General features: G+C 36.1%; 2 protein-coding genes and 1 long non-coding RNA gene across 4 annotated transcripts in view; 1 reads left to right on the top strand and 2 right to left on the bottom strand.

The window, feature by feature from the left end:
- LOC129893455 (peroxisomal fatty acid beta-oxidation multifunctional protein AIM1-like) overlaps nucleotides 1-8,428 on the bottom strand; it is a 13,490-nt gene extending 5,062 nt beyond the window's left edge. For both annotated transcript variants that reach the window (XR_008767453.1, XM_055968992.1), the window contains exons 1-13: nucleotides 8,062-8,428; nucleotides 7,913-7,984; nucleotides 7,057-7,119; nucleotides 6,911-6,967; nucleotides 6,711-6,778; nucleotides 6,550-6,631; nucleotides 6,396-6,451; nucleotides 5,636-5,938; nucleotides 5,462-5,548; nucleotides 4,570-4,744; nucleotides 4,285-4,406; nucleotides 1,599-1,762; nucleotides 908-1,162 (exon numbers count right to left, since the gene is read on the bottom strand). Coding sequence is in view for 1 of the 2 variants with exons in the window: in XM_055968992.1 (XP_055824967.1) it covers nucleotides 908-1,162; nucleotides 1,599-1,762; nucleotides 4,285-4,406; nucleotides 4,570-4,744; nucleotides 5,462-5,548; nucleotides 5,636-5,938; nucleotides 6,396-6,451; nucleotides 6,550-6,631; nucleotides 6,711-6,778; nucleotides 6,911-6,967; nucleotides 7,057-7,119; nucleotides 7,913-7,984; nucleotides 8,062-8,155 (1,598 nt within the window). In the remaining variant the exon portion in view is untranslated. The remainder of the gene's footprint in view (nucleotides 1-907; nucleotides 1,163-1,598; nucleotides 1,763-4,284; nucleotides 4,407-4,569; nucleotides 4,745-5,461; nucleotides 5,549-5,635; nucleotides 5,939-6,395; nucleotides 6,452-6,549; nucleotides 6,632-6,710; nucleotides 6,779-6,910; nucleotides 6,968-7,056; nucleotides 7,120-7,912; nucleotides 7,985-8,061) is intronic.
- A 794-nt stretch (nucleotides 8,429-9,222) lies between these two features.
- Nucleotides 9,223-14,571, top strand: LOC129893456 (uncharacterized). Its single transcript, XR_008767454.1, has 2 exons — nucleotides 9,223-9,794; nucleotides 14,355-14,571. It is a non-coding gene; the product is annotated as an uncharacterized LOC129893456 (long non-coding RNA).
- A 12,107-nt stretch (nucleotides 14,572-26,678) lies between these two features.
- LOC129893457 (probable chlorophyll(ide) b reductase NYC1, chloroplastic) lies at nucleotides 26,679-32,285 on the bottom strand. Its single transcript, XM_055968993.1, has 10 exons — nucleotides 31,747-32,285; nucleotides 31,277-31,355; nucleotides 31,017-31,152; nucleotides 30,262-30,336; nucleotides 29,983-30,178; nucleotides 29,754-29,822; nucleotides 29,072-29,211; nucleotides 28,822-28,944; nucleotides 27,622-27,814; nucleotides 26,679-27,260 (listed from the first exon to the last, which is right to left on the bottom strand). The coding sequence occupies exons 1-10, from the start codon at nucleotides 32,065-32,067 to the stop codon at nucleotides 27,087-27,089; spliced, it is 1,506 nt and encodes a 501-aa protein (XP_055824968.1). The 5' UTR covers nucleotides 32,068-32,285; the 3' UTR covers nucleotides 26,679-27,086.
- Between the last annotated feature and the right edge of the window lie 39,804 nt (nucleotides 32,286-72,089).

Consider the following 72,089-nt stretch of genomic DNA (forward strand, 5'->3'; position numbering starts at 1 on the left):
TAAACTAAAGGGACAGGAAACTTGCACCTATTCAATTTGTCAACCTACAATATATAACAGAAGGAAACTGCCGCGCTCTCTAATTTTTCTTGTGTTCTGTGGTAGCATGGGCAGAACCGTTTTCTGACATACCCTTAAAGCTGTTTTCAAGAAACTGTGCCGCCTGGACCAGCTTGTGTTTACCTCGACTAATTCCACTAGGTAAAGGCTACCTCACCGGCATAGATGCTTGAACAGATGGAAAGAAATCACCTAGTGTTTTTTTCTCCACTGGGATTTGAACCTGAGACCCATGATTCTCAACCCACTTCTATGACCACCAGGCCCCACTCTTGGGCGCTTTTAAATCAATCAGTAAAAGCCTCTTAACAAGTCAAGAAACATGGCACTCCCTTTTGATATATAGAAAACTGGATCTGAACAATATTGTCACTTATATTTTCTGTCAGTGGATGCATTTAGAAATTTGTATATTTGAAATATAATATTCCTTTATTCCATGTTGTATGCCGGTGTTTGCCTAAGTACAGAGTTAAAGAAAGAAAGAAGACTTTTTGACACATAAGCTAAATGAATATTACCTACCAAAAATACCTTAAAATCCTGTGATATTCGTCATGCCACATCATTCTTGTAAGAGCATGACATTAAAGGTAAGATGGGAATGGGCATATTAAAGCATTTCCAAATATAGAAAGATGTCAATGAATTAAACAAACCAAAAGGATGGAGTGTTTTATAAAATGGAACACAACGACTAGTCATCTTAAAGCTGTTATAAGCTAAAGAAATGAAAAAGATATTGCATCTGCAGAGATCAGCTGCCCAGTTTGGTTTTGATATATTTTCTCTTGTATGAAATGAAGATTGCAGCTACATATGATAATTTAGTAAGGAAGAGAATTACTGGAAGGGACCCATAGGGAGACCAAAGCTGGCAATTTGCGTGTCAATCCTGTAGACATCCACTCCTAGATTAACCAGAATATGTGCACCCTGAGAGTAGGGAAAGAAGGTTCTATTGACAGCAAAACCAGTACAATTTCCCACCACAACAGGTACTTTTTTTATTGCTTTGCCAACAGCTATAAGGTCAAGAATTGCTTGTGCAGATGTCTTCTCTGTTCGTACTATCTCCAGCAAAGGCATAATGTGAGCAGGACTGACAACAGAAAAAACCAAGTTAGCAGTTGGAACAGAAAAAGATGCTGTTGTAGTAAATTAGTAACGGCCTGCATTTATATCTCAAGGATTTGTTACATAACTTAAAGATTACCCTATTCTAGCAGGATCATTACGTTGCTATCATTTATCTGTATTCAGATCCAGTAATATGCTTCCTAGATGTCAGTGTAATTTAGCTTTTACTTCTAAAATTCCATCTTCCACATCCACTAAGCACAAAAAATAAAGAGGAATTGAAGTATAAGATAGATGAAAAACAATCTTGTCCCTCCAAACTAGTTTCACAAGCAAGTATACAATATCACATTTTGTTATTTTATTTTTGAAATTGCACGTTCGTCCTTCTCTTTTAGTAGTCATATTTCCCATATTAGTCACAACCATACAAAACTTTGCCATGCATGACTTCGTACCTGAAAAAGTGGGCCCCGATAATCCGATCCTTGGATATGGTATTTTCTCCAATAATGTTGAGGTCAATAGTAGATGTGTTAGTTGCCAAAATACAATGTGGAGGGCATACCTTCTCAATCTCGCTAAATATTTTCTGTTTTAGTAGAACATTTTCAATAACAGCCTGCAAACAAGATGAGAGTGAGACACCAGATTTACAACAAATTAAGAATCAAAATTCTGATCATCAGCATTGTTCCAGTCGTAGGTGTTAGATAGTTGTACTGTGTCCCCCACATTGGTAAATATGTATTATGTATCGTGTAAAGTTTGTATATAAATCGGACTCTGTCTAATATAATTATTTTTACACATCTGAATAATATTTTTCCTGAGTCTTCATTTATTACATGGTATCAGAGCATGGGTGAGAAAATACCCTTGTGCAATGTACATGCAGCATCCGCGAAGAACTCAGTTGCCGTGCAATTTTCCGGAAGAATAAATATGTGTTTGCGCAAAGTGCATTTTCTATAAGTATTGTGAAAAAATAACAACACAAGATTCCTCAGAGCAAACCCCAGCAAACTGCTCCGACAGATCCACCGTCACGCATTCTCACACGCCACCTGAAGCTGCAGCTCGGTGACTGGTCAGACCCATGCATTGGTGTGCGAAATCCTCTTTGACCTAAGCAGATTGGTTACTTGGAGGTCTCCTAGCTGTCAGAACCAAAATATCCCTTTTTGGTCGATTTCTGATCACCCAAACCCTAATCTGTCAACTCCGGTCAGCTTTTCCGGCGAGTTTTCAGATTTTTCTAGTCACGGTCGAGTTTTCCAGCAGTCTTTCAGAAAAGATATTGATCATTGGAACTTGGCTGAGCGTTTAAAGCTCTCTTCACTATTTTCAGATTATCTTCAGGTGACTTTCTGGCCAACCTCTGTCAGCCAGCAACTTTCCAGTAACTTTCTTCTCAGCTATATTTTGTGATTATCTTCTTAGAAATCTCTTCAATCCAACCATGTCTTTCGGAATTGATGTGTTTAGTTCAAAAAAATATGAAAGTAGGGGAGTAAGTCCAATGATTACTTCAAAACCCTTAATGGGAAGTTCAAACTATTCAGCTTGAGCTATCTCAATTAAGTTGTGGTCACAGGTCAAGGTGTTCAAGATTACTTAATCAAAAAGGCTAGTGAGAGAAAAACAAATGCTCGAGTACGGTGGAGAATATTGACGCTCAACTATGTAGTCTCTTGAGGAAATCTATTGATGGCCTTGTTTCATCCATTCCAAACATGTTGTTCAATATGAGAAAAGGCTTGCACTTTATATACCAATGACATGTCTCGTTTTTATGATGTGATATCTCGGATGCACTTAAAGAAACGGGAATCAAATACGTCTACTTAATTGGAACAGGTATAGACAGTCACGACCTTACTTGAGAAGTTAATGCCAGTTATTGACGTATTGCTAGTGTTGACAAAAACAGGAGCAAGGACAAAAGATGTTTCTAGTTCTTACACTTATTGGACTTCCTAATGACCTTGATTTGGTGAGCAACTAGATTTTGGCTAGTCCTACTGTTTCAACATGAACTATTCTTCTGATTTCGCCTTTCTCCATCACCCCATCACACAATGATCTTATCACCAACCATTGACTCCTCTCTATTCTCGCATCTCAAACAATGAAAAATTGAACATCTCAGATGATGGAGAATCGACGAGGAGGAGGTCTTTTTGCAAGATCTCAACTCAAGTGCAATTAGTAGAATAAGCATGGACACACTCCTTAAGTATGCTATTCTTTGCATGGTTGACCACCTAAAAGTACTTATGTTTTATTTATTGAAGAAAAATATAATGAATTCTTTTGAGTATTGAGCTAGTAAGCAGACATCTCCACAATTAGCCTCTATTGTTCAGACTAATACCTCTTTTGCTGATAACTTTGTTGCTTGTATTTCACACTCCAATACTCTTGAGGTTATGAACTCATCGCTTCTAATCATATTTCTGGTGATAAATACTTTTGCTAAATATCAGCTATTCAAACTCATCCCCGTTGTTACTTTAGTCAATGGGTTCTAAAACAAAAAAAAGAAGAGAAAATGGACAAGCCAATCTCATATCCTCAGCCATTCTAAATTATATTTTTTTACGTTTTTGGATGTCCTTAAAGACTTGCATTTGTTAGCCTTGACTCTACCCTTTTTCTAAATGACCTTTTAGTATGTGTGTGTGTATAGTCCAAGACTATTAACAATAAGTATGAATGAGAAATATGAACAAAGAAATTGAAAAAAAAATGATAAAGTGAAATATTAATTGTTTATGTTGCCTCTTCAAAAGAGGCTTAGTGGCAAGGAAAAGTATGTCTTATAACCTTGATGACAACATGAAGCACACATTAAGTGAGGCGAAGCGCTCAACATGTTTTGAGCTCCGTTTCAGGGCTTATGCGCGCCTCTGAAAACCCTGCATTAGGTAGTTACACCGAGTGTCCCGCATTGGTAGATAAGTATTATGTATTGTGTAAAATCTGTATATAAAGAGGGCTCAGTACTTTTACATATTTGAATAATATTTTTCCCGAGTTTTTTCTCACACTAGAGTGTTAAAGAAGCCGAGTGAAGAGAAATGAGAAAAAGAGGAACAGATTATGAACACATAAAAGCAAAACATAAGTTCAGCAGCTCACCTCTATGACCATATCCGCATCCTTAAAATCTGAATAATCCAATGCACCTTTAACCATTGAAAGGGCTTTATCTGCTTTATCCTGTGGCAATTTCTTTCTAGCTACCAGTCCGCTGACATTTGCTGTAATATAAGATACATCCCCATAAGTTTCTACACATAAAGACCACTAAGGGACTGTCAAGAATAAACAAGAAAGACCATTACGATCTCGCCATCCTCACAGTCATTGACTAAATGACTAGAGGTATGTAATTTAATTGTCGTGAAAGAGTGTAACGACAACCTTCAATAGCTTTCATCCCCTTCTGAAGAAACTCAGAACTAATTTCCTTAAGTATAACAATTGTGTTGCTAAGGGCAAGGGCTGTAGCTATGCCTGAACCCATTAAACCTCCACCTATTACAGCAACTTTCTTGACTGTCCTAGGTTTGAGGCCAATATCAGTGACATTAGGTACCTGGTCAATTATGAAACCAAAGCTCATCATGAAATAAGAAAGAAGAGATTGACACACAAGGAATGTAGACATCTAAGTACATATTTCAAAAAGTCAAAAGTTGGGAGGGGATCAAAAGCTAAAAGAATACAAACTTAATGAAAATGGTATAAAATATAAACTAGCAACTGTACAAGTTCATTTCCATGAAAGAGATCCACAGAATCTATGTCATCACGTGAAATTTTAGTGATAACAAACTTTACACTTAAGGCACATCAAGAAAATCCATTCCAACATCAAATCTCAAGAAGAATAAACTAAACTAGATCAGCAAAAGTAAAGGATTAATGAACTATAGCTTAATCACATGTGTAATCATTCTCTATAGAGACTTTTATGAAGGCAGATAGTTTTGTATGTCACGGCTAGTGCTTTAATCTCTTGATTATGCAATTACTGATACAAAATTTTAAAAAAAATTGATAATCTGCAATCAAGAAGACAGTTTAATAATAAACAGTAATTTAAAGAAAATGAGTCAAAGCTAAAGCAGTTAACTAGAGGATTGGCAAGACTGAGAAGGCGCATAAGTTGTAGTCATCCCAGTAATTTTCCTATTCATTCTTGCCTGCTCAAATAAAGATGCTTACAAAGAACTCCAAGCTTCAAGCTAGCATCACAAATTACATAGTGTAGATTCATACCCTTCACGGTTCAGGATTTGCTGTACCATACCTTCGATGTTGCCCGTTGGGAAAAAAAAATATGAACAAGACCCTTTGATGTATCTGACAATACAAGGTCCTTGAATACTTTAGCTTCCTGCAAAACATCCAACAAGAGTTGTTATGCCATCTTGAGAGAAAGGTGTTTACGATACAAAGATATTGTTGACTGAGAAAAAATTACCTTGAGAACCCCATTATATCCTCCATGGATGATGCCTTCTTCAATTACGTCAATGCACGCCAAGTGCTGAGGCATATTCTTAGCTGTCTGTTTCACTTGTTCCCTAGCCACCTTCAGTATTTCACGTGCTTCTGAAAGGGGACCAATTTTGTCCGTCTTGTGAAGGGAACGCATCCAAGGCTTGCGCCTTTCTGCAATATCAAGTGCCCACTGTCTAGATACTTTTAACAACTCTGATGAAGGGACAATGGCATCAATGAGACCAAGCTTTTTCCCTTCCTCCGACATTATTGGTTTAGATGTCTGCAAAAAATTGTTTGTAATATATAAGGCCATTACGATGATTCATTTGATTGATTTACAAAATTTAAGCAAGAAAAGAAACAATCTAATACATTGAGCACATATTGGAAACTAAAAAGAGGTCATTGCCAGGATGAGCATATAAACTTTAGAACACAGAGATCAGCAAGCGATCAGAAGTTGAACAATGCTCACATCTAAGGAGGACATTACATCATAATTTTGCTCTGTTTTTTTTAGGAGTTGCCATACCAACTCACAATATAGTGACAAGAATAACTGTAAACAGTTCTATTAACATGGTCCTAGCAGGAGATGCATTGATTCCCCAACAGTTAATTTGGAAATGAATTGATAGATCAAATAAACCAGCCTGGGAATCTAACAGAGTTTAGAACCAGGAAAAAAAGAATCACCAGTTCCAACTTGCTTACTGAAAAGAAGATAAATGACTTACCATCATAAGTTCAACAGCTTTAGACAAACCTATAAGCCTCGGAAGACGCTGTGTACCTTAAGAAGAAATATTATCTCTATGCTTAGTTAGTGGGTAAAGGAAGAGAATTAAAAACCTACACTCAAGTGCGACAAGCATTATGTGGCAGAGTTACCTCCAAATCCAGGCATGACTCCAAGACTGAGCTCTGGCAACCCCAGTTGTGCTCTTGGTGCAGCAATTCGTGCATGGCATCCCTTCAAAAAGCATACACTACTTAATTGGCTTGCCAAGAAATAGATACAAAGATGGTACAAGTTTATAGAGATCACAAACCAATGCCAATTCTAAGCCACCTCCGAGTGCAAGTCCTTCTATGGCAGCAACTGCAGGCTTTTTACCATCTAAAATTACAAAAATAACAGGATTGACAGATTTGTAAAGAACAATGAATTATAGAATGATACAGAGAAGCAGCAGGAGAAAAAAGAGCTGTATAATGGATCTGAAATTGTGATTTAAATAGTGTCAACTACCTTCCATCGTGTTCACCACAAGATCAACAGAAACATCAGGCATTTGAGAAATATCTCCTGCAACAATCCAATTACATTTTTCAACAAGGAGGTTTTCACTGAGACGGAACTTGGAATGTACAAAGATGAAACCAAAGTAATCCTACCAGTCCCATGAACCTTCTGAAAAACATTGATATCAAAACCACCAGAAAATCTCCCTCTATTTCCTGCATAAAGATATAACGAACATTAACATGAGGTGCAAGGGAAGATACATAATAATTACGCAAAACACATATATGCCTCAATGAAAACTAGAACTCTAATATGATTCATCAAATTATAACTATATTTTTAACTAATTACCAACCTCCTTCATCCAGGCTGGCCTTAGACCAGCTATGCAAAACTCAGCACATGCAGAGTTAAGGAAAATGCCAAAAGTATAAAGTACCAAATAATACTTTTAAAAAATCCATAAAGCATCACATCAAGCAACATATCACTAACACTTCATGAACACATCCTGTAGAAAGTTAAATTTATTTTATAGATGAAAGAAATCATCTCTGCTCGCAAGAACTTTGGTAAAATCTGCTAAAAAAAAGGTCCATGAAAATATGGACCGTATTCCCACTACTCTAAAATTTCGGCAATAACTACCCATGTTGTCAACTCCCCATAACTTCTCTGGAAACTACTGCAAATTTCAGCAACATCCAGAACCGTTCTTGATGGAGAACAATTTGTAAGTATGACATTTTTTGTTCAACGGGGCCCTACGCACGTTACTTCTTTTCCTGAACTTCCTATCATCTAAGAGTAAGTCTTTAGTGCTTAGAAGATCCTTGGGGTAGAAAAACCAACACCGAAACTACTTGGAAACAATGGGCGGAGGTATGTATATGCTTTAGACATGCTTAAATTGGCATAAATTGTGTTACAGGTTAGTCATAAAACTGAGAAGATGTGACTAAAATTACGAACAGCTAATTACTGAGCAGAATTGAGAGAACTCACCAGTCAAAACAATAGCTTTAACATCGTTTCTCATCGTCGCTTCAGTCCACTTCTCCTTCAATCCAGCGATAACTGAAACAACCACAATTTCGAATCAAAATCCAATCCAAACACATAATTGAAATTGGTAGAGAAAGGAATAAGCTTACTTGGAATAGCTAGAGCGTTCACCGGAGGATTAAAGATGGTGATGAGGGCGACGCCGTCGGTTCCCACCTCCATCGTCACCTTAACTCGTGCCATTTTTTCTACTTCCGTGAATCGAAAAAATGGAGTATTTTGGCGATCTCAAAGAATGAAGAGGGGAAAGAGAAAAAGAAAGAGGAAGTGCAATTTGAACAAGGAAGTTTGGTAGTGGTGAATTATATATATTGATTGATATTTAATACTGTGGTGAGTGGGTGTTTTTCGTGGGCAAGCGAGAGTGTGTACGCGGTGAAGGAAAAGCGGAGAAGTTGCATGGGAAAGTAATTAAAGAGCAATTTCGCAATGAGAACAGGAACTTTACAAGACTAGATTTTGCACGAGTCGTCGCTTGGAATTCATTTTCCACCAATTTTCTCATTTTTGATTGTTAGATATTTAAAGAATTTAAAATTTAAAAAAAAATAGGGGAAAAGAAAATTATAATATGGAGAATTGAACCCTCCTAACAAAGAAGAAATTCAAATATCCAACTAACTAAGCTATTAAGATTTTTCTATAAAATTTGAAAATCAACATTGAAAAATAAAATTTTGTATTTTTTTCCTAGAAAAAATCAACATTTCCAACCTCAAGAGGTCATGTATTCAGAAACAAAATTAACCAGACAATCGACCTTCTAAGGTCGCTGTTCTAAAATATTAAATTTTAAAAATTATTGAAAATTGATTTTCTAAGATCGGTGTTGACACCAAATTTTGACCTGATATTTTCAAAATTTATATTTTTAAGTATTTTATTCGTTAAATGATTCAAAAATACACTTTTTACAATTTCAATTCAATTTTATCGATAATTATCCTTATTTTCAAAAAAACATGGAAATTTTATCAGTTTATTTTATTTAATTTTAATTATAACTATTTTTTATCACATTTATATTTTAACATGTCATTTATTATATTTGTTCATATTCATTTTAGTATGTTTAGAATATCTAAAAATAAATTAAAACACAAATAAATATTAAATTATTCAAATATTTAATTAGTTCATAATTTTAAACTCATAATTTTGAGTTCATAGTTTTTTAAATTGAATGGTCTTAAATTTTTTTTATAATCGCTTTACTTGGCTTCATAATGGAGTGGTGGATAATTTTTAGATTTATAGTGTAAAAATTCTCTAAATGAAAAAACCCTAAATATTTTCCTCGTCTCCTTTTGGAGAACAACCCGCCACCCCACACCCATTTCACCTTTCTTCTCCAACACCACCATCACTAGTGTACCACCGTAGTTGACAAGACAAACCCCATTTAACTGCCATCTCCTCCACCAAGAGAACCACCACCCACACGACCACTACACCACAATACAAGCTCCGACGAACGACCTCCTCCCTCGCACAATTAGAGAACCCACAAACCACCACCAAACTTCCACCCGTTTCTCTCCACCAAGCTGCCGCACATGAACTCGAAGCTCAGGCAACGAACAACACCCAACACCACCAGATCCCTCAAAACCTCTTTCCTTTCTTCGCTCCGACGAAAATAGAACCCCACCAGAGGTCACCACCAGCTCTGAAGTCAAAGCAACTACAACTCACTGCTCTGGAACCACTGGAAGCTCACAGATCAGCAACCAACGAGCTCCATAGTTTCAAATCTGATCCCCACCGCTCGACGCCATTTTCGAGCTCGCACAACCAACGTCGGACAACTCCAAACACCATTGTAAGCTCATTTTTCCCTTTATTTTGTTTTTGATGTTACTGCATTTCGGGGTCCCACTGGAGAAACGAGCTCCGGAGAATTTCGTTCCTAAACTTTCATTATTTTGCTCTGTTTTGCTGTTGGTTTGTTGATAGGTTTGTTTTGGAGTTAATTTTTAACGATTACTATGGTTGTCTTTATTGCTTTGCAGTTGACTTATGATTATTTTGTGGCATTTAATTGTTCAATTGTAATTATTTTGGCAGAAACTTATTTCTAGTAAGCTTTACATTGTTGTGGTCATGGCTTATTTCATTTATTTTAGGCCAAATTCATCGGTGCCCCTAAAGTTGGCATCAACTTTCATTTAGACATCTAAATCAGGAGATGTTTATTTTAGACACCTCAAGTAAGGTCCTGATGTGTCTTTTTGACACTTTTAAAATAATCTAAAGTTGGAGTCAAGAGCGTGTATTACACTTTCATCCACATGGATTAGTTGACCAATTATATTATGTCAACACTGTTTTCTTTATACATCATATAACTTTAAGATTTAAAGGGTCAAAAGTTGATTTTCAACTCCATTTTCTCTTCTTAATTTAAAAAACTCATTTTCTCTTCTTCATTTCACCGATCAAAATCTTAGGTAAGAATATGAAAGTTCAATTTTTCTTGATTTTCATTCAATTCTTAGTTAGTAGTAACTGTTATGTTAGTTTATGTTGTCAATTTCCAAGTTTAAATGTTGAAATCAAGTGTTGGAGATTGAATTTTTGTTCTCTCGGTCACCACTCTTAGTCATCACCGGTGTAGTCATTGTGATTTTCTCCGACTATTTGGTGATTACAAGGGTTGTCATGGCGATTTTTTCAAGTTTAGCATTTTGGGGAGTACCTAGTAGGCCGAATCGTATGTGATTTGAGCTATAACAGCTGCTGGGTATTTTTGGATTTCGTAATTAGTTGTAGATTGAATCAATTCATATTTGGGTGTTTCAACACAGATCTTACCGAAAATCATGCCCATTTTCAAAAAACTTAATTATTGCAAATGAAATTTGAGAATGTTGAGAGTAAATGTTGACTGTGAATGTTGGCTGTGAATTATTACTTTTAAAAAATCAATTACTAATTAACAATGGAAGAAAAATAAAAACTAGATCTAGGTAATGACAATGAGATTACAAAATCAAGGTCCAAAGCTATGGAGGAAAACGTTTAGAAAATGGAGAAGAAGAAAAAAAGAAAAAAAAATTAAAAAAAAAAAATTTTAAAAAGCTTTTCACGTGCACAAAATGGGTGCAGCACATTCAATATACCAAGTCAGCAAAAAGTGTCAAAATAACACATCAGGATCTTACTTTAGGTGTCTAAAATGAACATCTCCTGGTTTAGGTGTCTAAGTGAAAGTTGGTGTCAACTTTAGAGGGCCATCGATGGGTTTGACCTTTATTTATACTATTTGTTTTGTGTAATGACCCTTCGAGTCATTTCCATCCTTTTCGATCTTTTCCGCGTATAGAGCTTTCATGTAGCGATTTCAAGCCATTCATGCCATGTTGCCACTACTGACAGTTTGATCGCCTGATCATTCGTTTGAGTTTTATGTCTGATTTCCTATTTTGGAGCCCTTGGTGTTTAAACAATTGACTTCGGTCAAAACTCTAGGAAGATGACCTCAAAATAGAATTTTGATGGTTCCATCAGTTCTAGAATAGTCATTTTAAGCTAGTAGAATGCTCAGCTTGAGTTCCAAGCCTTTTGGTGTGAGTTTGAGCCATTAGACATTTTAGCTTTCAAGTTTTAGCCTAAGGTTGACTTTGGTCAATATTTTTGATAAACACGCTCGGATTAAAATTTCTTCAGTGCAGTTAGCTTCGAAATATTGAGTTTGGTCGATAACGACCCTTCGTGTAGTTCCCGAGGCTTTTGGTCTTATTTCGAGCCTCCTTGTAGAATTGGCAAAAATGATGCATGGGTGTGGGATTCATTTTTTATCGAGATGACCTTGGATGTAAATATCGACTGCACCATTGAGTTCAAACATCAAATTTGGTGGGGTAGCATAGTCCGTTTGTGTGCACGGGATTCCGAACGAATTTCGAGCATCCCATCCGAGGCTTGGCCTTTTCTAAAATTTAGCTAATATAGCCGAGTCTGGTGTCGTCGCTAAAGCGACATGACCTTCGCTAAAGCGACCTGTCGCTTTATCGACATGGGTCTCGCTTTAGAGAGGCCTGCCTTTTTAGTGAGGCTCGCTTAAGCGACCTTCGGGTTCGCTTTTGCGACACCTGAGAGTTATTTTAAGACTCTAGTTTCAAATTTTTCCCCCAACTTCAAAGTGCGATTTTGAGAGCTATACAACTCCATTTTGGATGATTCGAAGTGTGGTTGGTTCGAAATTAGCGTGGCTACGTGTTTGCGTGTTCGGGGAAGTGTGAGGAGCGTCGTATGGAGCTAATTTCGTGCCCAACGCGGTTGCCCTAACTTAGTTTTAAGCTTTAATGGTGATTTAATTTTTTTGGTTGATTCCTTCCGTTTTGAGCATCAATTTGTTCCCCATTTTGGGATACAAGCCTGATAATGCGTTTAAACCTTTCTATGGAATTGATTTCGAGATTCCCATCGTGGGTTCCACCATCTCATTTTTACCCAATTTTGGGTTTGTCTCCCCAAAAAAATGCAATTTTGGTGTCAAAGCGCCCGTATTGATGAGGTAATCAATATTTTGATAGTGTGGAAGAAGTTGGAGTTGATTTTGGAGTGGAAAGCTACCAGAAAGTGGACTTGGACCGCGCGTGTTCGGCTTCGAGGTAGACTACGGTCTCCTTTCTCTTGATTGAGCTTTATAGGGTATTGTATTGTATAATTTGCTTATGGTTTGGATTGTATGTGATGGGTTAGACTCAATTCCTACATTTTTGTTTCTTTATCCCGGTATGAGCCTTAGGTTAGGTTGCCTTTATGAGACTTCTAGTGTAGTTGGTAAGATTATGGATAATGTCTTAGTTTGGCCTTGATTAGCCTATTTTAGGTGGATTGTGCGATGTTTTTGGTGGTTGGCAGAATTATACCTTAGAATTAAGTTTGGGTTGATCCTTACTTGATGTAGCCGTTAGAGGGGATTTTTGAGACTTAGTGTCCTTCACTATTGTAGCACTTATTTTGGAGCTTTGGTGTAGTGGTTCTCACCCAGTTTGGCGTGTGAATTACTGTTAGGTCAATTTCTGAATGTAGAGTTAGAATCTTATATGTTTTCTTTTTGCCATTCGAGGTTGTACTTTGGGTGGATCTCTTTTCATTGACTAGCTGAGCACCTGTTTCCTCATATCCTCCTCCTTGTTACCCAGTTATGGTTGATCTCCCTTTTGGGCCTCGTTATCGAGTTAGAGGAGTAGATTTAAGCCTTAGGTCTTGGTCAGAGGTCGGTTGCATGTGTTAATCCTGGTTTTATGTTCTAGAGGGTAAGGTGTTTGTGGTATCATTATTGTATGTGATTGTGCATGATGTTTGGGTGCTGGTGATGACATGTATTGCATTGAATCCTTATTTTTTCACGGATGTAGTTGATCCTGGTGCATGCATTGGTTTTTGATATTAATTTGTGGAAGCTAGGTTGTAACCCACACTATTTTATACGGATTTTCTAAATGGGGGTCGTACTACCTTTATTGCTACTATTTATAGTAGACTGGAGGCATCGAGGATGCGCTCATTATTTTATACTGGTTAGATTCGAGAGAGTTTTCGACCCTTTTTATATTGATTTGACTATTTATCTTCGGTCACCATGACGGAGTAGATTTTTTATGATTGGATATACAAATTGATATCTATATTGATATGAGTCCTAGATCGGGACCAGGCAGGTATATAGGGGCATTTTTGAGCCCCCCATGGCGATCCTAGAGAGGCGCATGAGTCTTACTTTCTGGTCGGGACTAGAAGTAGGTGTATATATCTTGGTATGAGGCACTTGGCACTGATGGTACTACTGGTTTTATTGCTAACTCTCATTCATATATGCATTGCCTATTATTAGCATAGTTGTTTGTACCTGTCGATAGTATGGGATGTCGTACGGGTTTGCCTATTTGTGAGTGAACCTCCTGGGCACATAGGGGCTTGGGAGGTATTGTCTAATTATTTGCGAACTTATACCAGTATAAAGGGTGGTCTCTTGGTTGAATGTAGTTACTGTCCTTGTTCTTATTTATCTAACCTTTTTGTGCAGGGATTTAGTTGATACGGTCCTTTAGGCCTTTATGTGATATCTGTGTTTACTTCTGTTAGTAGGTTGTCACTTAGTTGTCCTCCTTCCTAGAGTGTTGTCATGTTTAGGTTCTGGGCTGGCGTCACCAGGTACGTCATTTGGTTTCTCTTTTGTTTTCTATCTTCTCCCTTTTTTATATATGATGTTTTTTATTGCAAGCTTCCGTATTATTCTTGTTAGATACTTGTGATATATATATTCTTTGCTTACATGTTCTTTATACTTGTTTTATCTTTGGAGCTCAGTCAGTCGATGTCTACTGAGTGTCACTTATTGGTACTTATACTATACTTTTGCACCTTGCAGATCATAGTACAGGTTTTTCTTGTTGATTTAGATATCGTGCAGAGCAACTCTTGAATTTTGGAGACTTGGGTGAACTCTTAGCGTTCGGAGTTACCTATTTCCCTCTATTTCAACTTGTACTAGTCTTTATTTTGCATTCGGGGATAGTTATGCTATTATTGTATCTGTATAAACACTGTACTTCCTTATTTAGTCTACTAACTCGACTACCGATTGATACTAGGTCTTGGGTAAGGCTACTTATCGGATGAATTATTATGCTTAATGGTTTGGCTTAACGATTATCGTCTTTTAAAAGTACTAATTCGCTAGCCAACCTATAAGATATCGGTTGGTTCGATATTGAATTAGCAATTATCGGGCGGTGTATCGGTTAAGTATAGCATGACTTGCTACATTTGACGCTTCACTTTCACCTATCACCTTATCGTGTTGTTCAGCCATGCTAGAAGTTTAAGACTTTGAGTCCCTGTATTTCAATCAACAACCCAAAAATAAGCTACGATATGGATAATTAATTTTATACCAATAGTTTAATAATGCTAAAATTAGTAAAACACATACCAAAATTAACAGAAATAATTAAAGTAGATTTAAAGTTGATTTAGACATAAAGTGAGGATTTAGCATATTAACATAAAGAATCAGTGAACCAAAGATTTGAAACCTCAAAAAATTCATGTTTTAGCCAAAATTCACAATAAGAGTAAACATGCATCAAAAGAACATATTGGAAAATCAATAGACAAAAATGAGAAAATAAAAAATGAGAAAACAAACCTAGACAGATCTTTTCAGATCTATCTTTAACGTGCTGAAATCTCAAGCTTTAGTCTTCATCGGCGTTCACTAGCTGTCACCTTCTGGTCGTTGTGATGGTTGGCTCCATCGGAGTCGTATTTGCTACTATCAATGTTGTCTGGCTCACTAGAGTTTTGTTTAACGAAATGTTGCGAGTAGAGGAGGACGAAATGAGAAGAGGTGGAGGCAACGTCGTGGTCTTGCTTGTCTTCGCGGCAAAATTTCGTCAGAGACAATAGATGAGAGCGAAAGGATAGAGGCGGAGGGGAGGAAAGAGGAGAGAGAGACAGTTTCTACCCTTTAGGTTTAGGTAAAATTAGGGTATAGTTTCTGTCTTATTTACTAAATGGGCGGGAATGGGCTCTCTTATTAGGCTTTGGCCTGTTGAGGCTTATCTTTAAGTTTACAAATTATAATTACCATACATATTTTATATGTTTATGGATAAAAATATAATAAAATATAATAAATTTTTAACGGGTTAACGGTTTACCCAATAAGAAAATTGAGTAATCCGTCCCCCACATCGATAAGCCGTTAATTATAAAATTTAAATCAATTTCCCACCCGCTAATCCAATAACTCAATACCAATAATCCAATAAGCCAATTTTACGGTTGGGTTATCGATAGCGGTTGATTTTGAACAGCCCTAGTCTTGAGAGTTATCTTGTTGTATTGTTCTCATCATCATCATCATCATCATTACTACTACTACTACTACTACTATTATTATTATTATTATTATTATTATTATTATTATTATTATTATTACTATTACTACTATTATTCTTATTATTACTATTACTATTACTACTATTATTATTATTACTATCACTATTATTACTATTATTATTATTACTATTACTATTATTACTATTATTATTAATATTATTATTATTATTATTACTATTATTAATTATTATTATTATTATTATTCACTTCTTTATTCCTATTTTTTCGATTTAGCAATTTGGTATTCAAAATTTATAAATGTAAGTCTGAATTTTTGCATACTTGCTTTTGTGTTATTGAGACTCTAGAAATATCGATTTCTCTTTGAAATAAACAGACTCTCGAACTCGTACAACTCCACGGCAAATTAAAACTTTGTCTTCTTCTGCTCCTCATCCCTGTGATGCCAGAAGAAAGATCTACTAAACCTAAAAGGCCACCAAATACCTTCCCGTAATAGTTATAAGAAGACTGCACTCGTATAAAGTGAAATCAAAGTCGGAGTTGGTGGAAAGCTAACAGTGATTCGACGCTCCCAGGCTCGCTGCTCCTAAAAAGGTCCAGAGAACACTTGGCGCCTGCCATATATTTTGAAGATTGGCAGCAGTGCCCGTAGTTCACCACTCACAATAAGCTATGGGTTTGCATCGCAAACTTCAGCAGTGGTGACCAACACTATCCTACGTTATACACCTACAGGGAGTAGAAGATATATTTTGTATTACTTTGCCCGGAAGGTGTTTGACGAAATTTCTCAATGAAATATTGCTCCATTAAATGCTATCATTTTTAGGTTTTTGGCCCAAAGATTCGTTCAACCCAAGATCTGCTACCCACACAACCCAAAGATCATTGTGAACAGCATCTTGGCAAGCCAACGTGGACAGTAACTCCGATGTGAACAGTGTTTTTCTATGGCAACCAGATTTATTTCAACTAGAGTTGGTACCTCTGATTTCCATATCTATTTTTTGCTCATACAATTATAGTTATATTTTGCTGACATTAAACCTTTGAATAATTTATTAGTTCATACGCATTTTCATGGCTTTGGATAGTGATAGTAGACTAGGGTCATGTTCTCGCTCTGGGATGGGGATGAGGTAAGGAAGGGTAAGTGGGTTAAAGAAGTGTCTAGACTGAGAGTAGATTCTTGAAACATTGGGACCATTATGGAAAAATCCATAGAGCTAGTTAAGTTTCTAAAGAAGAAGAAGATTAATATAGCTTGTGTACAAAAGACCAAATGGGTAGGTTCTAAAGCTAAGGAGGTAGACGGGTATAAGCTTTGATTCTCTGGTAGATCGAAGTATAGGAATGGGGTAGGCATTTTAGTAGACAGTAATTTAAGGGACCAGATGGTGGAGGTTAGGAGAGTCACTGATAGGATAATATCGATTAAGGTGATCGTTAAATGGATCACGTTGAACATTATTAGTGTTTATGCCCCGCAAGTGGACTTAGGCGAGGAGGATAAGAGGCTCTTTTTGAGAGGATTTGGACGAGTTAGTGGAAGGCATACTGCCTACTAAAAAGCTTTTTGTGGGAGGGGATTTCATTGGGCACATAGAGTCTATTTTGGGAAGGTATGATGATGTGCATGGAGACTTAGGCTTCGGGGATAGAAATAGAGGAGTTTCACTTTTGGATTTCGCAAGAGCTTTTGGGTTGGTGATAGCCAATTTGAGTTTTCTAAAGAAGGAGGACCATTTGGTAACCTTTCGGAGTGCGGTGGCTAAGACTCAGATAGATTTTTTACTCTTTAGGAAAGATGATAAAGGTCTGTGCAAAGACCATAAGGTCATTCTGATCGACAACCTTACGACCCGACATAAGCTCTTGGTGATGGATTTAGGGATCAAGATGACGAAGGAGAAGAGGATCGGGGATGACCGACCTAGGAACAATGGGGGAGTTTGACCAGGGCTAGCGCCTTGGAGATGGGAGAGAAATTAAAGGATATGGGGGCCTGGGATAGTAGTGGGGATGCGAACACTATTTGGGATAGGACGGCTAGTAATATTAGGATTGTAGCAAGAAAAGTGTTGGAAGTCTCGACAGGTAGTCGTAGCCGGTATCGAAAGGACTGGTGGTGGAATGGAAAAGTGCAAGGGAAGGTGGAAGCAAAGAAGATAAAGTATGCGAAGCTGATAGAAAGGAAGGATGAGGTGGAGAAGTGGACAAATAGGGAACTTTATGAGATAGAGAGGAAGGAGGTGAAGTCGGCGGTTTCGACGGCAAAAACAGCAGCTTTTGAATGCCTTTATGCTAAACTAGAAAAGAAAGGCGGGGATAGGAAATTGTTTAAGCTAGCTAGGGTGCGAGAGCGAAGGGCACGCGATGTGGATCAAGTGAAGTGCATTAAGGACGAGCATGGAAAAGTATTGATAGAGGAGACCCTCATTAGACAGAGATGACAGTCGTACTTCCATAAACTTTTAAATAAAGAAAGGGACAGAGAGATTGTGTTGGCAGATTTGAAACATACAAGGAGGCTTCATGATTTTGGGTATTGTAGGAGTATTTTGGTCGAAGAGGTTAAGGGTGATGTGTGTAAGATGCGCTGGGGAAGACCGACCGGACTTGACGAGATTCCTAGGGAATTTTGGAAGAGCGCGAGCTCAATAGGTTTGGAGTGGCTGACTAGGTTATTTAATTTCATCTTTAAGACAGCAATGATGCCCGAAGAATAGAGGTCGAGCATAATGATCCCTCTATACAAAAACAAGGGGGATATCTAGAGCTTCAACAACTATAGAGGTATCAAGCTTCTAAGTCATACTATGAAAGTGTGGAAAAAAATGGTGGAGATAAGGGTTAGGAAAGGCATGTCTATTTTAGATAACCAATTTGGATTTATGCCGGGATGCTCAACTACAGAAGCCATCCATCTTATGAAGAAACTAGTGGAGCAGTAAAGGGAGAGGAAGAGGGACTTGCAAATGGTATTCATCGATCTAGAAAAGGCTTACGATAAAGTTCCACGAGAGATACTATGGAGATGTTTGGAGGCTAAAGGTGTACCTGTGACATACATTAGGGTGATCAAGGACATGTATGAGGGTGCTAAAACCAGGGTAAGGACAGTATGAGAGGACCCAGAGCACTTCCCAGTTGTGATGGGGTTGCATCAAGGATCAACCCTTAGTCCGTTTTTATTTGCCTTGGTGATGGATGGATTAATGCGATAAATTCAAGGTGAGGTTCCATGGTGTATGCTTTCTGCGGACGACATAGTCTTGATTGATGCGACTTGTAGCGGAGTTAACGCTAAGCTAGAGGATTGGAGACATACCTTGGAATCTAAAGGGTTTAAGCTGAGTAGGACCAAGACAGAGTACTTAGAGTGCAAGTTCAGTGAGACACCTCAAAAGGTTGGCGCGGAAGTTAGGCTTGGTGACCAGGCCATCCAAAAGAAAAGTAGTTTCAAGTACCTTGGGTCTATCATGCAAGGCAGCGGGGAGATTGATGATGATGTCACACATCGTATTGGAGCAGGGTGGATGAAATAGAGACTCACTTCCGATGTGCTATGTGACAAGAAAGTTCCACCACAACTTAAGGGCAAGTTCAACAAAGTGGTGGTTAGACAGACTATGTTATAAAGGGCGGAGTGTAGGCCAGTTAAGGTCTCTCACATTCAAAAGATGAAAATAGCCGAGATGAGAATGTTGAGATGGATGTGTGGGCATACCAGGTGCGACAAGATTAGAAATGAGGCTATTCAGGATAAGGTAGGAGTGGCCTCGGTGGAAGACAAGATGCGGTAAATGCGACTGAGATAGTTTGGGCATGTGAAGAGGAGAGACACAGATGCCCCAGTGCGGAGGTGTGAGAGGTTGGCCATGGATGGTTTCAGAAGAGGTAAGAATAGGCTGAAGAAATATTGGGGACAGGTGATTAGACAGGACATGGCGCAGTTACAGCTTACTGAGGACATGACCTTAGATAGGAGGGTGTGGAGGACCCATATTAGGGTAGAAGGCTAGTACATAGTCTCGTTATTCTTCCGTATTAGTAGGCCATTAGCACACTATAATTTCTTCTGCTCTGACTTCTGTTATTATCTTTCTATTACTTTCTATACTTTGATTACTCTATTTTATCTGTGTCGCTTTCGTTATTTGCTTTCCCATAATGCTTTGAACTTCTTAGCCTTATCTGACCTTTTTTATGCTTCTTTTGAGCCGATGGTCTCTCGGAAACAGTCGTACTACCTTGGTAGGAGTAAGGTCTGCGTATACTTTACCCTCTCTAGACCCACATTGTGAGATTTCACTGGATTGTTGTTGTTGTATTATTATTCACTTCTTTATTATTATTATTATTATTCACTTCTTTATTATTATTGTTATTGTTATTGTTATTGTTATTGTTTGCTTTCCCATAATATTTTGAACTTCTTAGCCTTATCTAACCTCTTTTTATGCTTCCTTTGAGCCGAGGGTCTCTCGGAAACAGTTGTCCTATCTTGATAGGAGTAAGGTCTGCGTACACTTTACCCTCCCCAGACCCACATTGTGGGATTTCACTGGGTTGTTGTTGTTGTTGTATTATTATTCACTTCTTTATTATTATTATTATTATTATTATTATTATTATTATTATTATTATTATTATTATTATTATTATTCACTTCTTTATTATTGTTATTGTTATTGTTATTGTTACTCTTACTGTTAATGTTATTGTTACTATTCTCTCAATTCTTGGCAGAGGGAAGCCCCATGATCGACCGAACCGAGGTTGGGGTAGATAGAGGAAGCTAAAAAAGGCTATCCTGAGCAATTGCAATAATCGGGTTGTTCTTTTTCGTTCTCTTAATATGGGCTGACCTTCTCCTTTATTATAATTTGGAACTACTGCTACAGTTACTGTTACTGCTATTGCTACTGTTACTGCTACTGCTACTGTTACTACTGCTAATGTTACTACTGCTAATGTTACTACTGCTATTGTTACTACTACTACTACTACTACTATTGCTACTACTACTATTATTGCTACTACTATTATTATTGCTACTACTATTATTATTAGTACTATTATTACTATTATTATTATTATTATTACTATTATTAATTATTATTATTATTATTCACTTCTTTCCTTCAGCTTATGATGGTCTGTTGCCTATGATTTCGGATTATGGGGTTAGGCTTACCTACTGTCGGGTTGATAGTAGGTGTCATTATGACCTGAGAAATCGGATCATGACATTTTGCTAAATTTCTTGTTCATCGTTGTTGCTATTTGGGTTGCTTCCTCACTGTTGGTTATGTTTTTTTATTTTCTTATATTGCTTTTCTTTGTTTTAGCTATTTTTAACTTCATATTTTTCTTGTTGGAATGAATTAAAATTCGTCAATTAAAAAATCTCCTCATCGATTTTCAAGGTCTCCCCATTTTAAAAAGACGAAAACTTTATTTTAAGTTTACATTATACATTATATTTTGCAAGTTAAAAAGTGGCTAATTTGAATGAAATTCAAATAATATTTTTGATTCATTATTATGTATATTGTCGACGTTAGGCAAATATTAAGTCATTTCTCATATTATTGTTTTGCCTTATTTTTTGTGTATATCATGTTTATTATACTTACACATTTTTTATCTCCTCCTCAATTCAAAAAAATTGAATTCAGTCGGGACCCACAATTGTGGATTCTGAAGAGTGCTAATATCTTCTCTTCAGAATAACTTGAATCCTTACCTAGATTCTATTAATTTTGTAGACTTTTTTTTGTTAAAAAATTAATTTGTTTCATAATTATTCTCAAAATTAAGTGGCGACTCCCTTGAAATTAAAATTTTTCTTTAAATTATTTATTTTAAACTATTTAATTTATTTTTTTACGAGTTACCACGACATTGCTTCTTATTTACAAAAATAGGGATGTCAACAATCGATTCTATACAAAATTAATAAAAGAAAAATATCTATGAATTTTCGTCTAGAGGTCAGTAAATTCCGACTTTAAGAGGTCGATATAAAAATTTGAAGCCACAAAATTTGGCTTAAAAATTGGATCGAGGTTGATATGACATTTTGATTAAGGTTCTTTTTGATCTACGATTTGAGGTCAAGTTTGTGTAATAATCGGCATTTGGAGGTTTGTTTTGCCTTTTTTAGTAGTGTTATCTCCATTTAGGGTCTGTTTGGAAAGCCATCTGGTAATTGGAATTGGTGTAATTACTAAGGTAATAATTACCAGGATAGTAATTACACAATCTAGTAATTACTCTAACTTGTTTGTTTGTCACAATGTAATTACAAGTGTATTGTTTGATTGCACAAGTGTAATTACATGATTATATTAGATTTTAGAAATAAAAGTTAATTATCTACAATTAAAAATTTATATTAGACAAATAAGAGTATTTATAAATAACATTAAATTAAATATTTAAGATATATATTGTCTTTTGAAAATATATTAATTAGTAAGCGTATGTTCTTAACTAATATTATAAAAAATTAATATATATTTTTCAAATTAATATATTTTAATTAAATTAATCATAAAAGCTAAAAATACAAGATTTATACGAACATCATGAAATTCATGTTTGACAAATATATTAAATATTATAAATATAATATAATAGTAAAGTTATTAAAATAATTGACAAAAAGATAATCTATCAATTCTAATTAAAAAATAAACGGTTTATAATATGAAATATCAAATCAATACTACTAAAGAAATGAAACTAAAATATAACATAAGTTCTAAATTCAAAATAAAAATTTAACATAATACTCTTATGTCAAATTTCAATATAACGTACATAAATATGTTTTAAAAGAAAAAAGTGTATGTTTATAACTTTATTCAAAAATGAATTCAACTTTAATTTAAAATTTAAAAATACTAATAAAATCATGCTAATTAAAAAAAATAAACATAGAATAAATAAATAAATAAAAAATATGAAATATTGCATGGAATCACATGAAGTAAAGGTTGAGAATGAGAAAAAAATAGAAAATAAATATTATAAAATAATATATATATATATATATATATATATTTATTTATTTAGAATAATAAAAATAAAAAGAATTTAAAATAATAGAAATAAAAAATTGATTAAAAAGAAAAAAAGAAAAATTGAAATAAAAGAAAGAAATTCAAAAGTAATTAGCTTGTAATTATCCCATATAATTACTAGCAATCCACAATCCTCTCCCCCCTTCCCCCCTCCTCCTGAATTGGAGAGTGTAATTACACCCTGTCAATTAAACTCAATTACATGTTGACCAAGTAATTACCTGGTCAACCAAACAGGTCAGATAGTGTAATTACACCAATTACACCAAATCCAATTACCAGGGTGACTTTTCAAACAGACCCTTAAAGTTTTACTGGCCACCTTAAAAAGGTTTCAAAACTTGACTTCGAAAATCGAGTTTTGCAAAATTGTTATTTGTTAGAAATTGGTGTTGTTGCAAACGATTTAAAATATCATTTGGAATTTATTTGTCAATTTTTGAGGTAGTTTGGCGAAGATTAAAATTAATTTTGGCTTAAATTTCAAATTGAAACTCAAAGAGCAAGAAGACCAATAACTATTTGTTATTTGTATGTTTAATGTATCGGTTGACATATACATGACACACAAAAATACATACAACATAATTGTATAGTTTTTGTATGCCAATTGTATGTTTACCAACTGAAAAAAATATGCCCAAAGAAAGAAAAGATAGGCTTTACATACTTATGCCAAAACACGCCAAAAGAAGGAAACGTTATCTTTACATACTTACGCCAAAACATGCCAAAAGAAAGAATAGCTTTACATACCTCTTACGGACTTCTCTTAATCACATTCTTGTCGTCGTCCTCCAAACCTATTTAACATGGAATCAATACGAATATCAACCCCCTTAGACTTTTCCAGCATCTTATATTACCTACGAGTATTCACAACATTCATTTCCCCGCTCGCCTTCTGGACTAGTTCCTTAACTAGTTAAGGTGTTAACGGAAATCGGGCAGCACCTCCCCTATAACATGCCCTATCCGAATTTACAATTAAATCCCTAAGAAATACAGCCAACTAATAACAACAACCTGCAGCATATATACAAGAAATTCACTTCAACATTACATAATACAAACTCCAAGCGACTCGCTCAACGCTACGATACCAAAATAGGGTTTTTAGTTTCTAGTTCATAAAACCTTTACCCGTACGAAGAGGAGGGTCGTGTGGCTTCAACCAGCAGCTTCCCCACCTATTTTAGAAGACTTTTAGGCCCTGCAACACATCACCACGCACCTGCATCCACACACCACAAGCACAACACCTTGCTTCGACTACAATTTAACTATATCAACTCCAATTTGGTTTGTTTCGAACGTCAAGCATATTTATGGAATTTACCTATTTACAGACACTTGCACAACGTCTAATACACTTCATAACCACACCATAAACTTCAAATTGAAAGGAAAACCCTTACCTTAACCTAAACTCGTCAAACTCGCCAAAATTATCAAAACGTGAATTCTGGATAGCCTACTGTCTTGTATTGTTGGTTAGTTTCGAAGGGGTAATTGAGGTAAACAAGATTTGTGTCCTGAATGAAAGTTATAGGCATGTGTCTTAGGATCGCATACAATTTCGAATTACCCATACAATAATTTTGTACAAAACGATATGCCTAAAATACCAACAACAGTCCTTGTAGAATTTCTAAAACGAAATCTGGGCAGCAGCTCCCCCATGCTTCACTACCATTTTTCGAGCAGATAAAAGCAAAACTGGGTTTTAGAGGCTAAATGAAAGTTATATCCCTATGAAATAGCTTTCCAAAACATCTTGAATCAATTGAAACTAATCCTTACACAAGGAGTTATACTCATTTTACTAACAGTTGTATCAATAAAAAACGGGTCTGTTAACAAGAACAAAAACCTCCTCTTTTCCCTAACGATAAATTTTATGTTGTTAAACACCATCATATCACTGTAGGATACCTTAAATAATTAATTCACGGAAAGAAATCAGGGAACTTACCTTTTTGAAGCAAACCCGTAGGTCTCCTTTCTTGCTCCCTCACATTTTTCTCTCAAATTTTCCAAGTGAATATGGCTGAATATGTAATGGATTAGTCATTACTTATATATATATAACCCTTTTGGAAGGTGACACGTGTCATTCTCTAAGGGTGACACGTGTCACAACTTTAGGCAGCCATGTCACCTCATGCAACCAATCACATACTGCCACGTGGCGATGTGGTACCCACCTCAAGTAGGTGTGTCACCTACTTGGTCCAAGTAGGTGCATCACCTACTTAGTCAAAGTAGGTGCATCACCTGCTTGCTTCCGAGTAGGTGCTACGCCTCCTTCCGCCTCTCCCGTGGGTTCGTAATCTCATCTTACTTTAGGAGCCTATGTAATTCTTGCTACGTAAGCTCAACATGTACTCGAGTGTCTTAGTTATGTAAGTCGTCCAAGTTGGTAGCTTACGTAGGTAAGTCGAGTCCTACGACTTGTTATTTTGGCCTCCAACTTGTTTCAAATCCTTATAGACCTATTTCCAACCTTCACTCTTATGGGGCGCCACGTCCTCCCTTCCTTAGAGTTATTTAATCATGTTATAGATAATCTGGGTCACAAGACAACTTTCAAGAAGCTTAAGAAGACGTTCCGAAGCATAAAGGTACGGGGTATAACAATATAATACACTCTCTCTATTCTCTATATTTTTTTTGAAAAAACTTTACTACATGGATAAAATATTTCACTTTGACAAAAATTAAATAAACTATTAATATTAGTTAAAACTTGAAAACTAACGTATTTCTATCTCAAAAAAAATAATATTTTTAAAAAATATTTAATAAAAAAATAAAATTTAAAATATTTTTCTCACCCACTCCCCCCCCACAATCCCTCGTCCTTTTTTTTTATATTTATTTAATAAATTATTTTAAAAAAATCATACTTCACCCCCTCTCCTTCCTAAAATAAAATATTTATTTTTATTTTTTTAAAAAAATAAAATTATATTTACCCCCATCAAACCCTCCGCTCTTGATATACATATACATATATTTATTTATTTATTATATTTTTCTCGTTTTATGTTAGTTATGTACATATATTTTTAGAAAAAAAATATTTTTTACTGCATACCGAATATAACATAGATAAAAAATTATTTTAAGAAAAATCTTGCGGAAAGTGAAAAATACTTTTCTAAAATTATATTTATATATCTAACACAAAACGAGGAAAATAAGATTTGAAAAAGGAGGGGGGGAGGGGGGAGATTAAATAAGAATTTTATTTAAAAGCCTTTATAAAATAAAATTAAAAAACAACAATAAGCTAAAAATTGAGGTGGGAAGGAAGGGTATGGTGAGAGAAAATGGTGGAGTAGGGTAAAAAAAATATTTTATGTTTTATTTTATAATTTTTTGGTGGAAGAGAGGATAATAATACTGTAATATTTAATTTTAACTAATTCTAATAATTTATTTAATTTTTGTCAATGTGAAATATTTTGTCAATATGAAGTGTGATGTAACAAATTTTTTAAAATAAAACAGAGAGTGTAATACACACACCATAATAATGAGAATGGAATAAAAGAGAAATGTGTATTTTTCAAATTAATAAATGATAATTTAGGTACGAGTCTCATACTTACAATAGTTTAAATATGAAACTCAAAAAAAGAAAATAATTTAAGTATGTTTTTGATACTTATCTCTAGAATCTTATTTCAAATGCCACGTCTGGGTATATGTGGATGTTCATGAGATCGGGCAAGGCAAAACTCTTTGTTAACACAAAAAGTAGCACTCTTATACACCAAGAAGAAAAATGCAAGACAGCTGAAGGAAGAAGAGACCCAGGGTACAGAGCATCCCAATAATAATAATTATTACACAGTTGTCCTAAAAAGAATGCCTGATACCTTCATTTTTACAATTCACATAGGCCAAATTCGTGTACATCCAATATCATCCACCGAGACCATCATGCCATGCGTAGCTGATTTCTTTTTTAAGCATTTAATAGATAAAGCAATGCACCAATCCCAATTGGATATGTGCGTTCTTTATGATCAATTTTGAAGCTGGAGTGATATAAGTTAGCTGTGTCATAGTTCAGGGCTTCCTATCTTTCAAACCACCATAACCAATTGAGGTTAGCATCTAAGTCCACTCTATGTGCTACCTGTGCTAGATAATATGATGAATGCACAAACTACAGAGAGTGAGAACACGGAGATCCAAGTATTCTCAGTGTACATCTCCATGGCATCTGTGAATGAAAAACGTGTCCGGCTTTCAGCCCAGTTACGGAGTCGATCTGCCTCTGCAGCATACAGTGCTCTTCCCTGAACATGTATAAATAATTAGGAACTTATTAAAAACCATAACAGTGATTTACAAATCAAAAAACTAAAACTGACGCATAACACTTAAAACTGACGCTTGTTCAAGGATGAACACTGAGGACTGGAACATATTGGCAGATGAATTGAGTAAATATTATCCAATTATTTCCTACTATGGTAATACTTGCTTTTATCGATAGGTAATACTGACAAACATAACACAAACAAATAATTACAGATGTACTCCATGAGATATTAGTACACAAGCTTAACTATACCATATTGACAGAGAAAATCATAAAGCATCATAGTGTGGCAACACAGAAAACCCCACATGCATCTGTTACATGTAGTAGGTTACCTGATCATCAAACCATCGTCCCCGTCTCAACCATGCGGTTACTAAGGCAATTAAGATCCTTGGTGGAGTCAAATAATTGATGGCTCTTCCACTTCCTTTTACAACCCGCATCCTTGGCACTAGTGTTCTAGCAACCGTCTCTGGATGTTCGCAAATGATGTTAAACATCTGCCTATTTTGGATAGTTGATCCACTGCAGGAGAGGCTCATCCTTAGTAAACCGAACCATAAAATATTTTGATATGGTACAAATGAAATCCAAAAGAAAAGTATACTCTTAAAGTTCTAAAAAGTTCAAATAATTGCCTGAAAAAGCAGGAAGAGAAAAGCCCAACACTTCCTGTTTTGAAACAAAGAAAACCTAATCATGTAGATGAGTATCATTATTAACCTTCTCCTGTAGGTACATGTGGTAAAATTAGCCTAGGAAAACATAATCTGCCCATGTTTGGATGGGTTATTGACTCGGCCATTTATTAGCTCAGCCAATCCATTTCAACCCAATTTCTATTGGCCTAATATGTATCACAAATTGATTCTTGAGAAATCTTGTCAAAATATTTTCAAAAAGATGTTCTTTTTTAATTTAATATGTTATGTATAGCCATAATAAATGAAAAAATAGTTTTATTAAGTACTAAAAAAATTATAAAAGAAGTAAAGCAATCAAAACTTGGTAAGAATTGGATTGGCTGGGTACCCATATTTTAACCCATTTCAGTCCAATCCATTCCAGGTAACTTTTTGGGTGGGCCAATAACCCACCCATTTATTAACTCAGCTCATTTTGACCCGCCCAAATTCAACCCAACCCACTTATTTGTCACCTCTACTTGTAGCCATTGGAGATCGAGTATAAAAGGGAGATCACTAAATTAGGCTCCAGTTTCACCATGGTGGAAGGGTTAGAAAAGGTGGTCACAATCGATTACTAGAACAAAGAAGTTGAAAATTTTCATCTATCCTTAAACACCAGAAAAGAGCATCATCTCAGAGGTCAGAATCTCTGGTTTAATATTTCAGTAGTCTTTATGTACCACTGAATGGTCTGGATAACTAGTCCTCCTTGGTGGCACTACCAGAAAGAATAGGATACCAAACCAGACAGAGTTATCCTTCTCCAGCAATACATTGTTCATGAAACCAATTCAAAAGACATTAAGTGCTAAGATTTGATGATCCTATTCACATATGACATACCTCAGCAATAGGTCGGTTAGGACCATGCCTGGAGAAGCCGTATGCACTCCAACTTTTGACCGCTTGCACTCCTTCAGTAGGGATGATTGAAGCTGCCTGAGACCGCATTTTGTTGACCCATAGCTGCATAACAGTAAAGATGATAACACAGATATCAGTATCCATCAGAGAAGTATTACATGAATTACATGGTAAAGATCTGCTATTAACAATAGATAACCTAGTATTCCAACCACAACAATCAACTTACACAGCTGTTAGAGGGGTGCTAGATCCTCCAGAACCTGCACCATCCATGTTAAAGACATGTCCACCTTTGCTTTGGGTTTTCATGATTTGGATGGCTTCTTTAGTACATAGTATAGAACCAATCAGGTTTGTGGATACAATCTGTATAAAATGATTTTGGTGAGCAACCGGCCACAAATACTTACTAGAACATTAGGTGACCCACCATGCAAGTACAGAGCAGATAGTTCATTACATGCACATAAAGTGTTAAACTTGAACATTCAACAAGCATGAACTCATGCGATGCATGACCAGATGGGAGAAATTGTCGAGGAGTAGTTATCATTAAAAAGAAGACATGGGGATATATTGATGGATAATTCCAGGAAAACGAATAGTTAAAAGGAGTGACCTATGTTTGTAATGAGTGACCTGGTATATAAAGTATACAAAGTATATTATATGTGTTTGGGGGGGGGGGGAGAGAATAATTTGATATCAAAGTTTTGAGAGAGAATAACAAAAGAAGCTCTGACTTGTCAATTTAATATACCCTACACAAATGCCGACCTACCACCCACCCCGATCCATCTGCTATGATATATGCAACCTTGGAAACATTTTTTTTGCTAGAGTTTGGAAATGGAAGAAGTTGTAGAGCATCAACATAAATATATGAATATTGTCAACAACATGCATACCTCTTGAATATCATTGTCGGTAAACTGCAGCAAGGGTCGAAAGCCTTTGTTTGTCCCAGCGTTGTTTACCTATATATATGTCAATGTTTAAAAGCATGAAAACTGAACAACAAACCAGGTAAGGGCTCGTTTTTTCCTCACAAGTCCTCTGGATGTGGATGATTATATTTTGTACTCACTGTCTTTTGCTATCGAGAAACAAAAATGTAAACAAAAGAAAATTACTCACCCAAATGTCAATGTAACCAAGTTCATCTGCAGAAAACTTGCCCAGGTTTCTAACATCAACAGGTTCAGAGACGTCACAAGCCATACCAACCACTTTTGCATGTGCCAACTTTTTTCTAGCAGAGCCAGTGGCAGCATTCACAGCTTGCTTCAGATTTTCCTCAAGCTCCTCGATAGTCAAACGGACAGATACAGGGCTGTCTTCAGGAATCATGCATTAACAAGAGATCCTAAACTACAAGGACACAAAATAAATGTATTCAATAATCTAAGGAATTACCTGCGAGAGGTAACAATGACACGGTCTCCAGAAAGTAAAAATTCGCGCGCAAGAGCTTTTCCTAGTCCCCTTGTACTGTACCAAACAATAATTAAAAGGTAATCACATTAAAACACCATCTTCAGTCCAAATTGAAAAACCTAGAATTTCTCTCTTTTTGTTGTAAAATTCACGAGGAGAAATGAAAAACACTTATCCGGAAGAGAGAATTTCCATGATGAAAAGGGAAATTAGTTGAATGAGACTTAAATTTGAGAGTTAAGAAGAATCATATTCAAATATGAAAATGCATTTTCAACATACAAATTGTTAGAGATGAGGGAGATGAGTTGCACTTTCTACAGTCCGGTAGCAAGTCTAAGAGCCTGTTTGGATTGGCTTAAAAGTTGGTCAAATCAACTTTTAAGTCATTTTTAGCTTATAAGAGTGTTTGACAAATTTAAAAATGACTTAAAATATGTTAAAATTAACTTAAAATAAGTTAAAAATAAAAAATAAGACACTCCCTACTTTTTATTTTTTAAAATATAAGTCATTCAAGTTTTGACTTTTTATTTTTTGACTTAAAAGCTACTTTTTTCTAGTCAATCCAAACGGGCTCAAATAGTGCCGTTTATAATTTAACACAATTTTGAAATGACATGCTGATGATTAATAAAGACGCATGCATACAATTTTAGCAACTGTGCTATACAATCAAGTTGTCTTTAGTGCAAAATGAAGCTATGACTTTGAATAATAGTAAAGTGTTATACCTTCCCGTTATAACAACATTACGGGGGCCAGCTCGAGCAACTTCATCCAAAACCAAATTGGATCCTATCATAGTCCCAATAATAATTCCTCCAAGCCAGCTATACCATATCAATTCATTCATCTGGCTATCTCCACCTGTAACATTTACAATTAGAGTAAGCCCTCATACAGTTATATCTATGATGGATGTAATCAATGCCTTAAACTTTGACAAGTTCAACTACAATTTGGTCCAATGACAAAGCATGAATTTGCTAACCTGACAACTGAAACCCAACGAACATGACAACACCTGTGCTCATCATTGTTATGATATATCTTCCAACATATAAAGCCAACTGCAAAAATCAGACAGAGTCGAAATCAAGGCATGATAGGAAAATAAAGCTTCCATTAAAAACAAACCTTAAAAGATTGGAATACGTACAAACTTGTGCCATTCTTATGAATCATGATGTTGGCGAAAGGAAAATTAAAAAGCATTCAATAAGTGTCACATTTGTCTAACGTATATCCATTAATAACCGTCCAAGTAATAAGACAAGTGAAACAATCACAAGTATTAAAATGCTGTTTAACCCTTAAACCATGATTTTCTGATCTTTGGCGATTCTTACTACGTGTTTGAACACGATTATCAAAGAAACGATTACCATAACCTATATTACCAATAACCTCATAGAAATGAACTCAAAAAAAGTAAAAGTAAGCAAATTAAATGGAACATACCAAGAATAATCTCTCCTCCAACTTCTCCATAGCTTCTCTACGCTTATTTTCAGTTCTCAAACTAGGCTTTGAACAACTCCATACAGCAGACCTAATAGCTCCAACTAATTTGTTCACGGATTTACTTCCCTTCACATAATCACCCGGGCCCACATCCTCAGACTTAAAGCTCCTGCAAGGTTGTACAACAATTCTACGTCGGAGACCCTTCACAATCAAAGGGTCAAATCGCCGGAGAACATTCCCGGTTTGTAGTGGGTGGCGGTGGTAGTGGTGGTGGCAGTTTAGCGTTGACACGTGTACCTTCGCCACCATGTCCATTAATTATAGGATAAAATATGAAATTTGGTGCACGTTTCCTTTCTCTTTGCTTACGACTTCCAAAGTTTTGTATGATTTTATTTTATTATAAAATAAATATCCAATTCTTTTGGGGATCTGGATTTGGATTGTGTGACGTGAAATTTTCTGGGATCTAGTAAAAATATCTGAGGAGTTTGGAATTTGAATTTAAAGATCAAAACCAAAGCAAAAACAAGTGTGATGACCACACGTTAAAGCTACTCTTTATCTACACGTTTGAACTGCTACGTGCCATTGTGGGTCTGTATGTGACGTGTCTCCTTCACCATCGAGGTTACATTTGAAAGATTATCTCGTTGCGGGTTGGCTGCCCACAAAAAGAAATCGTATAATATTCTTTCATTCACATATTAATGGTTATTTTATTTAAAAAAATATCTTTTAATAAACCTATTAACAGTATGGAACATCTTATAATTCTTCTAGTACTATTATCCGTAAGAATAATAAAGTTGAAAATAATCAAATCCTTAATTCCATTATGTTTAAGAATTTGTTAAAAAATCATATACGCAAATGAAACGTGACGGAATAGAACTATAAAAAAAAATTATTAAACTATATTACTCTATTCGTTCGCTCTTACATTTGTTAAATACAAAATTTTAAATAAAAAACGTAAAAGAAAATTAATATAAAAAGTAAATTGTAGACGATAAAACTCGAGTCGAGAAAATAAAGTCAGGACAGGAAAATATCGCAACAATTGTATTTATTTGATTTTAACAATGAGTGTTACAATCTCTACAAATCCGCTAATTCGGCTTTTCGAATATAAATTGAAGGGCTTGTAAACTTGATCTTGACTTGTTCTTGGACTTGATGGATTTGATCTTGACTTGTACTTGAATTCAAAGGCTTTTGGACTTGATCCTTGAATCTGGTGGTCTTGATCTTGAGTTGTGGATTTGATGAACTTGATATGGACTTAAACTTGAACTCGATCTTGACTTGTACTTGAATTCAAGGGGTTTTAAGCTTGTTCTTGAATATGGTGGTGTTGATCCTGAGTTGTTCTTGAGCTTGAATACTTGATTATTTGAATTCTTGATTTTATAGCTTGTAGACAAATTTACGGCGTTTAATCCACGAGCTCTCTCTGACTTTTTGTTAGAATTCTGGTGTGATTTCTGAATTATGAGGACCCCTATTTATAGTGGTAGAATAAAGGAGTTATGATGAGAACAAGCTTCCCTTCGGCGAATCAGATTTAAATAAAATGGTGGAGGAGTGGTGATAAAAACAGGTTTACTTCAGTCAATTAGATTTAAGTGACATGGCATAATCCTATTGGCTTCTTTGTTTGACTTAGCATAACATGTCGTTTGACACGTGACACCAAATTGAGCCTTTAAAATGAGATTAAATTGGTCATAGCAAAGTACTCTCATCATTTGTAGCTCAAATCAACGGACTAGCCCAATAAAATTAGACTGTAATTAAATTTATATTTATTGAACTAATAATTAACCCAGTTAATTAATCCAAAATATTTATTTGGACTAATATATATTTAATTTAGTATAATTCAAATCATTTTATAAATTTATATTTAATAAATTTTAAATGATTACAAATGCCCCTGCTTCAATGTAAGACCCCGAAAGTTGAAAGGTCAAAATAAGAGAAAAATATTGCAGAAAGTTGCTACTGCCACTTTGTAACATCCCGAAATATTCTTTCTTAGACGTGTCCTAAAAGTCTAGAGTAAAAATTAAATTAAAATTTTTGCTTCACGTGACTTTCCACGGAAGCTATCCACCACCCATAGACAGTTCCACAGGCCGTAGAAACTTCGTGGAATCCAGCCTTGACTTCTTTTCTTTAAGGGTGAAGTCTACAGACCAGTCTACGGCCCGTAGAAGGTTCTACGGTTCGTAGAAGGTCCCGTAGATCACTGCCCTGAAGGTCCTTCCCCAAGGTACTTTCACGAGGAGGGTCTATGACCCATATGAGGGTCTCGTATACCCAACCTCACAGCCCTACCCCAGTAGCTTTCCACGATCCCTTTTGACGAGTCGTGGAAGGGTCTATGACCTATAGGTGGATTCGTAGACCCAAACCTTGGTTGATCCCCAGAACTTCTACGAGCAGAGTCTTACAACCCTTGGTGGGTCTACGACTCGTAAAAGGGGTCCATTGACCCAACCCTGAAAATTTCTAATAAGCTCCAAAATTAAGCCTAGCTTCTACGAAAGTCCTCCTACGATTCGTTGAAGCTTTTGCGGATCTTAGGAGGTTCCCGTAGACGGCTTCACACAGTTTTTAATGAAGGGTAATTTTATTTTTTCCACCCTTTTGCAATCCAAGCCATGACATTTTGGAACTAATTTAACTCCCTTATCTATACTATTCAGCCCTCTTCTATCATAATTTCTTTCAAGACTTAGAGCGAGGTTTCAGGAGGAGAAAAGGTAGGGTTTCAAGAGCATTCATCAAGTTTTTCAAGGTTCTTCAAGAATATAATTCTTCCAGGTACGTAAGTCTTATCATAACGTTGGATTAAGTTCGTCCACGTGTCCTACATCTTCATTTAGTCGAGTTGAGTTTGAGTTTGAGTTTTGAATCTCGATAAATTGAATTCTTGAGTTATCTATATAAATTCCTTTGAGTTCTTGTATATATTTAAATATACGTTGATGAGTTTCATGAGTTGATTCCTTGAGATTAACGTTCTTGTCTACTTTCACACAAACCCTTATTGAGTTTTTGCATTAAATATTTTATGCATTGATTGAGCTTAAAGGATGATATATTTTCATCTTTAAATGAGAAAGAGTTTGAACATGAGTTGAGTTTGAGAAGTCTCTTAATTATTATTTCGAGCATGAGTTCGAGAAGTCTCTTAAGTATTATTTTGAGTAGGAATATTTTGAGTATAAATGAGTTGAGCATTAATATGTTTAAGACATCTATTTTAAGATTGAGTTAAGAAGTTAAATTATGTTTTTTTAAATGCATTCATTGAGTTGAGATTATATCTATTTTTAAAGATATGAGATGTGTTGAGAAGAGTTAAGTTTGAGCTAAGTCCAAAAGAAACTAAGTGAGTTAATTGAGTAAAAATACACTCACTTGATGTATATGAGCATAATAAATTATTTTGAGAGTAGTATTGAGCACCGATTTGGGTAAGATTAGAGGCAACTCAAACCCCATAAACTTCATAGCCAGCGTAGGATAGGATCGTGTCGTTCATTCGTGCGACTCCTCATTGTCCCAAAAGAGAATTTTTATTGGATCTAAAGATGAGTTTGCGTCTCTTACCCTGGCAAGGTGTTGGATGGTTGTGGCAACAACAGAAGTTCATTATATCATCACTAGCATAAGTGATGGTTGTCGGTTAAAGAAACTCTCCAAGAGTAAAATATTATGTTTTTATATACTAAGTTGCATTCAAGTATCCATATATTTTAAAGCATTGTTTTACATATATTTCATACTTTGTTGAGTTGAGTCATATGAGTTGAGTATCTTTGAGTAAGTTTCCTTTCAACTATTTTACGTACTGTACATTCCATGTACTGACTCCAGTTAGTACTATATTATTTTAAGATGCAGATACAGGTGATAGAGATCCTCAACAGGCACATCGTTGAAGATCAGATTTTCATCCAGCATTTGGTGAGACCTCTTTACATTCAGAGGCTCTCTTGAGTGTTTATCTTTCAGTTTTTATTTACCCATAGAGTCAACTTTAGAGGCTTCATGGACTAGTCACTGACAAAGTTTATTCAGTTATTTTCAGAGTTCATATTTTTAAAATATTGAGTTATATTCTATATATGTATTTGAGTATTGAGATCTTATTTCGAGAAGTTAAGTTTGCATATACTATTTGTGCCCATCTAAAATTCTTTTCATGAGTCAAGTCTTCCACTTAGAGAGTCAGCCAGGTCAAGGATTCACTTGGGACCAGCAAGGGTCTTCGAATGCTGGCCACGTCCACCTCAGGACGTGACAAGCTTGGTATCAGAGCCAGAGTTCAAGTATCCTAGGGTGTCTATGAAGTCATGTTTAGTAGATTTTTGCTTATGGGTGTGTTGTACACCACACTTATAATCAGGAGGCTACAGGGCATTTAAGAAAAGTTTTTCTTTTAAATTCTAGATCATACAATAGAGTTGTCCCCTAAGAAATTTATTCAGGTTCGTGTGTTTCTCATATCTATTCAACTACTCCTCATACTCAAATAGGTTAAAAAAGTAAAGCTCATATCCTTATTGGTGAGTTACTTTCAGATAAAGTATTTAGAAGTTAAAGAGGCTACACAAGGCTTGAGAGCAGACGATTAGTGTGCTTAAGTCTATTGATTCAAAAGAATGTACTTTTATTTATATGAATCGTGCGTTTGAGCTAGAGCAGGATATATTCCAGAACCTCTTCTCTAAACCCTGCTTCAGATGCTATCCTTAAGAGGAAAGTTATGTCGCTTAATGCTTAATGTTACCACCTGAGAGAATGTGATTTGAGGCATTTTAAGCTATAATTAGTAGGATGATCCAGAGCTAGAAAGATGGAGTTAGAGGAGTGGAAATCAGATAGTGAGAGTGGTGGTTGATTAAGGCATATAACTAGAGTTATGTACCTATAAGGTAAGTAATGGGGTTATAAGTCAAGTCCCTTTAGTTTTGACTAAGTAATAAGTATCGTCTAGCTTGATGATAGAAGGTAGAAGAAGAGTTTTTAGTAGGATGAGTTAGAGTACACTCGAACCAAGACAGGAGTTTTATGTTGAGGTGTCATTGTGTTTGTAAATACCAAGTATAGGTGTTCACTAGAAGGGCAGAGTAGTCATGATTTGATAGAACTAAGCTAGGCTTATGGTTTTATAGGGAGAGCCCCAGGATGTTCATAGAGTTATGAGCCTAACTAGGAAAGGAGGTATAATGAGTGGTGGATAGTACTTAGGTTGTGAAAGTCAAGTTGATGATAGATTAAAATTAGCCAGACTAGAAGATAAAGATTGAGTACTTGTCATGATGTCTTAGTAGGAGAGTGTTTCTTAAGTTCACCTAATAGTTGTAATTAAGAATAGTATATGAGAAGTGTGTGATATACGTGTTAATACTAGACCCTAAGTTTGAATTTGAGATGAGTGTTATGAAGAAAGAGGGGATAACATTATGAGTGTGAGACTGTTAGCTTGGAGATATTCTTTAGTAGGCTTGAATAGCGTATACAAGAGATTAAGATGTTAGCTTGAAATAATGTGAGTGGTACAATTATGGTATTATGACCTGTAGATGAGAGCAGTGAAGTGGGGCTGAATCATTAGATAAGCAAGAGCATTAAGAGGTGTACCGAAGATCGTACATAGTTAGATCAGGATTCTAATTAAGTCTATGATTTTCTATGCATGCCTAGATAATATATGTGAGTTGTCAACGTGGAGTAGGCTGATGTAAGTATTCTTTATTACCCTTAAGAGTTTGGTCGAATAGGTTATATATAGACTATGGTGAGCCTCTTAGATATAGTTCAAGTGTCCTCTAGTAAAGTAGATATGAACTTAGAAAATCAGTGTTAGCGGGCTAAGGAGGCGAAGTCAGACTATTAAGAGTTTAGTAATGTGGCTTCATAAGGTGATGTGGGTAATGATTATAGAAAAACCTCTATAGATGCAGGATGAAGTTTGGAGAAGCGTCTCATAAAGAAACCATAGAAAAATCTTAGTACCTGCACTCAGAGAGTTCTGTAGGCATGAGATTGACCTTTTTATGAGTGTTAGAGTACAAAAAATGTAGCCTAGTTTAGAAAATGTGGAATAGGTCCATAGCCTTAGAGTATCGGCTTTAGAACTAAGGCGGAGATGATGAGTGAGGAACCAAGTCAAGTGATGAGAATCAGATAGTGATGTATTTAGAAAAGAAGTTTTGGTGACATATCAGTCCATCCCTAATCTAGGTCATTCCTCAAATCTCAATTGTTATAGCACCCTATTGATGTCCCTCATATCAGTAGTATGTCCATGACCTGTGCTCATACACTTTAGATAGATTCATATTTACGTTCAGTTCCCCAAACAAGAGACAAGAATCAAGCCTAGTGATCTCAAATCTTACTCTATAAGGTTTTGATTATTAGTCTCAGAATATGAATCTACTCATATAATCACTTAGGTTTCATAGTATGTTCAATCTCGAGGATTCTTCATTTACCCTCAGTGGCTCGTGAAGTAATGTTAGGTCATGAATGTTCTCAAATGAGAAATTTTGGATGAATCGTACTTATGATGATTTTTTCTAAGCCCTTCCGAGTGATCGTTTCATTTTAGTCTTGTTAGCGATGTTGATGATAGTAGTTGAGTTATGGCAGATGGGAGAGAGTGAGTGTTCCTTATTGTGAGAACTGTGGTGTACTTATTCCATTTAAGGTTATAAATGTAGAGGAGGAACAAGATGAGATTTTGTCAAGGGCAACAAATAGGTTAGAGTATAATTGGTGTACCTCTTAGTAGAAAATTATGAAATTGCGGGTGTAGAGATGCGAAAGGTTGACATAAAAATTCTTAACAGATGTTCACTTTAAAGAAGCTATAAAGTGACTAAAATACTAGGACTGAATGAGTGGTTGTCATTACGTGAGTGATTGCACAAATCTATTGATGTCCTCTTGTTAAGGGTTTCAAGTAAGTGTATTAGAATAGTTATAGTACTAGGCTTGAATGTGGTATTGATGGCATGTGGATGAATGCACGATGCATTAGGTGCTTCTTGAATTGGACTCGAGGTTGGTTGAATGTGATGGTAAGGAGTAGTACTCTGTTGCATCCAGATGCACATGCAAGTGTACGTGGTCTCCCAAGTAATATAGTAGCTCTTTCGAGCCGGATATCGAATTCACAGGGACTTTATGAAGACCCTGATTCTTTTTTAATGGACTACACCAATTATGTATTTTATAAGAAATTGAGATAATGCTATCACTAAATCCTGCTATAAGAAAGATTATTACTACTATAATTAATGCACTGGTTACACAAAAAATCAGATTATAAAAAGTCTAGGGTTGTAGCATAAATGAAGTCAAGCATAATATTCTTAATTTTTAGTCTCCGATAAGTTATTTAACTACTGATTTATAGGATTGCTAATACAATCATGGTCTTTCGACCTCTAATTGCCAATCTTTATTGACAGCCTAACCACATCGTTGAGCATGGATAGACATGAATCAATAAAAATGCATTAATCTATCTCCTATTTATTAACCAAATGCGGTACACAGGTATGTGTCACTGGCATCCTGTATACGAATCACCCTAAGTTACCCTAGCATGAACATGTTCCCTACATTCTTTGTTCTATATCCTTGTCATATTCCGAATTCAAGGTAGACAACCCATATACTCTAATGATGGTCAAACATTAAAATAGTTAAAGCAAAAATGGAGGAGTAATTATAACTAACAACTCATCATCGACCAAAAAGAAAATCATATTACGACATCACTTTGTAGCTACAACCCCAAAATAAGAGCACTTATCCACTCATGTTCAATGAAAACACCAATACAATAGTATCTACAAAAGAAAAGAGGAGAAAAAAAAACCTAAGGTGCGTGTATTCTCGTCTCAGTCAAAAGCTGTGTGAACCCCTTCCCAAAAGTCCCAGAGTTCTATTTATAGGGTTTTTAAAATAACCCTCTAATCCTAGTTTGACCCAAACTTGAATTAAAATTTTAGAACTTCGAGGCTGCATTGGCGCGGCACGCCAGGGTCGCGCTAGAAAATCCCTTTAGTAGTTTCACCCCTGGTGCGGCGCGCCAGTAGTGCACCAAGAATGCCTCTCAGTTTTTTACCCTCTGGCGCGGTGCACCAGCAGTGCATCCAAGATACTCCTCTGTAGTTTTTGCCCTGGCCCGGCGCGCTAGTAGTGCGCTAGGTATGCTTGTCCCTTTTGTCGCTCGCTGCTTCTCCCATTCAGCTTGCACTTCTTTTCATTGATTTCTTTCAAAAACTGACTTGTATCCAAGAATCTTGAAATGACTACACACATACCTTAGTGCACACGTGTTCTTCATTCTATCTAAAATATGCAATTATGTTTCTAAAATATTCTCAAAACAACTATTAAATATGGGTAAACAAGGCATATGGGAAAATAAATATGCCTAAGATCACCACCTTACACTTAGATTTTCTTTCATCCTTGAATAAAGACCTGACTTATGCATGGACAATGACACAACATGTATATAAGGTAATTCGACTTGACTACACAATGGGAATCTTACTAAGCATGTTCTCATTTCATATACCCACATGACTAGTTCAACACCTCCTAACCTCAAGGACTGACTTTGTAACACAGTAAACTCATATACATCATTCAGTTAGCAACCATATAAGTTATCAATCCTTTCACTTGGATACGTGCCTGTAACACCCCCTAAAAATGTTGTATATGGTGTTTTAATTCTCGGCAAAAATGATACTGCTTCCGTATTTTGGGTATACCTTTTCATAGGATGGTTTAAATTAGGTGATTCAAATTTATGAATAGCTCCAACGTTATTACCTACAACTTTTGTAAGGACAATAACTTAATATTCGAAGGCTAAGTAGGTCAAATAAATTAATCTTTGCAAGACCTGGTGTTGTGACAAAATAGAGTATTTGTAGAAGAAAAATCATATCTCACTGTACGATACTCCAAATCAGTTGATTCTTAAATGAAATTAAAGAAAATGTCTAAAACTATAATTCTTACGAAGACACTAAATCCTAATTAAGAAGTTATCATGTTCAAACATAGCTCCAAATAAAGGTATTCCGTAAAAAGAAGATTCATCTCACCAATCATGGAAGATCTAGATCCATTTGACATCACCCATGATTTCAATAGTCCTCCATTTGACATCACCCATTAAATCACAATCCTTCATTAAATTTTTAGATTTTTCTTTATAATTATTTTAATTATTATTAGGTCCCTCTTTCACACCTATAAATACCCATCATATTTCATTATTTTGTTCATCAAGCTTTCTCATGCAACCCTTCTCTCTATGCACTTCTTTATTCATTCTCAAAATATTATTTTAGGTTTTAGTAGTGTAGAAATACTATTCTGGTGATTCATATACTCCGGATAGTACACAAAACGCTTCGGTGAAAAGAAAAGGGATTCAAGTGTGTTCATTAAGTCCTATGATTCTGAGTAAAGCTTCAGATCTAAGGTATGTGGGCATTGATTCATGGATCCTTTCATCCATGAAGCCCAATTGAATGATAAAAGTCTTCTATTTAATTCAAGTATGACACTTTATGGGTTTTTATATCACGATTCCTAATGCATAGATTATTAAGTATTTGAAGTTTAAATACCTATCTTATATTAGCGTATGTAAGGGCTCAATGAGAATATTCCTTCCACTCTAATGCCTAAAATATTTTGATTATATGATAAATTATGTTTATTTTCTTTAAGCTTTACTCTAAGTTATGTGTGTGTTTATCCACGGGTTCTTCCACCCATGTAGTCCAAATTTGTTTCAACAAAATCTCTTAATTTCAAATAAGATTTTCTTATGGGTAATTCTTATTTCTACTTAATAGCTTGAATCATGGTTAAACTAATTATTATTGGTCTATTTTGATGCAAAATAATTTTATATGTATGAAATGATGGTTTTCAAATATTTTCTCTATTTATCTCTTTAAAGGTTCTTGAAATTCATGGTGGGTTGTTTAAAGCATGATTTTTTTGGATGAATTTCAAAGTATTTATACATAATTTCATTTACATACATATTTAAAATTTGAAGTGATTTGAACCCACCTAGTTTTACTATATTTTCAATGAAGTTTGACTTGAAAGCTTTAACTCAAAATAAATATTTATGAAAGCAATGTCTATGATCAAAAGGGAGTCTTAAACTAGTCATTTCATTTTATTTCATACCATGCTTTACATCATCCAAGTGTGCAGCCTAGTCAGACACCTAAGCTCTTGTATTCGTAAGCCTAGTCAGCCTAGTCATTTTATACCATGCTTTACATCATCCAAATGTGCAACCTAGTCAGACACCTAAAGATTACCAACTATACAAGCATATGAATTTAATATTAAGCATGCATTGCTTGAGTTGAATACAAGAACTTAGGTGTCTTAAACTAGTCATTTCATTTCATTTCATACCATGCTTTATATCATCCAAGTGTGCAGCCTAGTTAGACACCATATCTACAAAAAGACACAATGACGACGAATACTCTTAAGACGGTCGTCATCCATCTATCATAGAGCAACGTTACTAAACTAAGACAAACTTAGACCTATGACATTTTTTTTTGTACGGTTCAAATGGAACTATCCTTGGCTAAAGAACTGAAAACAACTTCTAAGGAACCCAAAATAAATATGCACTAAACAAAATCTATACAACAATACAATTAGAATTCCAACTCCCAACCCACACTTAAACAAAGCACTATCCCCAGTGCACAATTCAATTCATAGTCTAAGAGTGAAAAAAGGAATTCCCTGAACAGCTAGTCGTCATCGCCGCCATCAGTAGGGGCAGTGTCATCCACCACCATAAGAGCAGTTGTAGCAATATCATATGGCTCCTCATCTTCATCATCACCGCCCATCTTATCAACCTTTGAGCTCATTATTATCCATGGGCTCCTAAAAGGATGGGCCCATTTGGTACATATATATGGCACTATCTGTAAGAGGATAGCAATCAACTAATTTAGCCATCTCTTCATCCATCATCGGATGACCACCATTACGCAATTGCAACTCAGCCATACCAAAAATTCTCCCCATCTAGCTATCATTACGTGCTTGCTGGTCGACAGTCGATAATACAAGCCCATGAGCTGTGTCTTGAGCCTTAGTCTCAATCACATCTACCCTATTACATACCAAGTATGTAACCCTTGGTGCGCACAAATCATGAACCTCCTCCCAACTTCCTCAGACCGCAAGAGATGGGTAATTATATTGTCATAGAAAAAATGCAACCTCTTGTTATTGCGGAACTTCATCATGTTATGGCGTAGCACAGACCCAAAATTCACTTGCAACTATTTTATCTAGCAAAAAACTAAAACAACCCTGTTCTTTGTCACATCAAACATGTATTTACCAAGAAAGATACACTACAAACTATTTTCAACCACACCCGAGCCTCACTATTGAGATGTGCATATTACAGTGTAAAGTGCCTTCTGGTGTCTTTTGCCCTATCCCACCATGTAATAGAATTAACACCGCACAAGGTGTGATGAATGTCTTTATATGGGGGTTATTCTTTTATATCTAAACACTCGGAATAGTCACAATGGGTAATCCCTAAGAATTCATTCAAAACTCGAGTGGTAAAACATGTAGTCTTACCCCTAACTTCCACCCTATTTCTACTAGACTATTCAGTATTCCAATTCACATAAAATTCATGTACAAGAGTCAAATTGCACTTACCTTGGTCCTCAAATATGTATTGAAGACCCAAATTGTACACCATCTCATGAATTCGAGGAAATTCTGCCTGCAGCCTACGCTTATTGACATACTCATCTTCCATATAGTTTGCCTCTTTTTGGGACTCAAACCAATCTAACCCATGTTGCTCTACCGCTTGCTTGCCGAACCGATGCGGTGGTAGTCTTGAACATGTTGGTTTCACCGATGAAGACACCCTACTTTTTCAAGACCTTTTGTGACCCACTCCTCCTTCTACTTGCTTTCCTTTAGATGCCATTAGAGAAGATGAAGGAAGAGTTTATAGAGAGAGAAAATCAAATTTAGACAATGGTGGGGTTTTGAGAATGGTGGGTGGCTAGACAAGGAAGACAAAGTGGTGTTTTGGAGTTTTAGTAGTTGTGTAGGATAATGTAGGTTGTGAAGAAGGGTCTATATTAGAGAAATTAAAGTGGGGATATGAAGGGGAAAGGTTGTAGGAAAGTGGGGGTAGGGTAGTGGAAGAATTTAGGTGGAGATAATGGGGGTAGTGGGAGGTTTTTTTTTTTTTAAACTTTCTTTTCTGATTTTACACCTGAACCCGACACTAGCATGTTAGTGGCGTAGTGCGCTAGTGTCGCGCCCCACCTAGAAAATGCTCATTTAGGTTTGGCACGGTGCTCCAATATAGAGCCCGTCTATTCCCTCTGTTGTTTTCACCCTAGCACAGCGCGCCTGCAGAGTGCTTGTCCAATACCTCAGTAGTTTGGGTCCTGGCGTGGAACGCCAGCTCGCTAGGTTTCCGAATTTTACTTTTTTTTCTTGCGCGTTTGCTCCCTTTTACTCCAAATTGGCTTCTGTCAATCTGTGCATCAACCACACACCATTAGAACTAAAAACATGGTGGGTTTTCTCCCAACCAGCGCCTTAGTTTTGGTCGTGGAATGATTTTTTTTTCTAGAACCTTTTCTATTCCTAATATTACCAAGAAAAATAACATAAAATCAAATTCTACCCTAAAATACAAAAGAAAAAGCAAAATTTCAAAATTTAAGTCCTAATACAATTCATGGGTTGCCTTCCGTGTAGTACCTGATTTACCACCACGGCATGACCCAACTACTCCTTTGCTCATCTTCCAGTTCTATAGCTTCCTCATCACGGTCAACATCATCACCAAAGTATTATTTAACTCTTTGTCCATTTACCAAAATTGTGGACGTCTTCATTGTATTCCATAGTTTTATAGCTCTATGCGGTGTTATACGAACTACTTCAAAAGGGCCACTCCACTTGGACCACAACTTTCCTGGAAAGAGCTTGAGTCTAGAGTTGAAGAGGAGTGCTTTTTTGCCCTAGTTCAAAGTTGCGAGTGACAATATGCTTTCCATGCCACCTCTTTGTTTTCTCTTTATGCAGATTTGCATTTTCATAGGCATGTAGCCTAAACTCTTCTAACTCATGCAATTGATCTAACTGCTTCCGTCCTGCTAACTCTGGGTCAAGATTCGGCTTCTTTATTGCCCAATAGGCTTGATGTTCTAACTCCACTAGTAAGTGACATGCTTTACCGAATACCATCTGATATGGGAAAATCCCAATGGGTGTTTTATATGAAGTTCTGTATGCCCATAATGCCTCATCCAACTTTGCTGCATCTGATATGGGAATGTCCCAACGGGTGTTTTATAAGAAGTTTTGTATGCCCATAATGCCTCATCCAACTTTGCTGACAAATCTTTTCTTTGTGCATTAATAGTTTTTTGCAGTATCTACTTTACCTCCCTATTAGAGACCTCAACATGCCCACTGGTTTGTGGGTGATAAGTTGTATCCACCTTATGCCTCACCCCATACTTTGTTTTCTACAGCACAGTTACGGCTGGAGATACTGCGGTCTGAACTGTACTGCTCAGATAGACTTTTATTTTTCTGAAATAAACTTTCCCAAGTAAAAATGGTGCCCCTTATCGACGACATGAAGAGTACCTCTTACAACTTTAATTTAGCATAATATGGGTACTCGGTATCAATTTCCAAGATATGTTATAAAGCTATGTTTTGTTCCCTTTTTCTTATTGTGGGAAAATTTTAGCAGAGTTTCCTCTACACTTCTTACTATCCCACAACCTGCACGTAGAAAATACCAACAATGCCTCACAGGGCCAACACATATCTATCTATCTATCTATCTATCTATCTATATATATATATATATTCATATCATATCACAGCCGCACAGGGCTTTCAATATCATCTCATATCGCAGCCGCACAGGGCTTTCAATATCATCTCATATCGCAGCCACACGGGGCTTTCAATATCAATAATAATATCAAAATACTGGACTTACCTCGTACGTTCAACTTCAAACTGCATCTGTTGCATTTTCCAGTCTATTTTCCTTTCAGGTTTCGACTTTACATTTCAATTTTTTGTTTTATACCTTACCCCAATAGATATTTTTTGTGCCTTTACTTTACTTACCTGCATGCTTTGTAATGTCCCATGTCGTCAATTACTTCCTTCGGTTGATGTCGTCCTTTTGTTAAGATCCAAGGTTAGTATAAGGAATTTTTCTATGACTCGGATCTATAGCACGATCTCAGATGTGAAAGAAATGTAACATCTTAAATGTCCTGTAGCTTCCTGTTTATAGATGTGGCGCGCAACACATCGATAATCAAGACTCTACTAGACACGGTCTGTAGATAATCTAAGGATGAACTTCTCTGATACCACTTCTGTCATGATCTAACCCCGTAGGCCACGACTGGGGTCCAACCTGGACCCTCGTATACATATCTCTTAGCTGTGGTCAAATCAGATTATAGACACATAATGCATATAAATTAAGTGTAGTCAAACCGGACTACAAACAACATGATACGTATATGAGAACCCCCATGGGTCATAACATTTCATATATCTATAGCCTCTTTCATTTGTATCATAACATGAAAGGGCACGCAAGCCAATAAAGCTGCCATAACATAATAACATATACCATACATCATGTAGACCCAGCTGAACCAAATCGACATACATAACCCACATATACATGTCTGCACACCTCTAAAAATATTAACGACAACATATGGTAGGACAGAGCCTCCGTCGTATCCCTAAATAGAAAAAACAATTTTATACATCAGTGGTCAGTACCAAAAACTAAGCTCCAATACAATGGAGCCTCTTCCAGCTAAACTGAGTAGAATCCTAAGCTGATGGAATCCCAAAACCTGTATCTGTATATGCGGGCATAAAATGCAGCCCCTTGAGAAAAGGGGGTCAGTACGACATATGTACTGAGTATGTAAAATATAACATAACACAACTGGAAGTATCTCTGAAATAGAGAAGCAGGGGATAAAATGTCATACAAGGAACCTGTACTTGTACTCTGTGATTTATAAAAGCATGCATGCTCAAATTCTACCATATAGACGGCCCTTTCAGGGGTATGGTGAATCACACCTATAAAACCATCATAGGCCCCATTCCATCACCACTTTGTTACAACACATCATCATATATATATATATATAACCCGACCCTCTAGGGAGGGGCGGTGGACAATGCAATGGAATTGAGCATGAATCTGATAACCGGCTCGGAACTCGGAGAAAAAGTGTTACAGTATACACGAGTAGAGTAGTGAGTAACCATATGCAATTTAAATCATTATCAGAGACTCGACAGAATAAGAAAGTTAAGATTTTACTTGAGGACCCGAGTAGTAGTGTAGTTATCTCGAGTATCCTCTAAATACCATTATGGGCTATCTCAATTGTAACCTTAGGGACCCTAGACATGTATTAACATAGGGACAAATCATTTATGGAATCAGAAATACTTAGTATCATATAGTCTTTAAGGCTTGGAGCCCGTACATTCATTATCTCCTTAATACATAGAAGTTTCCAGAGAACTAGTTCAACTATTACAAGATTTCGATATTCAAAAGTAAATAGGAGATGCTAAGAATGGAGTTACCCCGGAGCTCATATCATATTTCACTTACAACTAAGACATGCCAGAAAAGAGAGAGAGTAAGCTTTATATAGTCTGTACTTCCCTTCATGTGGTCATCCTGTACATATTTCACATCTGGCCCATCCCGGGGCTTGGTGAAAAACTATGGCATCATAATCTCATTTTCATATCAAGTACATGTCAATATAAGGGAGAGATAGCTTTCCACACACTACTTGTTAACATGTAGAAGCCTTAATAGGCAATACTCAATCCGTGCAGGAGTTCCAATACTAAGCAGTGGAAAGGGATTATGAGGCATACTTAGAGTTATGGGAATGGAATTATCCTATCATTTCACATACAATTTACTTAAGTTTAAGACATGCCAAAAGGGAAGAAAAATAGCTTTACATACTTATTCCAAAAAATATGCCAAGAGAAAGCTTCACATACCTCTTATGAGTTACTCTTTATTCCGATCGCCTCGTCATCCTTTGAACCTATTCAACATGAAAGTAATAAGAATATCAATCACTATTGACTTTCCATCATCTTAAGTTGCACCTTAGTATTCATGGAATCTATTTCCTTGTTCGTCTCCTCGACTAGTTCTTTAATTAGTTAAGGTGTTAATGAAAATCGGGCAGCATCTCCCCTATAATGTGCCCTATCCGAATTTCCAATTATACTCCTAATACCTACAGCCAACCAAAAACAATAAACTGCAGCATATGTTTAAGAAATCCACACCAACAATATACAACATAAACTCCAAATGACTCGCTCGAAACTACGATATCAAAATAAGGTTTCTAGTCTCCGTTTTGCAAAACCTTTAACTGTACGAAGCGGGGGGTCATGTGGATGAAACCATATGCTCCCCCACCTCATTTAGTACCCTTTTAGGACCTGAAACACACCACCACACGACCATCAGCAGCTCCCACGTGCACAATGCCTCATTTCGACTACAATTTAACTATAACGATTCCAATTTAGTTTATTTCAAATGTCGAGCATTTCCACGACTTTATTACACTTCCAGCAGTATAAAAGGTGTATAATACACTTCATAATGACCCCATAAATTCCAAATTTAAAGGAGAAGCTTTACCTTATCCAAAATTGGCCAAAACTCGCCAAAATTGTGCCTCGGAACTTTTCTAGTGCTTTTTAAACGACGTGGCTGCTTGCTGTCCGTTTTGGGCTGCACCAAGCCATGATTTTATAGTATTAATACCTCTATACCATCGTGGTATGCTCTAGATAATTAATTTATGGAGCAAAATTAGGACTTACCTTATTTTTCTCCCCAAGCCATCACGTTTTTCTCTCTAGGATTAGGGTTTGTTTTCTTGATCTTTGGCTGATGTTTAAGTGTAGGAACTGCTGTATAAGTTACATATACACATATATGGGTGTTCCCAAGAGGTGAAATATGTCCAACCCCTATTAAGGCACCGTGTCCATGCAAGCAAGGTGGGGCTGCCATGTGGCAGTGGGGCCCACCTCCCCCAAGCAGGTGGGTCACCTACTTGGCCTCAAGCAGGTGGGTCACCTTTCTGCTTGAGGTACTGCCACGTGTCATGCCTTCATTGGCTGCCACATGTCATCTTCCCCTCCTCCTCGTGGGTTCGTAATCTCGTCTTATTTTAAGAGCCTATGTAATCCGTGCTTCGTAAGCTTGGTATATCCTGAAGTAGCTCAAGTATGTAAAACATTTAAGTTAGTAGATTACATAGGTAAATCAAGTTCTACGACTTATTACTCGACCTCCAACTCCTTCCGACTTCTCATGACCTTATTTCCAACCTTCCCTACTATGGGGTATCACATTCTCTCTTCCTTAGAGTTGTTTAATAACGTTGTAAATTATCCGACTCCCCTGATAACTTCTAAGAGTCTTAAGAGACCTTTCGAGCTCAATAGTATGGGGTGTAACAACATCTAGGGTGTAGGCACGAGGCATGACATACTTCCCATAAGCTGACCTATGAGTCATAGAAAGTTCTACAGACTATTTAAAGGTTTCGTACAAAAGGCACTTAGGGTTTGGAATTATCCCAAGTGTGAATTCACTCTACGAGGGCTTCCTATAGACCGTAGGAAGTCCTATGACCCATCAGAAGGACCCATAGAACCAGTTTAGAGACTGAGTATTTTGGGTTTTGAAAAAGTTGGCATGACGAGAGGGTCCTACTACTCGTAGAAGAATTGATGGGACGTAGAAAAAGAAATGATGGGAATTTGAGTAAATGTTAGAGAAACTTGTGAGTTGATTTGACGATCTATAGACCCATCGACGATCCATAAGCTTGAACTACAGAGTGAATCAGCAATTTCCATTAGCTCAAGTTTTGGTGCACTAGTCCTACAGTGGGTTCTTACGACCCGTATGATCTCCTACGTCTCGTAGGGTTATGGTCCTACAAGTTGGGACATTTTAGGACTGGTGTTCTACAAACCCCTGGTATGACCCATCACTAGACCTACAATCCGTAGGTCCTTAATTGTAGTTCGTAGGTCATTCCGATAGAAATTAATGAAGGGTATTTTAGATATTTCCTATCCTATCAATGCTTAATATATCTCATTTTTAGGGGTTTTACTAAGCCTATAAGTACCCAATTCCTTCAAAATTTCTAAATTCCCTTTAAAACTACTTCATGTAATAATTCTCTCACTAGAACTCTCTCCCAAGGATCAATTTTCTCCTCCAAGCTAGGGTTTCAAGATCAAATCAATTCTCCCATTGCTTAAAGCTTTATTTTGGGCTTTGATTATAAAGGTATGTGGAAATTCATCTATGGATCCTCTTCCATCCATGGACCCCCAAAGGTTTCTCAATTATCTCTTTTTATGAATTTCTCCTAAACCCTAGTTTTGATCAATTTGCATTGGATCAATTCAATTATGTTTTATTCAATTAAAATGATCTATTCATGCATGATTTAATTTCAATTACATATTTTCAATGAGATTTGTAAGGACCCATGCATTATCTATGAATTTCAAGCTTAAACTATGGGTTTATAATCATAGATTTTATGAAGTAGTAGGTATGATTTATAAAAGTTATGAATTATGATTCAAGTATGTTTATAAGCTAGTAACCATGAATTGTGAAAGGTTTTCTCATAATATGAAAGAATTATGATTTAGATGCTTAGAAAGGTAAGTGTTTACATGTTTATGTTATGATCATGATTTTCAAGAAGCTATTCTTATGATGTATTTTATGATATGGATTGGTTTATTATTGCCTTTCCTAATGATTTTTGTATACCGTAGGGATTAACTTAGCACTGAGAGAACTTTGTGGTGGGGACTCTACAAGGGAGCCCTAGTAGTAACTCCTAGTTCCAAACTATGTGCCCCCATAGGTGACATTGTGGGCTACCTAGTTGATCCACATATAGCTCATGTTCATGTTTATATGGAGTCTACCTTGGAAAGTTGCCTATCTCTTCTTGGTGTGGGAGTTACATCTGATTCCATGTTATAGCTCACACGGACTTAAATGTTGGTTATGATTAATATCCTACATATGTATATGCTTATTCTTATAAGTCTTTTAAATAATGTTTTATGATGCATTGACCTTATTAAATGCTTTCAAGTGTTTTCAAGTATTATTTTATGTTTTCAAGTTATTTGGTCATACATCACATGTTCATATTGGTTATGCCTGTTTATTTTTATTTATGCATGTTTCTCATGTAATTACTATATTTCATGTACTAGCACATAATTTTTGCCTACATTATATCATAATGTAGGATTTGACGACCAATCTACACATCCCATTTGTGGCTAGATCTTGAGTTACTATCTACTTATTGGTTAGTCCTCATGATTCGAGGACACAACATTTATGATTTTCCTTTATGGTTCTTATGAATTTTACTCATTACATTTGGTGAGATAAGATCTTGTCCTACACTCCATTTAGACTAGTAGAGGCATGTTAGATTTGATATGTCTATGTTGTCACATTTATTTGGAGATTTTAGCTTGATCTCCCTTACTTTGAGATTTTCTTATTGAGACTTCTATTCTGCATTCATGTTTTATCTGATTTTCTTATGTACCTTATATATGCTCATATATGATATGCTAAGAGGCTTGGTTGAGATCTCTTAGGATCCTAATCGCCATGTCATCTATAGGCTCAAGCTTAGATTATGACAAACTTGATATTATAGTACATGGTTTTAAGGTGTTCTAGGGAGTCTAACATGATGCGTCAAGTAAAGTCTTGTTCATGGGTGTGAAGCCTGCCACTTCTAAGAATATGAGTGTCATGACCAAGCCTAGGACCTAGACATAATATAGGGAATAAGGAACCCAAAGATACCTCAACCAAGACTCTTAATATTTATTTAGCCTTTCATAGGTAATGACAATTAATTGAAAAGTAGAAGTAAAAGGGGAAAGTGGGACTATGGGGAAATATCACAGAAAACATCAATAGTCAAGATTTGTCTTACATTTATCCTATAATACCTCTAGTCTTAGACTTGGAGGGGACTAAGACATGTTCCTAACTCACCCTTAATTTAAAATAGAAATGAAGTACCATAATGACATCCAAATATCTCTATATAACATAAGCTAGAAAGAAAAGGAATATTGTTCCCAAAACATGGGAACTCACCAAATAGTAGCCTTCAACGATCCCAACTAACCACATAGAGGAGAATGAGGAGGAGTACCGGTCCCTACATGGTGATATCATGTAGGAAAGAGTATGCGTTAGTATTTTGAATGTACTAAGTATGTAGGGATGCAATGCAATGGAAAACATTAAGGCATTCATAAAGTAAAGTACATAAGTGAGTGCATGCATAAGTAATCAAGTAAATAATATTTGAAACACTCATTTATGGGAAAATGACTATGATCGACATTAAGACCATGTGAGCTATAACATGGAATCCAATGTAACTCCCTACATTAGAATGCGAGACTACTTGCCAAGGTAGAATTCCATCAACATTCATTTATTTATCGTATAATGGCCATTTGTGGATCCACTAGCCTAGCCTACAAGGGCTCTTATTGTGGCACATAGTTAATGAAATATGAGGTTGTTACTAGAATTCCCTTACCAAATCCCACCTCAAGGCCTATTCGGTGCTAAGTGAAATTCCATGGAATAGTATATTATAGTAACATAAACATACATATAGTTTGAAACATCAAATCATCATTCGGTAGAATAACTCCTTAAAACCTTTGGGACTCAAATATGCAAGAATTGTCCTTATCGCATAGAAAATCCATTAGCTTAGGTGAGAAAACTTTCCACCAACATTCATTATTTTATTGAAAAACTTCCATAATCATAGTCATTAGCTTTCATAAACATATAATTGGAGTCCATAACCTTCAAGTCATGCTTCAGTGAAAATAGAGTAAAACTAGGTGGGTTCGAGTCAATTCAACTCTCCACTATATATGTAATTGAAATCATGCATAAACACTATAAAATTCATCAATTGAAATCATGCTTTAAACAACCCACCATGAATCTCAAGAATATTTAAGGAACTAAGTAGAGAAAATACTTTCCAACCTTCAATCTATACATTTGAAATCATATTGTATCAAAATAGACCAATAATCAAAGGCTTAATCATGATTCATGCTATTAAGTAGAAAAGAGTTTTGGTCACCATAGGTGGAAGAACCCATAAATAAGTACCCACATACCTTGATAGATTTTGATTTGAGTTTGGAAGAGGAACTTGATATTGACGAACCCCAAAAATTTGCTTGGAGATGAAGGAAGCCTTGAGAGGGAAGGGTTTTGGTCAATTGGGGTTATTGTGAAAATGAAGGGTTTGGGAAAACTTAGGATCAGTAAATAGGGAAGATTTAGTCCCCAAAATGACCATACTTACAGATAAAACATAGGGAAGGACCAAAATATCCTTCTTTAAAACTTGCCAAATAGACCCTATGATTTGGTCCTTATGAGAGTCATAGAGGTATTGACGAGTCATAGAAATAACTCGTCCTGTAAGGCCTGAAAATTCATTGATTTTTGGTTCGCTAAACCTTCCCTACGAATCATCTCTATGAGTCATAAACTCTTTTAGGATTTATAGATGGGACTCGTCCTGCAGGGTCTGAGAAACCCTGAGAACTGAGCCTATGAACTACTTTTACGAGTCATGTCTACGACTAGTCACACTTTTTATGAGTCATAACCTTGCCTCATAGATTCTTTCCCTCACTTAATTTAATTTCCCACCTCAATATCACTTTTATGAGTCAGCCCTATAACTTTTAGAAGTACTTATGACTAGTAGGTTGAGTCGTAGAAGCTGGTACAATCCACCCTCTTGAAAGTTTTCCCTTGTTCTGACTTTTTGATTTATGGGTCTTATAATAAGGTTATAAGGCATTTAGGAAACTTTACTTCTTCCATCATTTTCATGTCTTGCAAAACAATTGAACTCTAAGGTTTTCCCTTCTAATGCTTTCTCTTTGTGATTACAGAATCATGCCTCTAAAAAAAGCTCTTGTAAGTAGGAATATGAATAAGGAGCAGCAAGCTCCACAAGTACCCAATGGCTCTTTAGCCAAGCAAATTTCACATGCCAAATTTCTAGTGGCTTTTCAAGTGCTTGTCCAAGCCATGGTCGCACAAGCTAACCAAGAGTTTTTTTCCCCATGAATCTAAATGTTGGTACGACTCCTAGTCGAGTTCGTGACTTTACTCATATGATCCTCCTAAGTTCCATGGTTCTAATGTGGATGAGGACCCAGAAGAGTTTTTGAGGGTATTTTTAAGATCGTGGATATCATGAGGATTGATTCAATGGAGAAGGTGGACTTGACTGCTTATCAACTTAAGGAAGTTGCTCAGATTTGGTACAATCAGTGGAAGGGTGAGAGGTGTAGGGATAATGGTCCCATTGATTGGGAGGAATTCAAGGTTGTAATCCTTGATCATTTCTTTTCATTGGAGTTGAGGAAATCTAAGTTCCAAAAAATTATCAACTTGAGGCAAGGTAACATGAGTTTGAGAGAGTATGGACTAAAGTTCACTCAATTGTCGAAACATATTCCTTTCACGGTTGCCAATTCTAGAGCTAGTATGATCAAGTTTGTCTCGAGTGTATCGGACTTGGTGGTCAAATAATATAGAACCTCCATGTTGATCAAAGAGATGGACATCTCAAGGCTTATGACTCATGCCAAACAAATTGAGGAATTGAAACTTAAGGAGAGAGCTAGTTAGTCCAACAGGGCTTGGACTAATGGTGGTGAATATTCTCATGGTAAATCTGGTAATGGTGGTATTTCACAATTTCATCAAAAGTTTTTTGGCAAAATTCTTCAAATAGTTCGACTCTAAAGTTCAACAGAGATAGGGTGTCTAACCTTAAGCTCCAAGGAGAAGTGTAGACTGGTTAGACTATCCCCACATGTAAAAAACATTGGAAAAGGCATCAAGGAGAGTGTTTGGGAGGATCAGGTGCTTGTTTTGGCTTTGGAAAGATAGGTCACCAAGTGAAGGATTTTCCTTTGAATGCTACAAGAGGTGGAGGTGGTTGACCTCAAATAAAGACTCAGACTACTACAGGCCGACCGCCTCAACATGGTACTACTTCAGACTCTGGTGGCATTCATCGCTATAATAGATTCATTGCTTTACAAACTCTTCAGAAGTTGGAGGACTCTCCCGATGTTGTGACTAGTATGTTAAAGGTCTCTGAGTTTGATTTTTATGCATTGTTAGATCCGGGTACTACTCTATCATTTTTTACTCTCTATTTTTCAAGGAAATTTAATTTCAGCCCGAGATCTTATTAGAATCTTTTTCAGTCTAATCTTGTTGGTGATTCACTTTTGGGTAAAAGAGTCTATAGAAATTTTCTAGTCTCAACTTTTCATTACATCACCTCAGTTTATCTTGTAGAGGTTGATATGACCGATTTCGATGTTATTCTTGGTATCGATTGGTTTCATGCATGTTATGCTTCTATATGTTGTAGAACCTATGTGGTTAAGTTTTAGTTTCTTACTGAGCCATTCCTAGAATGTAAAGGTAGTAATTTTCTGTTTAAAGGTCAATTCATCTCGCACCTTAAAACTTTGAAAATAATTTCTAAAAGTTGCATATTTCATCTAGTATGGGTTAGGGATAAGAATTTTGAAGCTCCTACTCTTGATTCAGTTTTAGTTGGTAATGAGTTTTTGGAAGTATTTTCCAATGATCTCCTAGTTATCCGGGAGATAGACTTCGGTATTGACCTTCTTCTAGATATCCAACCTATCTGTATTCTTTCTTATCGTATGGCTCCGGTAGAACTTAAGGAGTTAAAGGATTAGCTGAAATATTTGTTGGATAAGGGTTTAAACTAAGTATCTCTTTATGCGGTGATCTGGTTCTCTTTGTTAGGAAGAAATATGGTTCTTTCTCTATGTGTATTGACTAAAGGCAATTGAACAAATTCAAAATCATGAATAAGTATTCCATTCCAAGGATTGATGACTTGTTCAATCAACTTCAAGGAGCAAGTTACTTCTCAAAGATTTATTTGCGATCGGGTTATCATCAACTTTGAGTGAGAGAATGTGACATGCTGAAAATGGCCTTTAGAACTGGTATGACCACTTTGAATTTTTGGTTCTGTATTTTGGATTAAAGAATATTCCTATAACTTTTATGGATTTGATATACACAGTTTTTAAGAAATATTTGGATGTCTCCATTATTATGTTCATTGATGACATATTGATCTATTCTCGGAGTGATGATGAGCATGCTGATCATTTAAGGATTGCCTTTAATAATCCTCAAGGATCATCAACTATTTGCTAAGTTTAGCAAGTGTGAGTTTTGGTTGAGGTCGGTGGCTTTTCTTAGTCATATTATTTTGGGTGAAGGTATTATGGTTGATCCTAAGAAAATTGCGGCAGTAAAGAATTGGCCTAGAATTTTGTCTTCTTCAAATATTTGAATTTTCTTGGGCTTAGCCGGTTATTATAAATGGTTTCAGGAAGGATTCTCCTCTATTTCATCGCCCTTAACTACTTTGACTAAAAAGAAAGTGAAATTCTAATAGCCTGAGGCATGTAAGAAAAGCTTTCAAGAGTTGAAAGATAGACTTACTTCTGCTCTAATGTTGACCTTACCAGAAAGGTCCGATGCATTTGTTTTATATTATGATGCTTCAAGGGTTGGTCTTGATTGTGTTTTGATGCAAAATGTTAAGGTTATATCTTATGCTTGTAGGCAACTTAACGTGCATAATAAAAACTATCTGATTCATGACTTGGAGTTAGCAACGGTTGTGTTTGCTTTAAGATTGGAGACACTATCTTTATGGAGTCTATGTTGACGTATTCACCGACTATAAGAGTTTGCAATATGTGTTGAACCAAAAGGACATGAACATTTGAAAAAATAGATGGCTTGAGTTGTTGAAATATTATGATATAAGTGTGTTGTACCATTCGGGTAAAGTGAATGTAGTTGCAAATGCTCTTAGTAGGCTGTCCATGAATAGTATTTCCCATATTAAGGAGGAAAAGAAGGAGTTTATTCATGATGTTTATAGACTAGCTTGTTTGGGAGTTGATTTGGTTTATTCAAAGGATGGTGGTGTTGTTGTCCAAAATGGTTTTGAATCATCTCTTAGGGAGGATGTGAATACAAAACAAGACAATGATCCCACTTTGTTTGAGTTGAAGAAAGCGGTTGCCAAAAAATCCATTGAGGCTTTCTCCCAAGGGGCAGATGGTGTGCATCAATATCAAGGCCTATTGTGTATTCCCGATGTTGATGGCTTTGTAGAAATCTCAACAAAAGAATGAGAGAAATCAAGGATTGTATTGATGATAGAACAATTGAGTACAAGCTTTCTTATATAGGAGGGAGTTATAAAGTCCTAGAATAGCTAAACTTGAGTTATACTAAAACACAAATACAATTACAAATATAGATATTATTTACAACAACTACGCGCACATAACAGCAGCCTCGTCCTAATCTAACTCTAACTCGTCTAATAGTGAGTTTGACTATAACTCAAATCTTTAATAGTCTTTAACTGTCTTTAGGAATCCCATTAGTTGGACCTTATTTTTCAACCCTATCCTTAGCTTCATCTTTATCCTTATCTTCAACACTTCCCCTTAAGCTAGTGAGTGGTGGAACAGTTACTCCTAGCTTGCTTCAAAAACCAACAAAGACTTGCTTTGTCAATGCTTTGGTATGAATGTCAGCTAAATGATCCTTAGACCTCACAAATTGAGTAAGAAGTTGACCTCTTGCTACCTTTTCTCGAACAAAATGATAGTCCATCTCAATATGTTTGGTTCTAGTATATATAACTCGATTGACTATCATGTACAAGGCACTAAAATCACAATATAATGTCCTATGTTATCTTTACTACAGTTGAGGGTAGTGCTCTATACTCAGCTTTAGCACTTGATCTTGCTATAGAATTTGCATTTAGATAGATGCTATAGCATGTAGTTGATTTCCTATTAGTTGTGCAACCTCCCCAATCAGCATCTAAATATCCATACAACCTACAAGGTGATTGTGAAATAATTCTAAGTCCAAAGTGTAGAGTATCTTTGATGTACCTTGGAATCCTTTTGACTCCTTAAAGATGTTCAGTATTGGGACTTTGCATAAACTGACTTGGTAGATTCACTGCATGAGTTATATCAGGTCTTGTGAGTGTTAAATTTTTACACCCCACACTCTCGAGCTTGGAATGTCTCTTAAGTTTCTTGGAAGTTATCAAGTGAGTTGGATAATCTACAACACTATCAAACGACTCCAAGGAAGGGAGAATGTGATGCCCCGTAGTAGGGAAGGTTGAAAATAGGGTCATAAGAATTCAGAAGAAGTTGGACACCAAGTAATGAGTCATAGAAATCGATTCACCTACATAAGCTACCAACTTACAAGTCTTGCATACTTAAACCACTTGAGTACATACCAAGCTTACGTAGTAAGGATTACACGGGTTCTTAAAACAAAATGAGATTACGAACCCATGGGGAAGGAAAAAATGACACGTGGCACCCTAGGAAGGGTGACACGTGTCAGCACCTTAAGCAAGAAAGTGACCCACCTGCTTGGGGTCAAGTAGGTGACCAACTTGCTTGGGGGAGGTGGACCCCACTGCCACGTGGCAGCCCCTAATTGGCAGCATGTATGTGTTGGCCCAATGAGGACTGGACATGTGTTTCCCTTAGGAGATGACACGTGTCACACCCAAAGGCAACATATATATACATGTATTGTGACTAAGGACTTCATTTTCAATCCAAAATAGCAGACAAAGAAGAGGAAAAAAACGTGAAAAGCAAAAAGAAAGGCAACCATGGTTGTGAAGAATTAAAGGTAAGTTCTTTAATTTTCTTCCGCGAATTACTTATCTATGGTGTTCCTTAACCACATGGATATGTATATATGTATCTTACGATGCCTACGGAACCATATCTTCAGCTTTACACTTGGAACAAACAAGAGAAAGTGTGAAAGAAGAAGAGAAAAACGTTGGAGGGCAAGAAGAGGAAGCTATGGGTTTGGGGCTGCCAAGGTAAGCCTTCGAGTTTTGTTCTGTGAATTAATTATTTAAGTTGTACCATGGTTATATAAGGGTATTTGATAACATAAAATTCCAATTTGGGGCAGCGAAAAAGGGACATAAACAGTCCGCCCTAATTTAGCACATCAAGAAGTTTCCGAGATGCAGTTTTGGCAAGTTTTGGCCAATTTCGGGTAAGATAAGGTTTCTCCTTTCCATTTTTACTTTATGGTGTTGTTATGGAGTATTTTACACGGCCTATAGGTGTCTGGAAATTTGAAAATGTCATAGAAGTGCTTGACATCGAAGACAATCTAAATTGGAGTCGTTATAGTTAAATTGTCGTCGAAGTAAAGTGTTGTGCTTGTAGTGTGCTGTTGAAGGTGTGTGGGGGTTTGTTGAAGGGAATAAATGTGTTCTTAAAGGGGTGTGGTCACTTCTGGTTTCAGCCACACAATCCCTCATTTCGTATAATTAAAGGCTTTGCGAAATAAAGACTAGAAACCCTATTTTGGTGTCGTAATTTTCAGCAAGTTGTGTGGAGCTTATGTTGGGTAATATTTCCATGTTCTATGTGTATATATTCTGAAGGTGTTGTTGTTGGTTGGCTTTAGTGATTAGGAATTCCTGCAAAAGTTGAGTATTGCCTGTTGAGGCTTCTATGTGTTAAAAAGTAGTGTGTGGAAAGCTATCTCTCCTTTCTCTTGATATGTACTTGGTATGGAAATGAGGTTATGATGCCATAATTGTTCACCGGGCCCCAGTATGGGCCGGATACGAAATATGGACATGATGACCACATGAAGGAGAGTACAGACTATATAGAGCTTATTCTCTTTTTTTCCTGGCATGTCTTAGTTGTAAGTGAAATATGATGTGTACTCCGAGGTAACTCCATTCTTAGCATCTCCTATTTACATTTGAATATCGAACTCATGTAATAGTTGCACTAGTTCCATGTAAACTTCTATGTTTTAAGGAGATAATGAATGTACGGGCGCCAAGCCCTAAAAACTATATGATACTAAGTATTTCTGATTCCATAGATGATTTGGACCTATGTTAATACATGTCTAGGGTCCCCAAGATTACAATTGAGACAGCCCGTAATGGCATTTAGAGGACACTCGAGATGACTACATCACTACTCGGGTCCTCAGGCAGAAGCTTAACTTTCTTATTCTGTCGGGTCCCTGATAATATTTTAAATTGCATATGGTTACTCACTAATTTACTCGTGCATACGGTAACCCCTCTATCACTGAGTCTTGGGCCAGGGAAGATTATCGTGCATAATTCACTATATTATCCACTATCCCTCACTAGAGGGCCAGTGCATGTATGTGTATATATGATGATGTATTGTAATAAAGTGGTGATGGCACTGGGTCTATGATGGTTTTACAGATGTATCCACCGGATCCCTGATAGGGCCGGCTATATGGTATAATTTGAGCATGCATGCTTTTATAAATCACAGAGTACAAGTACAGGTTCCTTGTATGACATTTTATCCCCTGCTTCTCTATTTCAGAGATACTTCCAGTTGTGTTATGTTATGTTTTACATACTCAGTACATATGTCGTACTGACCCCCTTTTCTCGGGGGCTGCGTTTCATGCCTGCAGGTGAAAATATAAGTCTTGGGAGTCCGTCAGCTTAGGATTCCGCTCAGCTTAGCTGGAAGAGGCTCCATTGTATTGAAGCTAACTTTTAGCACTACCATTGATGTATAGTATTAGTTTCTTATTCAGGGTACGGCGGGGGCCCTATCCTACCATATGTTGTCATTAATATTGTTACAGGTCTGCAGATATGTATGTGTGGGTTGTATATGTCATTTTAGTTCAGTTGGGTTTGTATGATGTATTGTTTGTGTTTTTATGTTATGGAAGCCTTGTCGGCTTACGTGTCCTTTTATGTGATGATATGAATGAAAGAGGCTACAGTTATACGAAATGCTATGACCCATAGGAGTTCTCATGTACGCATCATATTGTTTATAGTCCGGTCTGACTATACTTGATGTATATGCATTATGTGTCTATAATTCAACTTGACCACAATTGACATAAATACTAAAGACTCTCTACTATCATTCTGTATAAAGAAGGATCTACTGGACTCCCCACAGCTTCATGTAAATGATGCTTTTGAGCCAAAAGAGTAGCTATAGCCTTTGCCAAAGTCATATCAGTCTTGTCCAGTAACTCAGCAGCATACTTACTCTGACTCAAGTGAATTCCTCCTACAAAATACTTGACATCTACTCTTAGAAAGAAGTGTAAAGGACCAAGATCTTTCATAGCAATTTTTTTCCAATGGATTGCTTCCTTTTACAATAATGTCATCTACATACAACAAGAGGAATATGGTACCTTTGTGAGTTTGCAAAGTAAATAAGGAAGGATAGGCCTTACTAAAATGGAACCCAAGATGTAAGAGATGCACGCTAAACCCATCAAACAAGGCTCTTCGTGCTTATTTAAGACTATACAATGCCTTTTTCAATATATAAACATGCCGAGGATACCTCAAATTAACAAAAATAGGAGGTTGACTTATGTATACCTCCTCTTATAATAAACCATGGAGAATTTCTTTTTTGCATCTAAATGCCTGATCCCCCATTTAGAGTTGACAATAATAGATAGAACCACCCTAATAATTGTGGACTTAACCAAAGGGTTAAATGTTTCTTTAAAATCTATCCCTTCAGGTTGTGAGAAACCCCTGGAAACAAGATTGGCTTTGTATCTGTCTACAGTTCCATTTGCCTTTAATTTGGTCTTGATCCCCCATTTAGAACTGACTAAATTTATACCAGCAGATTTGGGCACCAATATCCATATTTTGTTGTTATGCAAAGCACTGATTTCTTCCTATATAGCTGCATGCCAATGGGAGACTTTAGTGCTTTAGTAGTAGTCTTTGATTCCCTCAAAATTTCTTCTTTGTTATTAGCAATAAGTGATAGATGATATTCCTTTGACTTGCGTATGGTGATCATATGATGCATTTGTGGTGTAGGAGGTGTATTAACTGAGGTAGATGGATACATAATGGTATCTCCAGATAGTTGATTCCCAATTATATTCCACTATCAAAGGTCAACTTCTAGATTTATCCCTAGCCTAGTGGACTAATCACAGGTACATGTTTAGAAGGTGGTGGACCAACACTATCAACCTGTTCCATACTACCATCATCAGATTCTATATCGAAGAAGTCAGTAGCACTATCATCATCACGAGGTATAGGTGTTGTAATGTGATTAGTAACATTTTCACTAGTAGCTTATATATTAGAATAAGCATTGTCAACCTGTTCCATAATACCATTATCAAGAGTTATAGTTGTTGTAATATGATTAGCAACTTGTCAATTTAGATCATCCTGCACTTCCCTTGAACTAGGATCAATTTGTGCTTGCACTTTAGAAAAATATTCAATAAAAGTAGCCAGATGAGGTGAGACATCAATGTTAATATAGGGTTGTCTTGGAGACACAAAGGTAATGTGTTCTCATCAAAGATAACATTTTTGGACACGTACACCCTCCTTGTTGAAGGATGATACCATTTGTAACCTTTGTGCAAACTATTGTATCTTATGAACACACAAGGGTAAGCCTTTGGACTAAACTTGTTTACTACCTTTGATATATGGGAAAACACCTACAACCAAACACCATTAAGTTGTTGTAATCAGTTTGATTACCATGTAATTTGACAAATGGAGTCAACATCTTTAAGACTGAGGAGGGAGAATATTAATGAGGAACACTACAATGGGAAATGCCTCAACCCTTAGAAATAAAAAAATATTAACATGGAGTAGAAGAGTTAAACTAGTATCAACATTATGCCTATGTTTTCTTTCTGAAACTCCATTTGGTTCAGGTATGTTGGGACATGAAATATGCCTGATAATGCTACAATCTTCCTAATGTTTAATGAAGTCTTCTTTGAGGAATTCACCACCCATCACACTGGAATATCTTAATCTCTTTAGAAAACCATTTTCCCACCATTTTCTAAAATTTTACGAACACTTCAAAAAATTTAGACTTCTTTTTCAGTGGATAAAGCCAAGTATACCTTGTGTGGTCATCTACGAATACTATATAATATGTCATATGCTGAGAAGATTCCACAAGACCAGGTCCCCACAGATTACAATGTATTTTCAATAAAAGTTCCTTCACAATTTTAAAGTTTACAACTTTTGCCCAACTAACAACTGAACAGACAACAAGACTTTTATTCTAATTACTAACATTTATGCAATTATTTCTACTCAAAACTTTTAGAAACTTCAAACTAGGGTGTTGTAATCTAGTATGCCACATGTTGTCTGATTTGTTCGAATCGTATGTAGCAGTCAAGGCATGAATGCTATTGTCTTCCAAAGCATATAGTACACTTCTCTTAGATCTCTTGGCTAGTAGTGTCCTTGTCTTCTTATTCTTTACAATAAAATTAGTTTCATCAAATTCAAGAGTGCTACAATTATCCTTTGAAATCTTACTAACTGATAGTAGATTCTTAGTAATCTTAAGAACTACAACAACCTCCCATAATTTCAGACCTAATTTAGTTGTATTCCCAACATGCGTTATGTGTAATTGTGGTCCATTTACAATAATGATTTTATCAGATCCATTGTAGTTTTTAAGATTAGTCAAAATACTTATGTTATTTTTCATATAACTACTGGCTCTTGAGTCCATATTCAAAGTGTCATCAGTGACAGATGTATTCTACAAATTGACACCATCCAATGTTTGTGGTTGTACATTAGCAAATTAGTAAGAGTAGTCCCAACTATAAAAACACTTAAGAGTCATATGGTTATTCCTACCACAAATTTGACAAGATTTAGTACTATTCCTTTCTTTGTTCTGAGAACCTATTTTATACTGGTTGTTCTGAGAACCTATTTCTTGTCCAACAGGCTTGAAGCCTCTTCCTCTGTAGTTGACGGTGTTGGTTGTTGGAGTTATATATATGTATACATGTGAGCTTCCATTATCGGAATTAGTCTTTTCCCATATGATAAAGCGACATAAGAATCTTATTGTATAAATTGTCATCGCTTGGTTGACTATTGATAGCTTGTTGCCTTGCCGATGCCTTAAGGGATTTGTAATTAGTTGCTTAGAATTTCATATTGATATTGGCAGCATAGCTATTAGTTTGTAATTAAGTTATGCAATTGAAGCACCTATCAACTACTTGGCTCACCTATGGGCCTTTGACGTTCTTGCCACCTATAAAGCAAAATAATTAGAGTTGTAGTTTTACCTTTGGTAAATAGCATCGTGAATGCCTATTGAATTATGATGTTGAGATGCTAGGTATTTCACCTTTTTGTTAGCGACATTATACTTCTACATACATCAAGATTGTTGTGCAGGTCGCTTAGAAAGTCATCTTACTTGTTGATAAATTAAAAGATTGTTTAATGCCTATAGTAACTATCTTGTCAGTTGTTAGTATTTGAGACTAAGACTTTGTGATATATACATATAGATGTCTCTTTATTTGTTTCCTAGAAAGGCCATTGACAAGCATACCTTGCCTATGGGGCTGTACTTTGCTTATAAAAGCTATAAAATGACTAGAAAGACCATATTGATGTCAACAGAGTTATATTGAACTCTACTCACTTATGGACTTTATTTACGCCTAATTTAACATTAATGAACCTTAAAAGAGCCTTGTGTGCTCGAGATACATTTATAAGAGCCTAGAGCCTTATATAAAGTTATAGGAATCCAAAAGGCTTATGATACAAATACAGTGCCCAAATATGCTCAAGATAGATATCGCTAGTTGTAGTAGCCAAGTTACTTGCAGATTTTGTTGATTGCGTTAGCTATTGTGGTTGATATAGATATTCCTCATAGGGGATATATATATTCTATAAATAACAACCCTGTATTTAGGTAAGGTGTAATAATTATTCATATATGCCGCTTATAGCAACATTACTTGCCTTTGGGCTATTTGATTATTTATTGTTGCCCTGGAGGCTAGGGATTTGACTTTGTCTTTGGAGATATATACAGATCACCTTGGAGGCTATGTGTAGATTTTCCAAGGGGCTATATATAGATTGACTTTAGGGATATACACAAATTGCCTAAGGGTATATATATAAATTATTTTTCGAGCTATATAGAGATTTTCTTTGGAGCTATATATAGATTGCCTAAGGAGATATTTTCATGACCCAAACTAGGCCCTAGGTGTGACACGATTATTAAGATTCTCAAAGGAACCCCAACCAAGCTTCTTAGCATATCATAAGCATACATAAGGTAATAACAAGAGGAAACTCATAAGAGATCCAAGAACATAGCACATCTAGAATGAAGTAAGACAACATATACTCCATATACATATCCAACATGCCTTTACACGGCTAACAAAGGTGGAGACTAGGACATGTTCCTAGCTCACCCTCAAAGAAAAGAAATTACATAACATGGAATAATGTCCATGTGACAACATAGTCTAAGAATGACAAAAAGGAAATACAGACTTGGCTTGCCCTCGATGCATGAGGAATCACCACACAATCTTTGACAAGTCACCAACTAGCCATGAGAAGGAGATGGAGCGTCTGTCCCTACATTGTGATATAATGTAGGCAGTAAATTATGCGTTAGTATGTTTGAATGTATTAAGTATGTAGGTAATGTAATGCATAATAAAATCATGCTGTGTAAATGACCATTTCAAATAACATGATAAAAGAGGTAGTAAAAATCATAAATAGGCATGAGAGTAGTCAATGCACAATAAATCATAAGAGTTTCATGCAAAAGTAAAGATAGGATTACTTAAATAAATCATTATAAGGACCATGCATATGTGGAGTGTAACCATAACTGACATTTAAGACCATGCGAGCTATAACATAGAATCCGATATAACTCATACATCAAAAAAAAGAGGCTACTTGCCAAGATAGACTTTGTATCATCATCATCATTATCATGTGTTATATGTGGATCCACTAGCTAGGCCATAAAGTCAATCCTATAGTGCCAACATAGTTAAGGGACTAGGAATTGCTATTAAGGACCCCTTGGGTCGAGTCCCCACCTCAAATTCCTCTCGGTGCTAAGTCAACATCTCACAGAATATATATATTCATCATAAATCATACTTGTCATAAGTCATAAGCTTGTCATGAAATATAGTCATACTTGTTTCGAAATCATAAACTTATCATGTGGAAACACAATCAAGAACTATCAATCCAATTCATAAAACTTATTCATAAGAATAGCTCATTATCATGTGATTCATGTAATATGGGTATAGACCTTCCATCATTATGAATCTTATTTCATAGGAGTATTATTAGGGTCTTAAGCCACTCTGTCATTAAACTTTCTTGAATTTTTAAAATTTCATGATCATGACTTATACTTGAAATTAAGGCAAAAATATAGGTTCACAATTAATTAACTTAAAAATAAAAAAAATGAATTGAAAACATGCATAATCATATAATTTATATCAATCCATACATAATTCATGAAAATAATATCAATTGGAAGTATAATTGAAAATACCTATCATCCATGTCATGAAACCTAAAGAATAATGCAGGAAATTCATAGAAAACTCTTTAATTCCATTCGATAGTCATTAATTCATATTGAAATAGGATCATAATCATAATTTAAATCATAATTCATGTAATTAAAATTGAGATCATCAAATCCACAAAAATACATACTTGAATTGATTGAAAAAGTTAAGAATTTGTTGGAATCCATGGGTGAAAGGTACCCTTGGATGAATGCCCAAATACCTTCAATGAGTAGCTTGAAGAAATATTGGATTTTGGTTAAGAATTTCAGAGAATTGCTTGATTGTCTACAATGGTGATCTGAGAGCCATTGTAGAGAGAGAATTATTTATGATAGATGAATTGTGAAACAATAAGGGAGAATAGGGGGTTAATGGTAGTTAATAGGTCGTATTTAGTCCTACAGACGTCCAGGTTCATTAACTAATAGGTAGAAAAAGTCTAAAGTTCCCTTACTTAAAAATTGAATTTTGACAAAAATAAAAACTGAAGTCCACAACGCGGAGATATTTCCTGACAGGGCAATTTTGATTGAAATTGAACTATTCTTATAAGTCCCTGGAACTTGGAAAGTCCTAAAATGAGGAATAAAGGATGAAATTCTAGAAAAATGCAGAAACTGACACTAGGTGATGACCACGAAGGCCATCAAGGGTCGTGGTCGGCAATACGCCTCATGGTGAGCTACCATAGTAGAGGTTCTGAAATTCATTCCTATAAGGAAGGGACCACGATGAGGGACAACGCACCGTGGTGAGCACCACAGACCATAATGCCCTCTGTGGTGACTCCTCCCTTAAGGCCCTCAGAAAACTTTCCAAGGCAGGAACCACGATTGACCACCATGGGCCGTACAGTTCTTCACGAACCATAGTGTGTTTCATGGTGGTCACTCTTGAAGTACCTCCTGTATTTCCTACACCACGACCATGGTTCACAGACCATGATGCCCTCCACGGGCTGTGAAGGTCTCCGTAGAGAAAGTACAAAGAGTTTTCCTGCAAACCCCAATACTTGTCCTCTAAGTCAGTTATCAAACTTTTTTCTACCATAAAATAAAAAAATAAAGAATCAAATTCAAGAAGAAAAAGAACTCGGAACACCACCATGGGTCATGATGATGATGATCACAGACCGTGATGGGTACTCCGTAAAGCCCTAGTCCGACTAGTTTTAAGAAGCGTATTTTGGTCTTTTCTTTTGTCTTATCAACAAAGTGAGGTCATTTGGGGACTGAATCTAACTTATCTAAATGACCCTAAGCCTTTTCCAACTCGATCATTCTCGCACAAATCTTAAGGAAGAAAAAAGCCTTCCTCTTCTCCAGGTCATCTTCTTCACCAAGGAAAGCTAGGGTTTCATGCCAAGATCTTCAAGTCACCATTTTCAAAGCTTGCATTAGAGATTTATTTCTCCAAGGTTTGTAGGTCTCATTCATGGGTTCTTCCACCCATGGATCCCAAGTATTTTCTAAACCTAGCAACTTAGTTTAAAGTGTGGATTTTATGGATTTTCATATTATGATTTCAAATGTATAGAAGTTTATTTATCTATTTTAACCTATATTGACTCTTAATTCATGGAATAGTTGATGTATCAAAGGTCCTCTATGAAAGCATGAAAAGGATTTTAATGTGTATAGGTGGGTGGTTTTAAAGATATTTTAATTGATACATTCCATTACCCTCATGCATGCTAGTATTGATGTTAATTATTTGAAAGTTGAATTGAATAAAATCCACCTAGTTTCAGTATATTTCAATGAAGTTTGAATTGAAAGTTTGACTGCAAAATGAAAGTTTATAAAAGCAAATGTCTGTGATCAAAAGGAATCTTATAAAATGAATGAATCATGAAATGATTATGAAATGATGTATTCCACTTATGAAAGACCAATTCTCACTTATGTGAATCTAAGAAGAGTTTTAATGAGCTATTCTACCTAATAATGCTTTGATGATTTAAAGCTTTGTAAATGATTATGTTCTTATGTTATATTAAACTATTCCGGAGGATTGGTCTTAGTACCAAATTGGGTATTGAGGTAGGATTTGGTAAGGGAATTCTAGTAGCAACCCCTTGTCTCATTAAATATGCACCAACATAGGAGCCCTTGTAGGCTTAGGCTAATGGATCAATAAATAACCCTAAATGTTAAAGAAATGAATGAAGTTTAATGGAGTTCTACCTGGCAAGTAGTGTCCTCGTGCAAATGTAGGGGGTTATTTTGGATTTTATATAATAGCTAGTATGGTCTGAAATGTTGGTTATGGTCATCTTTCCACAAAATGAATGTTTCAAGTATTATTCATATTGATTTCTTATGCATGCATCTACTTACGTACTTTATCTTATAATGCTTTAATACTTTATTGAATTTCATGCCTACATACTTAGAATATGTAAAGTTCTAGCACATACTCTTTTGCCTACATGATATCACCATGTAGGGACCGGTATTGCTCCACATTCACCTCCACGTGGCTAGTTGATTCATTGAAGGCTACTTTATATGTGAGTTCCCATATTTTGTGAACAACATCCTTTCTTTTTCTAGCTTACATTATGTAAAGAACTTTGGTACCTTTCATAGTATTTGTTTCTATTTATTATGAGGGTGAGCTAGAGATATGTCTTAGCCTCCGCCAAGTCTTTTAGTAGAGGTATGCTTGGAAATAAATGTATGACGTTTTAAGTTTGATATTGAATCTTATTCTATGTTGTTTCCCTTAGTCCCATTATACATTTTATTTTTCTTTTTTATTGAATGTCATTACCTATGAAAATCTAAATCAATACTAAGAGGCTTCGGTGAGGTACCTCTGGGTGTCCCATTTATCATGTCACACCTATGCCCTAGGCTTAGGTTATGACAAACTTGGTATTAGAGTTTGAGGTTTTGAATGGTTCTCGGAGTCCAGCATATCATGTCGAATCAGGTCTTTTTCATGGTTGTGAAGTGCGCTACAACTATATATAGGAGACTATGGGATCTATAGGAAAAGTTTTCCCTTGTCTCATGATTCATGTCGTGCCCTACAGTTGTCCTAACATTTCCTCTAACTAACAAATAGTTGTCTTCTAGATCATGCCTCCAAGGAGAGTACCTCCACCTAAAGAAATGGTTAATGATGAGTACTAAGCTCCTCCGATTCTTGAAGCTCCATATTATGAGGAAGGAGTGAAGCATGCGAAATTTTGCAACATCATACATTATTGGCTCAATCCATAACCAACCAAACTAACCAAGGCATTTTTCCTCCACCTCATCCTCAAGTGCCTACTCCTACTTGTAGGATACGGGGACTTCAAGATGATTAATCCACTCGAGTTTGATGCTTCCAAGGTAGATGAGGATCCTATAGAGTTCATTGAGGAGGTTTATTGGATTGTGTCTATCATAAGAGTGCCTCCAAAGGAGAAGGCCAAGATAGTAGCCTATCAATTCAAAGGTGTGGCAAGGGTTTGGTATGAGCAATGGGTTATTGAGAGGGATGAATGTAGGGGACCCATAGAATGAAAAGAGTTCAAGAGTGCCTTCCTAGACCATTTCTTTCCCTTGGAGCAGAGGCAAAGATCCAAAATTTCATTAACATTCGACAAGGGAGCATAAGTGTGAGGGATTATGCCCTCAAATTCACTAAATTATCTACGTATGCTCTTTTTATGGTCTTCGACCCAAGGGAAAAGATGACCAAGTTTATCTTTGGTGTTTCTAGTTTGGTATCCAAAATTGCAAGACGCCCATGTTGGTCAAGGAGATGGATATCTCCTAACTAATTACATATGCGGAACAAATCGAAGAAGAGAAGTTGAGGGAGAGGTCAAGATAGTTCAAAAAGACTAGAGTTGATAGTAGAGGATTCAATCCTCAAAGGTCTGACTATATGGTAGTGGAAAGGGACAAGGTGTGTAATGATTCATGAGGCAAGTCTCCACAAATGCTTCTCCTACAAGGTTTAATAAGGAAAATGGTTCTAACCTGATAGTTCCAAGAAAGAATGTTGATGCTCAAGCTTTCCTCGCTTGTAAGAAGTGTGGAAGAACTCACAAATAGGAGTACTTAGCCTGCTTCAATGCATGTTTCAAGTGTGGTAAACTGGTCCATTAAGCTAAGTATTGTAGAGGTGATAGTGGTAGGCCTCAAGGAAAAATTGCTCATGATCAAACGTTCAAGGAAGTGGCAAACGACCAACCACTTTTATGCCTTGTATGGGAGACAAGAGGTTGAGGAAGCACCCAATATTGTTACCGATATGTTAAAGGTCTTTGCTTTTGATGTTATGCATTATTAGATTCGAGAGCAAATTTGTCTTTTGTTACCCCATTCCTTTCTGATAGTTTTGATGTGTTACCCAAAATATTACTAGAGCCTTATTTGGTGTCTACCCCATTGGTGAGTCAATTATGTCTAAAAAGGTCTATAAGGGTTATCCCGTGTCTATCTTAAATAAGGTTGTTCCTTATGATCTCATTGAACTTAACATGGTAGATTTTGATGTTATACTTGGAACGGATTGATTGCATGCATCTTATGCTTCTATAGATTGTAGAACTAGTAGAGTCAAGTTTTAATTTCCGAATGAGTCTATTATTGAATGGAAGGGTCATGATTCAATAATGAAGAGTAGGTTCATTTCTTGTCTTAAGGCCCAAAAGTTGATTGCTAAGGGTTGCATCTACCACATTGTGAGGTTTAGGGATATCGACTCCTAAAGTCCTTCTCTTGAGTCAGTTCCCATAGTTAATGAGTTTCTCGATAACCTTTTTAGTGTCCCTCTCAAAAGGGAAGTTGATTTTGGTATCGATCTTCTCCTTGATACGCAACCTATCTCTATTCCTCCTTACCAAATGGCCTCGTAGGAATTAAAGGAGTTAAAGAAATGATTAAAGGACTTATTGGAGAAAGGATTTATAAGGCTAAGTATTTCACCATGGGGTGCCCCTGTATTACTTATAAGAAAAAAAGATGGGTCACTTTGGATGTGCATAGACTATCGACAATTGAACAAGGTGACCATTAAGAACAAATATCCAATTCCTAGGATAGATGATTTGTTTGATTAATTGTAAGGGCCAAGTCATTTCTCCAAGGTCGATCTTCAGTCTGACTATCAATAACTAAGGGAGAGGGAGTGTGACATTCCCAAGATGGCATTTCAAATAAGGTATGGTCACTTTGAGTTTGTATAATGTCATTTGGGTTGATGAATGCACCAGCGGTGTTTATAGATCTAATGAATAGGTCTTTCAAACTCTACCTTGATACATTTATGGTGGTCTTCATTAACGACATTTGATTTACTTTCGGTGTAAAAAAGAACATAAGGATCACTTGAGAGTTGTGCTTCAAACCTTGAGAGATAAACAATTGTTTGCCAAATTTAGAAAATGTGAATTTAG

The sequence above is a fragment of the Solanum dulcamara genome, chromosome 6 (assembly GCF_947179165.1).
Source record: "Solanum dulcamara chromosome 6, daSolDulc1.2, whole genome shotgun sequence".
Lineage (NCBI taxonomy): Eukaryota > Viridiplantae > Streptophyta > Magnoliopsida > Solanales > Solanaceae > Solanum > Solanum dulcamara.

Coding starts and splice junctions, on each gene's coding strand:
- LOC129893457 (XM_055968993.1), bottom strand. CDS start 32,067: ATGGACATGGTGGCGAAGGTACACGTGTCAACGCTAAACTGCCACCAC. Junction 29,212..29,753: donor CCGACAATGATATTCAAGAG/GTATGCATGTTG, acceptor CATTTTATACAG/ATTGTATCCACAAACCTGAT. Junction 27,261..27,621: donor GACGATGGTTTGATGATCAG/GTAACCTACTAC, acceptor ATACATGTTCAG/GGAAGAGCACTGTATGCTGC.